Here is a 72,089-nt window from a genome sequence, read left to right as displayed (position 1 = left end):
ATGGTGAAAAAATTTAAATCCTCTGCTAGAAGTCTCTGTGAAATCCAAATATCCAAACTCTATTTCATGATGGTTATTGAAACACTAGAAGCAGTTTTATGATGTGCTTCTAATCTGCATCAACCACATAATTACTCTTTAATTCAGCAAAGAAAAGCTAAACTTGATTTACATGGGCCTTGTATCTGATACACACGGAAAAATCCCAAGCTTGAATCAATATACTGTCTGTTACTATAACCAGCACACTGGGGTTATAGAAGAAAAAAAATGCCTTCTGTTTTTGATTGGCCTTGTTCATGCAGTAGCCTGTCTGCTGATTAGAAAGCGGATCATGCCTTCCTTGGCATTTATCCAGTTTCTGTCTGGACTGAAAGGTTACAGAAGCACACGTACCATGGCTTGGCAAAAAGTAGAAAGGCCAACAAGTCACGTATCCTCAGTGCCCGAGGCAGAGAAAATACTGTTCTCTTCTCAGAGTTTCTTTCCACCTTCAGTCTTCTAAGGGAGTGTCAGACTTAAGGTATCAACTTGCATTAGCAAGTTTGGAGACTGACAGTTTTATTCATTTTTTTTGTCAGATTCTTAAGTGCATTGTAGCAGACAGCATACAAGATTTACTTCTCACCTACTATGTGTACCAGAATTTCCACCTGGAAACCTAGCCCCCCCCCTTCCCCCCTTCCTATTTGATTTTCATAAAAATGTAAAGAGGAATAAAGGTTGAGACAAGAGCTAAAATTCAGTTCAAGCTGATAAAGATAATTGTTTGGATTATTGGTTTTTCAATAAGACCATCTATTCTTTAGCCACATATCGATCATAAATGTTCTGATTTACAGGAACTTCCCTGATTAAATAACACAACAAACAATCAGGTAATAAATGTGCTGAAAATGTTATTGTTCAGTTTGTAATAGGGTTCTTCTACACTGCCCTTTTTAGGAAAAAAAAAAAAATCACGGTCCCACCAAATCTTTTATTTTAGTGAGAGACAAAGTTCTATAAGTCTGAATGCTCAAACTAGTCCTTTGGCTCAAACTAGTGCCAAAAAGTATGTACATCAACGTATGTCTGCTCGACACAGGGTAGCCCCGTGCAGTTGCACCCAAGTTATCCTATGGTGAATTAGGTCAGCTATCACAAGTGGTATGGTCAGATTAGACCAGCAGGCTCCCTACCTGTACAGACCCCACATGAGCACAAGAGCAACAAGCTAATATGGCCATGTCTGACATGGCACTGGAGTTATTCACAGGACTGAATCCAGACCAAATGGCTGGTTGGAAATAGTGGAGTGGCATGGCTTCAGAGGTTTTATGTAGCATGATACTCATGAGCTTTGTCCTTACTGGGCCCAGTCTAGGCTTCATCTGACTGGGAGGCAGATCATGACTAACTTGTGGAGTTTTCAACCCTTTTTGCTTTTTCATGGCCTCCCTTCCTGTGCAAAGTCCATCATGGTCAGAATTTCTGCGTGTTGTCTACAGCTTCCTTCCCAAGCCAGGTTAGAGGTCTAACAGTGAGGTTAGCCATATCCTCCCAAAATTTCCACCCTTAAAAATCTCTTTCAACCCCCTGAATTTGCTCCAAACCACATTGGTATTTCTATATATCTCCCTAATGTATCCTCTATATGTGTAAGGTCTGCTTCTAATTTGATCAAACAAGCACTTGGCTTACACCTGGGCACTGCCAGGATTCACAGTCTAAGGACTGTTTTGTCTGCCTTACCTGTAGCATCAGATCTGCAGTGTATATGTTCTGAAAACAACCCCTTTCTTCCCAACTTGTCCAAACACAAGACATGAAAATCTTGTAACAAGTGGTCATAAGTGCTAAAGTCTGCAATCTTTGTGTTTACTATATTAAAACCTATGCAGGGACTGAACACTGATCCCAGCAACTTTGAATGTTCACCACATCAGTAGTAGATAATTACTTCCCAGAAAGAAATTTAGAAGTGTTTGGTAACTGTACTAACACAAGCTCAGTAACAGCTTGATTTCTTTATACTGTGAGCATGACAAAGAAAATCCAGTGCATTTTCTTGGATGACCTTAATATATTTTCCTTATCACTTTTTAACTTGGCTTAAAATATGATACAGCAATTTTCAGGTAGAAAAGGAAAGACTAAAAAGCATGTAATTCAGCTCACAATGGATTTTACAGGCCTCAATGGAATTAATTACTGAGAACTTGCACATGTAGTAATTAATTTCATGCAATTCAGCACCATCTGCAGATGCATTATTTCCTTTCAAAGCTACTATAATTTGATGTAAAATAGAAATTGTTAGGAGTTTTTAGGCAGCAAAAGCTTTTGTATCTTGTTTATGCCAAAGCAATTAGATAAGGAAATTAAATATTATTTGAAAAACATAACCTCTTTTTCCACTGAAGAGAAAGTGACTTCCAGTTGTTGGTAAGAGAACTGCTTGCAATTACAGAGAAAAAGAAACTATGATTTAGGACCGGTTTTCTGGTTTAAAAAAAAATCATGTTTTTTTTGGCAGGAATCATTATTTGCAGGTGAGCTATATTATTGCATCAAACTTTGTACCAATTGCAAGCAAAACCTACTGAATATACATCACTTTTTTGAAGTAAATTCCAAAACTACCTTATATTATTTACATGTAAGATATATAAAAATGTTTCTTTAACTACTTTTCCCTTCATCAGCTTGTATATATCTTGTCCTGGAACAGAAAAAAGCTGACTGCAACAAATGACACAAGCTGCTTTTCTTGTATTCAAGAGGGGTTTTTTATCCTTTTCAACCCTTATTCAGGCGTCATCTGTACCTTATTTCATCTGAACTGAAAAAGCAATTCCATAAACCAAAATTCATTTAAATTAAGCACTTTCTTAAGCAATGTCCTAAGGTATTCAAGAGCATTCCTCAGCTGCATTTTTGAAGTCTATACAATTTAAAGCTGGAAATATTGTCAAAGAACAGATTAGAACAATGTACTAGAATTTACTCCGTGCATCAGCTGAACTATCAGTTTTGTGCTGGGACCTCTGGAAAATCAGTCCTGATTTCTTCCAGATATTCATGTAGCACCTAACACTGATTCTGCTGTAATACTGTGACTGGGAAAGAGTACGTGTTTGGGAAGGAGACAATATTCACATAGCACAGCTTTTTTTCTGTGATATGTTAGGCAACATGCATTTTTCTTTGGCCGTAATAATGAATGGGTTACAGCCCCATCAATCTATGCCCATTTAACACAGAGTTACATTATCACGGAATGGTTCTTGTTTTGAAAAAAACATGTAATTATTATTTGCATTTGTTAGCACTTACAGTATTCAACTTCAGCTGAGAGCTCATTGTCCTCTATAAAAAACAAACACTGTGGCAATAGAGAGCTGAAATAGCCAAAGAGCATAAGCCTTATAATTGCAAGAAGAGGTATGAGACCAGTCAGGCTCTATAAATTTTCCACCTGCTTATCAAAGTCTGGATGTGGTTTTCCATTCTGTAAAATATCCACTGAAGTCTTGTGTCTAACAAGCAAACTAGATAACAGCATTAAAATTACATTTGGAGCTAAAGGAGATGCCATCATGATAGTCATGTACGAGAATGGTATAGGGCAATACAGATGATTGATTTTAGTGCAATCGCTTATCAAAGCAGAAAGCAGTAAGCAAGCAAAAACTCTTTCCAATGCATTTTACAAATAAAACATGAAGACTTGCAGGCAACAAGGCTACAGTGTTCCCACAGCAACTACTTTTAAACAAGCAGGGTATCTTTACCTAGATAAGCAAAGCTGGTGAAACATGAAAAAGTTACAGCGAGGTGTCCTTATTTTTGAAGAGCAGTACTAATCCAGCTTTTTGGATGAATATGTACTGAAATGGAGCTGGCGATTGGATCTATAAAATCCCCAGTTCAGTCCTAAGAAAGAAAAGAAATTTGAAAGAGTGAACATGAATGTCATTTTGAGGGCCTGAATAGAGCAATAAGGTTTTTTAAAAGGACCTTGAAATCACACTTCTAAAAATGCCAAGGGAATTGGTTATTTTTGTACTGTTCTTACTGTCATTACATTCACTAACAAGAGGAGAGATGAATAATTTGAGGGAGGGGAGGCTAGAGAGATTCGCTCACTCTGCAGCCCTCGGATTTCCTCAGGCCTGGACTGACTGCCATTTCCTGATCCTTCTGTGATGTTTATCACAATAGGTTATCACCAGCCTTGAATGTCTTATATATTCTTAATGAATATTGTCATCCTCCTTACTATGCCAAAAGGGCAGAGTCATATAGTAAATGCAGAAAATAACATTAATGCAATGCATTCGTATAAAGAGATCTTCATGGCATGACAAAAAAGGCTCAGAATGTATGCAGTCTGATGATTAAATTGGGAATTGGTAAAACAAGCAAACAAAAAAAATCTTGCAAATCATTCTTCCTCCAGACAGATTTAAGATTATGATCTCCCAGTTCTTGGTGCTGTTGTACATATAGAAGCAATTCAACCTCATGAAAGTTTTAATTTAGAGGGCTTAAGTTCAACTCATTGCTTGCTTTTTTGACTGAAAATAAATTATTTAGACTAGTGAAATATTACCATTCTTTCTGGATGACCTTAAATAAACAACCGATGCAATAAATTTGTAGTTATCTAGTAAAAACTTCCATTTTTAGTTAAATATGGTGTTCAACACGCTTATGTTTGTGTTAGCCCTCCATGGACTTTGACAGTTCTGTTATATGATGTAATGAACTACCCATTATTAACATTATGAAACTGTTTCTTATGGAACTGTTTATTTGGAATAGCTCAGATGACAATATTATAATCATAAACCCATGGCATGATGACATGTGTCCTATGCTGTAATGAATGATATCAGAGTCTTTTTCTGCTTACTAAAAACCTGTCTTATAGAGGCCCCAAACCCTTGAGCAAACACTGTGTGGGGATTACACAGCTTCCCACTATAAATATTGGTACAACAGTTAATTGCACTGTAAATGAGGTAGACAAACCTTTGACTGCCATACATGCTCAAAGACTGATTCTTTTGATTTCTGGATACTGTAAATGGTCTCATTTTGTTCAGCATGTATACTTATTACATACTAAATCTGTCTGTCATGTCTACTTTATGTGGCTAGAGCTTCTCCCCTGTCATATCTTTAAAAAATAAAAATATTGGTATAAGTTAGAAATGAGAAGCTAGAAGGTTTTATCAGTCTAATGGTATATAAAAGTACATAAAAGAAACAAACACACATAAACAAGTATGTGAGGAGACTGGCAATGCACAAAGGAACTGAAATATATTAAGAGGCTTATGTGGTATGCTTGCTTTTCTTATATGAGCCTTTGAACTGTGCCCCTTCAGGTACACTTCTGATTCAAAATCCTAAGTGTCTGCAAGTCTCTGTAAAGCCTTCCTTTCCACTTTCCTAAAGTAACAGATGCAAGAAGATGAAATAAACAAAACTGCATTGAATGATTTCCTGCTTTCACCTTCTTCTCTTCATTAAAAATTCTCCCATGTCACTTTACACTGTAAATGCAGTCACAGCTTGACACAAAGGACTCTGTGTTTCATAGCTGTTGCAGTAGAAGAGAAGTAACTTGAATACAAGTATTTATATATGGTAGACTTTGATTTCTTCCCTGGAAAATTTTCAAATATTAAGTGAAACATTTTGCATTAAATGAAATAACACCTCTTTTTTGAATTTTCAGGCTTCAGAGAAGAGATACACATTTACACAATAGCATAGGAATATCACATTCTAGTGAACAAAAGAAAATAACAGCTGCTCATTCAAACATTTTGCCTGCATTTCCTATGTTCTGGAGAGCTATGTGATGTGCCACAAGGCTTACAAGGCATTTAAATCAAGCATCTTACAGCACTCACCTACAGTTCCTACAAGCCATAAGCTAGCAATTTTTTAGCACAAAATTCCTAACAGACTTTGCTATCTTTTCCTGTCCTAAATAATATTCACTATAAATACTGAGAATTAATATACACAGATCACAATGAGAGTAATTAAAAAAAAAAAACCAACCTTACAGAGCAAGTCACTTACTCAATGATCACCAACTTCCCTTTAATTCTGTCTTAGATAATACAAACACAGTAATGTCTACTTCATCTCTATTGTTCTTATCACTGAAATTCTGTTTTCTATAATGCAGCTGCTTGAAAAAAAAAAAGTGTTCAATATCAGATATTAATACCACCAAGACTTACTTCTACCGACAATAAGGACGTAACACATTGCTGCTTCATCTTCTAGTTTTTTTAAGTATTGCCAGTGACAGAAAGCATATGCTTATTTTTAATCTATTGCAATTTGTAATTACAAAACTGTTTGTCATCCTAATGGTTTGTGTGCCCAGATGAAAGTTATAGGTAGATAAATAAACCAAGAGAAGCTAATTTCTCTGTAGTCAACACTATATCCTTAAGAAGGTGAGATAATACAATATCCTTCTGTCCAGGAAATTTAAGAAAAAATTGTTTGAGCTAAAACCCAAAGCAATAAACAATATTCCTGTTGACTTTGGTAGATTTTGACTCAAACTTCACCATGTTCATGCTCTTGAAATAATCTTTCAGTGTATCTAGGCCCATTGTTTTAATGGGAATACTGGATAGCAGAAAAGATGCCTGCAAGATGTTTATGACTTTAGATAATGAAGTGACCTGTGAATATTTGTAAACCAGAGGAATGTACTTTGCTTTGTCTAATGGTTTAGCCATCGCTGTGGCAACACCTGACATAGTGTTGTATCTAAGTTAAGGGTAGTAGCAAAAGGAAATAAACAAGTTTTTAATGGCATAGAAAAATAGCCAATAGCTAGCAATTCTCCTGTGAAACAGGAGCCCTGAAATTCTCAAATTTATCCAAAGTCTGTTTCAAGCCTTCTCAGATCATCAGGTGAAGGTAGTTAGTGCAAACAAAGTACAATGCCCTTTACTAACAGCGCACAAGAGCAACGTGGCCAGCAAAACATCCCCAGTGGCTGCTGATTCTCATAACCCGTGGGAATTCACAATTGATGAATGTGATGCTCATCACACTTGCTACTGTTGACAAAAGAATATACTAATAATCCTAAAACATGAAAGGAATAGTTTGCAAACTACTGGGATAATTCAGCTACTTTAAAATAATCCTAACTTAAAAAAAAAATCAAACTGAACTTCAGCTAAGGATAAAGACACAGTAAAAGTAATCTCAGATTTACAGTAGTTATCTTTAAGAATTTGTGTATGGCAGGTAAGGACAGAAGGCAGAAAGGGAGCAAAAAGAGAGTAGGGAGTTGTAGGTCAATTAGCATAATGTGAATTCTCAGGTGAAAAAAAAATCAACTGGAAATATAAGCTTATTACTTACAAAAAACAAGTCAAAACAACCTAATACTCTTGTAAATCAATGTAACGTTGTGGATTCAAGAGAAGTAGCTTATCCTGTATATGATGACTCTCACATGAGACTTTTTAAGCAAGCTAAGAAAACATGAGCAAGATTAAATCATTCTGGAATAGGCTTGCTGTCAGAATGACACATGAAGAGGAGTTCCTCAGACTTCTCCTCTGCATCTAGCCTTATTCAACAATTCCATTCGAGACCAAAAAAGATAGACTAGAGTGGGGTTTTTTTTAATCTCTGCTGCCAACAGGAGGCTGGTGGGACTGCATGTATTTTGGAGGCTAGGGTTCAATTCAAAATTATCTTGACAGAGTAGATAAATAGCCCAAAAAATAATTTAGCATGTGGAAGTGGGAATAGCTGACGACAGGCTTCAGAGAAACTTACTGGTTCTTTGGAAAAGGATCTGGAAGTTACAGTATATCAAATATTGAATGCAAAACTACATCACGCTGTCATGAAAAAGACAAACATCAGGATGAAAGATATGTGATGTCTTCCTCCCATTCCATTCAGCACAGGAAACATTTTCTTTACTATATCGTACCTGCTCTCTTCAGCAAGAGCATGAGTTCAGTTTTAGGAAACACACATGCAGAACAATTAGAAAAACATCAGAGGATCAGATGCATAAAAAACAATTTGTTAAAAAAACCCAACACACTGAGGTTGTTTAGCATAAAGAAGGGATGTCTGAGAGAATTCTGAAAATGGTCTCCAGTTCCCTAAAGACTGCTGCAATAAGGAAGAAGTTAATCTCTACTCTACATGCATAGTTGATATGAGAAGAAAATACCTTAAGCTACAAGGAGCAATAATTCAGGTGAGACATTAGGAAAACTTTTTTATGGCCAGAAGTGAAGCACTGGAATAGATTACCTTGAGGCTGTGGCATCTTCATTGTTTGTGGTCTTTAAGAAAAAGTTGAGCAGACCTTAGATGGCAAGAGACAAAAAAGGAGTAGGTTACCTTAGGGTAAGGCAGTTGATTAGGTGACCTCCTAAGGTCCTTTCCAATGAATTTTTCAAGGCAGAGCAAAACTTAAAATTATGCTCCTGTGTGTATACACTGAACCCTGTGCCCATTCTGTCACCTTGCTCCTACATATCTCCATCTTATATATTTTAAAGGAAACGTTGGCTCTGCAGCAACCACTTCCATCTTAGACATCTTCTTCAACAATGAAGCATGCAACAAAATTTAACTTTTCTTACAGAGCATCAGAAAAATTAGTTTTCTTTGTATTTCAAAGCCACTCTACCGAGTAGCAAGATGACATTATTTAATTTTACACCAGACATGCAAGTTTTGTGCCTTTCTGAGGCACTGTCATACTGACAAATGCCACTCCACAGGCAGAGCCCAGGGACTTCCTCCATGCAGAGCATAGCACCAACAAAAGGCCTCAAGAGATACTTAAGGACTTTCTCACCTTCCCTGTGGAAGCAATGGCAACTGAAGCAGAGTTAGGATTAGAAAAGTCTATTGCCTATACTTTTTCTGTGCCAGCTGCAGCTTGCTAGCTCATGGAGAAGAGCGATGACCCCAGATGCACCTCCCATGTATCAATGCTGTTGGCTGTACTAGCCAAGCACTCCTCCTGTCCGGGCACTCTGGGAGCTCAGTGATTAGGAACTCAATTGCCCCTAATTTACACATCTGCACATCCTTACACCTAGCTGCTGTCTGGCCCCAGGGCACTAAAAGAATCCACATGAGAAACAGAAAATTCAAATACTGCCTTTTTATGACAGAGTATGAATAAATAAGAGTGAAAGATTTATAGTACATTAACCATTGGAGAATTCAACCACTATAAATATAGTGTACTCTTGAAATTATAGTGACAATTTGGAAGTAATTGAAGGATACTATGTGTAAATGTGTCTCTATATACAGGCAGGTCCATTCACCCAAAATTGTAGATAATAAATAACATGCAATACAATTTCTTTTATACCAAAATGACACTCTAGAGAAAATGGAGAGCAGAAGCAGAATAATGTGACAGAAAAAGGCAGAAAAAGGACACTATAAAAATGCTCAGGAGGGAGAAAAGGAGAAACAGGAAAAATAGGACAATATGCTAAGGAAAAAACCTAGGCTGCAAAAAGGAGAAATAAAGTTGATGTGATATGCTAAAACAAAGATCTTAAATGAAAGGGATAGGTGTAATGGGGAAGAAAAAATAAGAAGACATGACAAAAGAGAATAAAGCTAACAGAGTATTATACAGGAAAAAAAATGGCTAATTTGATGCAGATAAATATGAAGGTAGTTCAGCGATAAAAGAGAAGAAGGGAAGACTCAAGGTAGGTTGAACATTTCCTTCTTGAGACAAAGAGACTTATGTGAAAATGGCACAGGAGCAAGTGTGCAAAAAATTAAATACGTGAGGAAAAAATGGGGAGAAAAGTAAGATGAAAAGCTGTGAGTTCTGTTATCATAATGATGTTTCTTCTGTGCTGATGTGCTCAAGTTTAGTAGTACCCATAATGGGACAAACACACCCTGCATAAAGTTTTGCACCAATGTCATAAAAGACAGGATTTTTGGAAATGAGAAAGATGGTGGTCTGATGAGGGGGAGGGGAGGAGCACAGCTCACAGCATGTACTTGTGGATATCTCAAAGAATATCATTCATAGTGCTAAAGGGCTTCTCTTTCTTCCTCCAGCGGTTTTCCATATGCCCATTGCATACTAGTAACTCAAGGTAACATGTACACAGAGGATTAGATGCAGGAGGCCATAGAGCATCCAGGTCACTGACATGGGATTGGAAGACATGACACAGGGTCTACAAGAAACTGGTGCTTTTTAAAAAGTAGCACCTGAAGTCCAGGCATATCCTAATCTTCCAGGGCATCTAAAATAGCATTAGATACCTAGGCAGCCAAGTCCACCTGTGGCCTAGTTCTTAAGGGGATAGTGCTTGACTTTGTTGGACATAATATCTGCTGTAAAGATTTTACAACTGTGTGAACAGAGCTGTATAAGGTCATTTCACAGATGTGTTCTTAGCAACCACTAACAGGCAGAGAGAACACTACCTCGCTACCTTATAACCTGTCTGTATGTGATGTGACTGAGAAGTTGCTGGTAGAAAATTGCTGTGACTTTCACCTTCTCCACTACTTCTCCAGAAAACTGAAAACCTAACTCAAACTCAAAGTTCTTCGTAAACTGACAGCCAAGAAATAGTTCATAACTAAGTCACTTTGTAAAATCACCACTCTTTCTCTAAGGGACAAATTCATACAGTCATCAGATATTGGGAGGAGGTCCTTAAAGATATCATCTCTGCATACACGAGTTACATATAACTATGTCTATCTGTCACCCTCTTCACTGTGCTATGTGACAGGAATTTCAGATGGCATGAGCTTGAGCTGGAAGAGCAAGGACTACTTCTTGTTCAGAGAAATTGATTCATACTGAAAATTACTTTAAACAGGCTCATATTTAGATTTGGCTATGTCTTCAGTAACCAGGAAGGCAAACTGTTGATGAAAGTAGTAGAAATCGTAATGCTTTCTACTAGAAAGTGAGCTGCAAAACTGGGACTGACATCCCACATGGGCAGTAACACTTTGGTCAGCCTTGTAGGATAAGAAAACACCATCTGCTTGTTAGCAGGGCATGAGGACAATTCCATTCACCTTAACTAAGCATAAGGACAATTTGCTCTCTCCCAGCCCTAGACAGCAAGAGAATTTATAGATGGCTCATATGATATTAGAGGCTTTACATTGAACCAGACAAAAAAAAAAAAGTCCTCTACTTTACTAGGTATTCCTGCCATACAGTTGGTTTTCTCAGATCCTTCAGGATGTTGTGCACTGGGGGAAAGTGAGAACAATATGGGAATCACAATCCACCATCCAGGCTTCAAAGAGAAGAGAGTTAAGGTCATTGCAAGACTGTTCTTTCTTCTTCCTAGCACATGAGGTCTGAGGATCAAGATGAGTCTTTAAAACTACGGGATGAGCGAAGTAAAACTTCTAGGAACAAGAACTGTCAATAAGAAAAGTACATAGGAAACAGCAGTTTTAAGTTGTTTCACAAGTAATAACCTTCCTCAGCAAATCCAGGGCAGACATAAGGTGATCATCCCATTGAACAGCTGGCACTTGAGACTTGTTTCTCCTGGCTGATGTCTCTCACATAAAAATAGCAACAGGAGATAGGAGAACAGGATGCACTTCATCTTCCTCACTTGGACTTTCCAGAAGTAGAAATTGACCTCACTTACATCTTCAGTGGAGACTACTGATTTTCAATATTCTTTTCAGTTTTGCTTTATTTGCCTTGTGGGTGTCTTTTTCATCTGATTAGCAGCTACAGTGTCTATTTAGCATTTTCTTACCCTTTTGTTGCTTCTGTGAAAAAAGCTGGAGCAGCATTTGTCTAACTAGTACCAGATACACAATACAGGAGTAAAATATAGGGAAATGCTGTCATTATACATTAACGCTCTTAGAATGCAGTATTTGTGTCAGAAATACGTACTCTACATGAGATGATGCATTCTGCTTTCAATTTTTAAAAATCTATCAGATTTTGATTTGATTCAACAACGTTTCTAACACATCCGACCTGGTGACAATCCTAGAGAAAAAGCCCTCCTTACAAGCAAAAGTAAACTTGGATTTGTGGGCTATTAATCATGGGATAAATACAATACACTATTGAAAGAAGAGGAAAATGCCTTTATAGACTTTCAGTAATTTCACATCTCCTTTTGAATAAAATTAGCAAATAACAAAGAGTTGTTAAATACTTCAGAATTAACAGTTCCTGGTATTGAGGTGTATCAATGATTGTGATGTGCAGCTTTCATAATCAAGTGATAAACATACACATCTTCTAGCTAGTAATTAGGGTAGATCTGTAGAATATGATTCTAAATGTGTGTATTTGTCTTGAGTAGTACCTTCTCCCCCCAGTTGTATCTCACTGAAATCATGGCATATTCAACAAGATAACTCAGTGAATAAACTGCAATTAGCATGAATGCCAAGTCTGGCTATTTTGTTATATAGTTTTAGGGCATATTTCTATTTTCCTTGTCAGTCAGCAGCTCCAAACTCAATTGCATTTCCTAATTATTCCCAAATCTCTTATAAGTAAAATCTTATTAGTTGTATGTAAAATGTATTGCTGCATTTGGGATCTCAGTGTGCAAGTGGAACCATGCACCCTTTCTTGCTTACTACAACAGAAACTGAAAGTATTCATAAAAAGGTGAATTGTTCCTTCAATACATGTCCTTCAGCTGTCAGCTGCAAGATTAGGACTTTCTTTGAAAAGACTGCTTCCCTGACGATGCTCTTGTACACTGTGTTGATTCAAAACCCTGTACTTTAAAGTCTTGAAAAAATGCATCAAACTGGAACTTATGAACTGGTTCTATTTGCTGTCTCTAGAAATAAATATTTGAGCCAAGGGGGAAAAAGTTTAATTTCAATGCATGGTCAGCATGGTTCCACAAGCAGCTGAGATTCATGCAATCAGACATAGGGAGTAAAAACACAAAGCCAGTAAAGGCATTCTCATGTTCACGTGTATGCTTCTCAAGGAACATTAGAGGACAGAAAAAGCACAACTGGTTGGCCTGATTTCTTATGTGAAAAACATTAAAACAGTAACCACAGCAAGGAAAAGATCACTATTGTGAGATCGTTTACCTCTCTTGCCTCTGCTTTTGAAAACTCTTCTCAATACCAGATTTAAGAAACCCTGCATAATATTGTATTTTAAAGCAGTTCTCTAGAAGACTACAAATGGTTCCAGTGGAGACAGAGTTAGATACCTGCTGTCAGTAGACAGTTCAGTGATTGGGGTCATATGAATCTGCTATTGTAAGCTGAGGCTTTTTGAATGCAATAAAAATTTTGTCTGCATTCCAATTTTGTTTTTAAATTCCTTCCCAATTTATGTTTTCTGCCAAGTCTATTCTTAACTATGTTTGCCTCTTGATGGAGGATATCACAGGCCAAGAAAGCTTGAAAATGACCAGACTATCCAGAAACTCAGTCATCACAAATGGTGACACGGGTGTATAGCTGAGCTCCTCTTTGAAAGAGATCTAAATGACATGGAAGGTGTCCTTGAAAAGCAGCTGGAGTAAATATTGTTAAGAAAAATTCCATGAAACAAAATAAAAAATTCTTTCATTTGTTTTTCTGCATTTTTAAATTAAAATCTAATTGTTTCTGCAGTAATACATTTATTACCGATATAGTTTAAAAATATAGCATTTTGCAGTGTAGTAACACTATAATACTTCAAAATTCGTAGAGGAAAAATTAACAACATAATGAATGGTTAAAATCTGCAGTAACCAAACTGCAAAACAGTAATACAGTAATCCTTATGGAACAATAATAATTCTAATCACAGGAAAAGAAGGAAAAGCAAGGAATATTAGTGCAATCACAATAAAGAAATTTTTTAATTTGCTTTAAAAATATTACAGATCAGAATTTACTTGTTGCTAAATAACATGCTACTGGATACAATAATTTGGTCAATGTTCTCTGATATTTTCCAGGAGCTACAGTGCAGTCTTTCAAGTTGAAGAATGTCTTTGAGATTTATAATGCATTTGTCATTTGGCGGAGGGAATTCTACTCTCCAGTTTATTTGCTTTTTGGCAATCAATAAAGCTATTTGTACAAAAGTCCCTTTGAATTTGTCTAGCCTGGTATTTTCATTTCTGTGAAGTAAACAAACATGCAATAAATAGCAACTTTTATTTTAGCTATTCTATTGGTGGCTTGAATCACTTGAAACTAATACTTTCACAATTTAGAAGTTCAAAACATATGCATGGGGTCACTTGCATTTTTTAAAAAATCTTGGACAGCAAAAACTAGTAACCTTTACTGAACAAACTAAAAGATTTGTAGCTTGTAAAAAAGTACTAATATAACTACTGACATTTAACAGAATTTAATACTTTAAAACTGATTTGCATTTTTCATTTCGCTCTGAGCAAGCTTCTGCAGACTTCATTGTTTCCTGTACTTCATGTTTTGTGATGAATTTGTAAGACCAGAGTAAACTTGAGTTTGAAAAATTGTCATCTACTCTGCATCAGTACTCTTTAGCTCACAATATGTCTGAGAAACACTTCTGCTGAAAAACAGATTTTGTGACCATTCAAGGATACATCCACTTTATACCTCAACACTGAGGCAGGCTCCGCCATCATATTTCTTCTTCCTGCCTCCTCTGTGTTTTGTATGCCAGTGACAAAAGTCAGCATCTCAACAGCATCCACATGATAATTCCTTCTCATTCTAGTCATTACTTCCTACTCAATTATCTCTATCTGTTATGTGTTACTCATTTTTCATTTTAGGCTTTACAAGGTGCTTCATGCAGAGATGCTGGAAGCATGTAAAGGCAGAGAGCCTTGTTGGCTTTTCACATCTGAGACTTGGTATATATAGTTTGCATTATGTGACAATACAGCCTTCCTAGGTTATGTATGCTCTCCAGCAAACCCAAAGACTTCACCAGTGGCTTTTCTTTTACTTCGAGGCTTACGCAATCACATTTGTATATGGCCTAGTATGTGTGAACTTCTGTACATGTTTATAGATACATCTTTTTGTCGGCTTCTGTGTCTGTCAGTAACTTCTAAATATGTAGCCAATTTCAAGTTAGCATGACAGAGCAATAGGAATTTCAAAGTATATGAAGTTCCTACAAGTCCCATGAAAATAAGCAGCCAGGTGAAAAACAGAGAATGGAAAAGGCAGAAATACCTGTTCTTATCTTTTTTCCTTTGGCTCACATCGTGGCCCACATCATAGCCCACAAAGAAGAGCTGTCTGACCATTTCACACTTACTAGCTGTCCAGTCAGCCTGTGCTCAGCCTGCACACTAGCCACGGCACAGGCTGCCTCTTACCTCAACAGAAGAGGTAGGAGGGATCTGTGCGTAGATCTAAGAGGTAGGGAGGGCAAGTAAAGAGGCAGAATGAGGGGAGAGCTATGAGATGGCAATAGCAGCTAGGGGGACGTGAGACAAAAAACTGCTCCCAGGACCAGTTTCGTGGAGAAACGGAGTGCCTTCCTGTTATAGTGTCTTTGTTTCTTCTCTGCTTGAGGAACCATCTGCTTGAAGAGATCATAATTAGTTATCTGACACCAGGTAAAAGGATGGAAAAAGAACAGGTAGTCTGAACTACTTCATAACCCAAATTTTTTAGGTGGCGAGAGATATTTTGATTCTTGAACAATGAGGCCTCTTATTGATAATGGTTTATTGATAAGAACAGCAACAGAAGAAAAGGCTGGGATGACTTTAATGAATATACATAGTTAACTACAATAAAGTGCTTTGGTGGCTGGTATTCTCACATAATTGGCTCATTAACCTTAACTATATCAACCTTTTCTCATTATCAAGGTTAAATAATTGGATAGACTTCTGGGGAACTTGCAGTCTTACACAGAGGACACTCATTTACTCACATAGTAGAAACTCACTATTTAAGGAAGCTGTTTGTGAGAGAGAGGGAGTATTCACACACATACACACAAATTACTAAATACTTGCATTTTAATTGTGAGAAAACACAACATTAAAAAAAAATGGGCAGCCCTGAATGATTTTCAAGCAGCAGTCATGTACTTTATGAAGTATTTATTTACCAGTGACAGTACCTGTCAAATTCTGCTTTCTTGTAGATAACCATGAAAGATTATTTCATGTGCAGGCCTCCTCATTCCCTAGCTATGGTTCTCAAAATCGTTTCAATGACAGAAGCACCTGAAGCCACTGGTCAGCAAACAGGTCCCCGTGAAGCATGACACCACTGAGATTTTTATGGAAAAGAAAAAAATCTTACTCCAAATGGAAGAGAACTAAGAAGATGCTGTCCAGTAGTCATTGCCGATGAGGGATATAGAAACACCAGTTTTGTAGTCTATGTATCATCTGCATGTCACAAAAAAGGATTAAAATAGACTGGTGTAAGACCGGTATGCACCAACATGGTGGCACGACAAGAAATCATGTTCTTGTGCTGTTCCTATTCTTTGAATAACTGAAAGACATAATTGCAAATGTTGGCCTTGCAGGGACAGTGCCTGATGGTAACCACCATGCACTGCTTTTCTCAGGGCAAGGAGCTAAGTGCTTCCTGCTGCCATCACCACCACCACATTCACCTCGCCAGTGGGCTAAAACCATTTCTTCCCCACTTTCGAAGACAACCTCTGCTACTGAGAGCCACTGCAGAAGTATGAGTGAGGGAGTAGTTTGCAAACACCCTTGGGTTGGCAGCAGAAAACTGTGGTCTGAGCAGCTGGAAGGGGCTTGAAACCTGAGAAGTGACAGTGGGAGGAGGAGCAGCACTCAAACTGCAACTTTCAGACAGATTATGAATTTATCTTTACCTTAGGTCTAAGGTGAGAAGGAGGGTTGAATTATTCGTTGCACACCAGGCTCAGCAGCAATACAAGGACAAATGATGCAGACAGGGGCAGATTAGAGAAGTCCCCTAGGAATGGAGGGAATCTCCTACATAAGCTAGTGTATTCAAATGCACAAAAAGACCTGAGATATTACTGAGAGATCAGTCCACACAGACACCTATAAACTAGTTACACAGGGTAAATATGGAAATTTAACTAATAAGTGATACATCCATCATCTGGAGACGCTACTTGGTACTCCAAATAAAGCTATTAAGTAGGAGAAGCCTCAATTAAAAAAAAAATCCAATCCTCAGTTCATTTCTCTCTTTCCCAGGATGCTTCCAAGCTGTTCTTTTTCTTTTTTTTAAAATTGTTTTTGACTCTAATTATATCTACAATGTAAACATTATGAAATCAACACCATCACTTAAGATGCTGTGGTTTTGGAAATCTATACTGTATAAATGATCAAATAAAAAGGTAAAGGTCAGAATAGCATCTTGCTAAAAAGACTGGCAGCTAACTGGAAAAATCTGTTGACTCTGAGCTCAACTAAACTCCCTGTTGTATTTCTTCAGAACGTGTCTGGTTGTTTTATTTATGTGTGTAGTGTGTTGTGATTTTGCCTACTATGATTTGTGTTTGGTTTTCAGCCTGTTCTTGCAGATATTTGGCATGGAACTAATCCTCTCTCCAGCTCATCCTCCTCCACTTCTAACCTAACTTGAGTTATAGCTTGATATTTGAAAGATTTCCTGCAAATAATTTTGTCTTGAGTGGGAGGATTATAATAATGTTCAGAACATTGATCTCAGTGAAACTTATAGGGCAAAAAATTGCACAGAGAATCATGAGTTTACCCGCAGGCATAAAACATTAAATTAGTCAGACGGTTGATAAATATGTAGTGAGTGATGTATAATATTGAACTGGCTGATGCAGTTAAATGGTTAACAGACAAGGTTCAAGGAACAGCTATACAATGCATTGCTTTCTAAGTGCTCTATTATAAATCTCATGCTTTCAAATGGCCTATAAGTACTCTTGTTTTATGGATGAATGGTAACTAATCTGAGTGTTCTCTAACCACTTGTTTTTAGACAGAACTAGGCTCTGAATATCTCAGTACTGAAGCCCTTTAAATTATCTTCAGATAAGCAGTTAAAATACCAATGTGCCCGAAATATTTTGTCACTTCATTTATTTAGTCTTGACTTGAAAATACTCTAAAGAAAATATTTCTTATAGTAGAAAGTGATGAAAAAAGAGATACTGTCTGTATCACACAGTTAATACCACACATTGGCACTACAACTATCAAGGAAACCTTGCATTATTTCCCTCTAAGAACACACTGCATGTGGAACGATAAAGAAAGCGCCTTCCTATCCTAGGCAATCAATGTCATTTTCTGCGAAATCAGGGGAAATCTTTAATCACTATTAAACTTTCCTGAGCAGAGACTGAATATGAGCTTATCATTTGCTCACAATTACAATTTTCTACATAAAACTTACCTTATCATTGTATGTAATAACCAAGGTCATGTAAAAACAGGGCTTTCTCCTGTAATCTATTCATTTTAGCAGCAAGGATGATGATAAAGCCATCAGACATCCAAATCTCCAACAAGTTAACTCTTAAAGGACACAACTGGAGATGCACAATAGTGACTCTGAGCTGCCACTATGGAGCTTGTGCACTATAAAGGAAATGGTGACTTGCAAGTGTCTATTGTATGTACTACTGCTTTCTATATAGTATAAAATATATACATACATTTTTCATACAGTATAAACATATACAAAATATTTTTAAAGGAGATTTCCAGAAGGTGAAGGGTGAGAAGAGGTGATATAAAATTTAGATGTTCTTAAAACAGTAGAAATTGTCTAAGCTGAAGGCTGTCAGTGGCAGAGGTCTGACTAGTAGTATGACTTTTGGGATAATTATTCTCTCTCTCTTAGGGTCTCTGTTCCAGGAACCACCACAGCTGCTGGATCTTTCACATGGCACCTGCAACCCAGCACTCCATATCCAGTATGAAACCAGGTTTGCTGAATTTGGTACCCACAGAAGCAGAGAAAACATTACAAAGACACAGAATGAGCTGGTAGGACTGCAGAAGTCTCCACTGTCTATGTCTGTCTTGACTTAGGCCCACAGCAAATGCATTGTTGTACAAAAGTTCATTCTCCAGAGCAGGACTGCCATAGCAGGTGTAAGGAAACCCACCACCACCCCTGCAGATCCCCAAAGTGCTGTTAACAGAGAAGGGGTAACTTTGGAAAACATCTGTAGAAAATATCTTTTCACCAAAAATGTGTCTCCCAACTTAACTGTTAAGATAAATAGGCAGGTAGGCAGTCACACAGATGGGGAGATTTGAACTATAAGTTAGGGATCATGAAAATGAGTTTCTTAAAACTAGAAGCTTTCAAAGTAGAGGGATAAGTGTAAGGTCAAAAGGAGTCATTCTAATCTAAACTAGTCTCCTGCCTAAAACAGGTCAAAAGTGTTCCCTGACACTGTTAATTCCTGCCAACACTACAGAAATACCTTTCAAAATTTGAGGCAGGATAATTTTCTTAATTATTACCTGTGGTGACAACCTATGACACCATTCAGTAAGTTGTTCCACTAGCTACGTATTGTAACATCTACAAATGTTCATCTGAACAAGCTTAGCATCAAACTTCCATTTTCTTGTCTAAATACAGTTTTGAGGTGGAGCAGCAGAGTAACTAGTTCCTTTTACCTCTGTCATGACCATCCCTCGAAGCCCGTGTGGCAGGAGAGATGAGAAGGTAGGACTGGATTGGATGTGTCTGACTGGCTTGCATGCGCTGAGTACTCACACTTGTGCAACAGAGCTGCATGACGTCGGGTTTTCTTCCATCTGAAAAACAAATCCCAGCTTGACAGCAGTGAACAATGATGTGTGGGGGTCCTGTAGCTGCCTGCTTTGGTATCAGCAGAGATGAGAAGAGCCCAAAGGCTCTCATATATGCTACCATACGCAGTGAACTGACCTTTTCTGCCCTCAAGACATTTGACCAATTTTATAGACAGACAAATTGACTAGCTATTCTCTTTCTAATTTTACTTTACTTATATGCATATTTTTACTTCATGGATATTGTTAGTTATCTCTTATTCTCCCTGGACACTTATTCCTGGTTCAAGTAATTTCTTTGCATTGCACTGGTCAGCTATTGATGTTGATCAGGTTGTTACCATGCTCTGTTACTCTACATATTTATTTCGCAAAGTGCTGTGCCCTTTTCCTCTCTCATTGTTATAGACCGCAGCAATTTTTATTCTCAATGAAGTTGTTTCAACTTATCTCTGGGTTTATGACTCTTTTTCTTCAGATGAAGTGTACCTACTTTGTCTCTCAGGACATTTGCCAAGCAGCAGTGCACAAGGGATTAACTATTTCTGGAATTCATTAGGTTACTCAGCTCAAGAAGGTCTTTGTACTTTGGACAAAGGCAGTGTCTCCCACTAGTTATTTATACTCTGACACAAGACTTATTGATGACAGGAGACAATAATTATGGGTGTCACCAGGGTGTAGAGACAGTGCAGGTCATGGATTCTCAGATGTCTTTTCTTGTTCCATTAGAAAAAGGTTTTACAGACAATTCAAAGTCTTTAATACTTGTAATTAGATTGCCGGAGAGAGGAAAAAATAAATTCATAGAGATCATACAAATCACTTACAGTAGATACTTCCTACAAAGACTGCTGTTCCACAAAGCAATGGTAGCATTATAATACTGTATGCTTTTGAGGAATGATAGCTATATCGACACACAAGCATTTTATGCATCATTCTGTCCACTGTGCACCTATCTGTGAACTAAAGCATGCATACACCGATTTCAAATCAATCTCCTTCAGTCAGGTAGAAAATGTAACTGCCCAACAAAAATGCAAAATGAGAATTTCACCTGGAAAATGTTCAAGATTTGTTCATCAATTTTTCCTTTGTGAAAGGGATTCAACAGTTATAGGAAATCATTTCAGAAATGTTTCTTTAAAAGCACTTGTCCAGTTGAAAATGTGTTCAAAGTTTATTCATAATTGCTGAACATCATAAATACTTAATAAACACATAATTGAACTTTTAGATATAGCCTTATCAGATCATGTTTAGCAATGACTGCATACTTTTGCACAAAAAAAACCCCAACCTGGAGATCTTTAGAGAGGTCTCTAAGGAAAGAGTTAGACTGATAAGAATGCTTATTGCACATTGTTGTTCAATTCATTTCTTCCTCAGACTCTGAGGTCATGAATTCTTTGCACATCACAGCAGGGTATTAACCAATCCACTCTTGAGATCAGTTTTGGGAGGGTGTTTGAAGAATAAGCACTCCTACTATATTGAGTTTACTTCTGGGTTTCAAAACTGAGTAATGCATACTTCAGATATGCCTGTTAGCTCCAAGAACTACAGATAAAAACTCAAGGAAAGACCATAATGTGGATATTCTTCTCTGTTTAGAAATCATCCAGTGAACCAAGACCACTGAAAGCAAATAATTAAATAGACAAGAAATAAAATGTGTTCAACAGGTGACAATACAAAGTTTGCAAGAGAATTTAGGAATTAGCCTGGACTTTGTCGCTCAAGAGCAAGTCAACTCAGGCTTCCCTTTACTCAGATAACATCATGACATATGTAGTCTTTGATTTTCACACACTAATACTTCTACAACAAGGCTTACTGAGCACAAATAGCAGTGTAAGTAAGTGGCATTTGCACTGATAAAATGAGAGAGCAGGGAGAAGTTCTGACTTTAGGTGATCTTTCTGAGGAATGGTAGTATTTCAGAAGGGATGTCAGGATGGACAATTTTCTTCTTTTTTAAGGCTCCATATTCCTAAGGACAGTTTTGCTGAGTAGTTTTCCAAAATCATTGCTGTTAATTTGTTTTGTTTCACAAATTATTTGGGACCATGCTGTCAAACTGCCACATGTACGCATCAGATCCGTGTGAATTTCCTGCACAACTTGCTATGCAAGCAATTGCACGTTGAGTAGTCAGTGGTAACTGTTCCTGTTCACATGCCAAACAGCTAAAGCAAGCTACCACGGTTTGGGTTGCCTCCTGTTAGCTGAAGGCTGAGCATGTGCACATAAAGTGTTGCCACAGAGCAGCTGACAGTTAGTAGTGTGCACATATTCTAAGCCTTTAAACTAATTTGGCTCTTTAAAAGCCCTGTTCATGTAATGCTCTCAAAGTGCTTATAATCTCTCTCTCTCTCTTTTCCTCTCTCTTATGGCTTTAATAGCTTAATATAGACTTCTCTAGCATGTGCATTAAAAGGCAGAACAGGTAATAAAAGCAGAAGTATAAACACCTTGTCTGCTTTAGGAAACTACACTGGTTTAATTTTGCCTTCCTCATTCAAGTAGCATGAGACCCTAGTATGAACAAGGACAACATTAAAATGTGTTCAGCGGTATTGGCCAAACCAGCTAAACTCACAGTTTAACTGTTTTCATCCAAGATACACACTACATGGTATCATCAAGTTAACCACCTTTCATAAGAAGCTTCATTTTTCAAATGTTGTCAAGACCATTAGCTGCCTATGCAAAATACTAGTGGAAGCCAGGATGGCTTCACCAGCAAGTCACAGATCACCAAAAGGCTTTCTAATTATTTTTTTGAATGGGGAGATGAGAGAAAATACATCAGAAAAGCTAATAGCTTGAATATTTGTTAAAAGTACCTGTTGACATCAATGAAGAGTGAATGAGAGACAGTGTCAGAGATTGTATACAAAGCTGACATAGAAATTGCAGGCTGTGGTCACACAGCATTGTATACAATGCTATGTCTGGTTAGAGGTACCAAGTAAACTAACACATCAGATCAATAGGCACAGCCCTGAACATTAAGCTGAGTCCACTTTGCACTCTAAAAGTTTTGGTAACGTGGTACCATGCTCGTTAGCCCAAAAAGAGAATCGCAGCTGCACACAAACCTGCTCTGCTTTCAGATCTAGAGCTGCAGCTTGCTAAACTCTTCATCCAGGACCACTCAGAAACAGAGCTCTGGAGGAGACCACTGAATTCACAACCTAATTTCTGGCAGGATCAACTGTATTTAAAGCCTTCCTGACAACTACTTGTCTATTCAGTTGTTATCATTTGGCAACAATTTGATTTATTTCTTCACAGTTCACTCTATGTTATGTTATGTTAAAATGATGTTGCAGTGCTCTAGGTCAGTTGACAGCCTCTGGAGGGGATGGTTCTTTCCCTAGAAAAATTGGGTGTGATCAGATGGGAGAACAGTCTGGTATGTAGCATGGAGCACGTGAGGATTGAAAGGCATAGCCATTAGGGAGACTGCAGCATGAGCTCAGCACGTGGGACTCTAGACAAAAGATGGGTAAAAAGCCTGCAGCCAGGCCTTAGAAAGAGAAACAAATGGGACACTTTCCAGGAGAGCCAGAAGGGACTATACAAAACATGTTGCAAAACAGGTATCTACTGAAAGTTACTAGCATGATACCAAGACCAGAGGAAAGCTCCTACCCAGTGAGGGCAGAAGGAACAGGAGAGAAATCTGCAAATTCTTTCATTTCAATCTCCCTCACCTAGCAGACCTGAGCATTCCTCACTTAGAGCTCCTAGTTCTACTTGGTGTTTGGTGAAGACTACCTTGAGAGGCTGCAACCCAAACAATATTTTTTATTCACTCACTGAAGAGAAAGTTGAGGGATTCCATCCTGGTCACTCTGGCTGGTGCAGGTTCCCACTATGGACACTTAAAGATACATAGCTTTGTGGATTTCCCAAATTTCCTATGCATGGTTTTTAAAATATTAATTATTTTTATTTGAGAAAAGCTGCTAATGTAAAGTCTCATTACTGTAAATTAAACCACATTACTTCTTGTTCCCCTTCTCAACAGATGTGGAGACCAATAGATATTGTTTTTTTATAAGAAATGTTTTACATGTGATCCCATCTATCTTCTCCATAAAGTCTTCTTTTGTATAAGACTAATCAAACGCAACATTTTCCATCTTTCCTTGGTAGTCATATTTTTTAAACTTAGCTGCTCTCTCAACTCTTTCCAGCTTGCATACACCCTTCTCAAAGTATGATGTATAAAATTGGCACAGAACTTTAACTGAGAGTACAGTGTGACTGGGTTTCAACGTATATGAAACAATAGCAATGATAGATTTATTTCTGACATGATTTGTATAGACTTTCTGTTTTACAGAGTGAATACTCTATATCAGAAATTATTTATCCAGCATGCAAGTGGTCTTTCACTGCTAAAGCAGAATAATTATCTTCCTGCATATGATACTTCTATTAATACTTTAGAATATCATCTGCCTGCTGTTTGGAAAAGTACCTACCATGTCTGTTGACTTGTTTTCACTTTCTGATCCATCGTAACATACAGACCCAGCCCTGCTGCTTAGCAGGACCTTCTCCATTTATTTATTTGATTTCTACCTCCACTCCATATTTTGCAGTTGGATTTCATCGTCCTGACTTCAATTCACCTATTAAATGAATCCAAAGCTAAAGCAAAGCAATGGCAAAGGGGAAAAAGAACCTGTTCCAGGTTTGCCTCTAAATAGCAGACTAAATGGGCTCAAATGTACAGAACCAGTGAAGCCTATTTCTTGAGAAAGAAAGTGTGAATGCTGAAAAATATCATGAGATGAAGAACTTAATTTTCAATATCCATTGCCGTCACAAGCGCTGAATACCAGAGGATGTGAGGCAAAGTTGGAGGAGGTGGTGGCATTGTTCATACTACTCAGCCCAGCTAACTTCTGCTCATGCCTTTGAATGTGTTTGTAAGGCCCTTCAGGATGCTGAAAATAAATTATTTCTCTTTAGTCCAGCACCCCAAACTACTAGTGAAAATATTCACTCACACTGAACTCAGATTAGGATTTCGTCATATTGCGTGTGATAAACCTTTACAGTTTGACAGGCAGCAATTGATAACTACTATCCATTACAGTTTTTCAACCACTTGTGCATCAACATTACTGTAATTTCATCACCAGTGTTTTCATCATATTTCCTTGATAGTGTCATAGGGGATATCATCAAAAGCCTTAGTGAAGTCAAGAACTATCACATCTTTTGCTTCTCCTTTTGTCCTCTAAACCAGTTATCCTGTCAAAGAAGGAAATTAGGCTGGTTTGTCATTATTTGCTCTTAGCAAATCCATATTAGCTGTCTCTTATCACCTTATTATTCTCCAGGTACTTTCAAATTGATTGCTTAATAAATTGTTCCAATAACTTTCTCGTATTGAATTTACGCTGCCTGCTCCATAATTCTCTGCATTCTCCCTCTCTATGGATAGGTACTACTATATCTGCCCTCTTCCAATCCCCCAGAGACCTTAACTGTCTCAGGCTAGATCTTGGAGATAAATGCTGATGGTATATTCAACTCTGATGATTTACTACTTGAAGCAGATGTTTGTTTACAAGAAGAATCTAAGTTAAAATCAGTATTTCAAAGCAGAATACTTAAAATATTATATAATTTTAGCTGTAAGTTAAGAACTTGCATAAACACACTATATGGAAATTTCATTGCCCTCAAGAGATGTTTGTGTCCATTCCTTACAAAAGTATTACTTCACTTAAAAATAACACCTAAAAGATTATAGGTGGAATTATAGGAAAATATGGAAGGCAGGAAAGAAGAAAGGCAGGAATGCAGGAAAGCAAGAAGGAAGGAAGGAATGGAGGGAGGAAAGGAGGGAGAGAGGGAGGGAGGGAGGGAAATATATTTCCAAAAAGGTAAATACAGGTGGGTAAGAAGAAGCATCACAGAATTACTCTGAGAATGGTTTCTAGCCAAATCTCTGTCAACACAGTACCCTAAAATAGCAATAAATAAAAAATACATAGAGCTGTTTTGAAGCAGAACACATGAAAATACTAAAAGTAGTATAAGTCTGTCTGTCCTTGCTTCTACTTAGATACATGTCATGGTTTAACCTGGCAGGCAGCTAAACACCAAACAGCCGCTCGCTCACTCCCCTTCAGTGGGATGGGGGAGAGAATCAGAAGGGTAAAAGTGAGAAAACTCATGGGTTGAGATAAAGACAGTTTAATAAGTAAAGCAAAAGCCGCCTGCACAAGCAAAGCAAAACAAGGAATTCATTCACTGCTTCCCATGGGCAGGCAGGTGTTCAGCCATCTCCAGGAAAGCAGGGCTCCATCATGCGTAATGGTTACTTGGGAAGACAAATGCCATCACTCTGAATGTCCCCCCCTTCCTTCTTCTTCCCCCAGCTTTGTATACTGAGCATGACACCATATGGTATGGAATAGCCCTTTGGTCAGTTGGGGTCAGCTGTCCCAGCTGTGTCCCCTCCCAGCTTCTTGTGCACCCCCAGCCTACTCACTGGTGGGGTGGGGTGAGAAGCAGAAAAGGCCTTGACTCTGTGCAAGCACTGCTCAGCAGTAGCTAAAACATCCCTGTATTATCAACCCTGTTTCCAGCACAAATCCAAAACATAGCCCCATACCAGCTACTATGAAGAAAATTAACTCTATCCCAGTCAAAACCAGCACAAGATGTGACTTTCTGGACTGCCTCAGGAAGGCTGATCTGTAAAAACTAAACTACAGGTTCCTACAAAATATAGATCTCCCTACAGAGGTGTTTCTTATCAGTTTAACTTAAAGTATCTCAGGCTTTTTGTATGTTACTGGAAACACTTGTGAAGTAAATAGTTGCCCAGATTAAAAGAAAAAAAGAAATGCAGCTTGAAGCTTAAAGTCTGTAGGCTGATTTTCCAGACATCTTTGTCATTATTTAAAGCTGCCATTCTGGTTTTAGGTGAGAATGAAGTACTCTGCATGGAAATGTTTCCTAATTTAAAGAACCTTGTGTACATTTTTATTTTTTAACATAATCACTGGTGAACATTACTTACGTTGTGCATACTCCTAACTGTTACATACAGTCTCATACATAATTTTATACACAAAGTATTAACTGTAGTTTACTCATATCAGTGCTGTTATTTACATTCATGACTGCAAGACCATGGTCTGCTATTATCTTCACTGCTCTGTGAAAATAGGATTCTTCCAGAGATAGCCTTCAGTTTATCAAATCCTACTTTCACTCTGGTAGCAACTGGCCATAGAAATATCTAAAGTACAATAGAGGTAATAATTCAGCAGCATAATAGAGTCAATGCTGAAATTCTCTATTGGTATTTAATTGAATATACTCAATAATACTAGGAAGTAAATACTGACTGTACTTCAAAAACTGTCTTAGGTAGGTGGAAGCACATAGGGAAGAGTTACTCTGTAGACAAAAGGTAAGCATTAAGGTCATTTATCCAGTTTAAGGGATAAAAAAGGGAAACATTGCAGACACAGCAGACTTTCAACATTTCCTTCTCCTTAGAACAAATTTGTCTTTTTATAGATTACAGTAAGCTGTACGGAGAGTGAGATGTCAGGGAACTACAAGAAATCCTTTATGAAACAGGACAGGGAGACAGTGACGACTGGCAAGAAGTGAAGACAACTAAAGTGAGGGGGAAATTTCTAAGAGGCACCTCTGCTCACAGCGTGTCTCTTGTGGATATAAAGAATGGCTTAATAGTGAGGAGTTTCAAACATCCAAACCTGATGAAAGGAGGCAAATTCTGTTTCGGTCCTCTATTGTTCCATTTGCTGGAATGTGCTCCCATGTCTCATTGCATGCAGCCTGCACATACGAACGGCCCCAAGGCCCTGGCTCCATCAGCAACAGCATTCTCCTCTTACTTTAAAATGTTCCACATGAAGCATGTTAAACATATCCCTCTCAGTTTCTCTGGTGAGAAGAAACAAGACTATGTATAAGGGAACATTTTTTTTCCATTTACTGCTAATTATGAATATAACCTGTGCAGCATTTCTTCACAAAAATAACTTTTCATCCTGTCTCATAGCACATCACTTCTTGTTTTCTAAAAGACTGCTACATTCAGAAACATTCTCTGTTTTTGAGCTGCATCCATTTTATCTCTCTCTACTGTCTTCCCCTCCCCCACAAAACATTACTCATTGGAATTTCAATCAGATCACTCCATTACCTATTTAGATGCTCAAATCATCATCAAGCTACCTTGAGATTCAGGATTGCCTCCAAAACCTGGAAACTGTCTGATTGCCTGACTGGCTGAGTGTGAAAATGAGTGAAAATGGGAACCTTACATGTGGCGTTACAGCCAGTCATGGAAATAATAACTGGGAAAGTTAAGAGGCTGTGATGAGATTACTGGTCATTATGCAAATCTCACCAGCCGATCTAACCAAAACCCAGGCAAGGCAGTGCCACAGATGTTAACCATTAGATGTCACTGTCTATAGAATTACTTGATATGGCAAAGATTGTGCACTATGTATGGAAAAATATTAAGTTCATATTAAACTGCAACAGAAAATGCATGTAACAAGAGGTTAACTTGATTCTGACAAGCAGTACGAGAACTGTTCCAACAGTTCCAGGCAGTGAGAGAGGCAAGCAAGATGATGCCTTGCAGGATGCCTCAGACCAATCTCTTTACAGAAATCTCTCTAGAGATAAGGAGAAATATTTGAGGAAGAAATACAGTCGAGTTGCAGACAGTTCTTAAAAGACACAAACAGGGCAAATACTGACAGAAGCATTTTACTGGGGAAAAATGGGACAACACAAAGCACTGAAGAAATCATTTAAAAAAATAGGCATAATGTTTTTGGAAAATAAAAGGCTCAATTAAAAACAAGAAAAGAAAACAAGCTATGAAAATGATATGCATAAGATTAAGTTATTTGGAAACACAGTCAAACCAAGGGTACAATCGGTAAAAAAAGGCTAACTGTAAAGTCACAACAAATGCCAAAGAAAAGCCAGCAGGATAGGAGGAACATTTTGACAAAGTGCTAATCCCTGCTGACCATGCAGATCCAAGCAATCCAGACACGCTGGAAGGACAGGGCAGCTTTCAAGGCAGAAGGGATGTGAGCACTACGCTGCCAAACAGAAGAAGGAGGCAGAAGGAGCACTGATGTAGATCAGAAGAGGAGAGCCGATGGTGCAGACAGCAGAACTGCTGAGCTGTAAATAGCTAGAAGGACAAGTGTGAACAAAGCATCGGAAGTACAATCCCTTAAGCTTTTGAGCAGAGGTGACACTCAGTGTCTGGCAAAGCACAGCGGCTGTATCAATCTATAAGGCCACCTACCTGCTTCAGGCAATGACAAATATGAATCTCATAGTCAGCTTCTGAAAAAAAAAACAAAACATGAAAAATGAGACTTTTAACAGATTCAGACAACTTATAAAGTTGTAGAGAAAAAGTAGTTTCAGATCAGGTTCTGTTTGGATGTACTCACCCTGAGCTGACAAAGGACAAAAGTGGGAATAGGGACGGTGGTGTCCGCTCTTTTCACTGACTTTCTGAAGGCATTCAGTTTAGTGTTTAGAAAAGCATTATGGAAAGCAGCAAAATCATAAGATGTTCTAGATAAAACAGATTCTATTTAAAATGCATGTATGAAACCTTCTGGAGTGAAATTGGTAGCTGGTTCACGCTGGAGGTTAGAGTAAGAACAAAGATGGTCTTCCTGCTGTTTGACATCCCTTTATGCTGAATTAGTGAGGGTTCTGTAAGAGATGTCAGATGAGAAATTAGATGATCTAGAACTAATCATCTACTGTGCAAACAGCGCTATACAGTGTCAATAAATGAAATGCAGTGAAATGCATTGTGGTGAAATTTCAAGTGTACCACAATTTGGTTAGCACTGATGATTCAAGAATGAGGTTTGATGAATGATGGAAAAGCTGATGGAGATGTGTCCCAGCTATAAGTGCTGCACAGAAATTGATGAAATTGGGAATAAATGGTTATTAACAGCATTGTTAATAAGCTCATGAAAGCAACATCCCAAGAGGATTCCTCAACAACCTGGAATTTGCTATATAGCATGAAACAGGCTTCAAAACATTGAAGAATGAATATGGGGTAATACAGAATTATTTTTATGAGAACTTATGAAGAGGGATGGAGAAGAATTCCTGATATGGAGATACAGAAGTGGCAACAATCAAGAAAATTAGAATGGAAGGAACAAGACAGAAGACAAGATAGGATGGCAAATAACTAGATTGCTGTCCATGAGGACAGGAATTAGGTTTAACTGAGGTAAAAACACTGAAGAGGTGTCACAGGGGAATTCAGTGTGGGATAACTGCAAGAACAGTCAATGACATAAAATTTAAAATTTATTTATCAAGATAGGTATAGCAGGTAGATCTTGATCACTTCAGACACACACTAGTCAAGGCCCATGTCCCTGCCCCTGCACCCAGGGAACAGGACATACACCTCTGACCGCTCGATGTGTCTCAGTCCTGGCTGGCAGCCCAGCCACTTTACACAGGGGTTCCATCATGGGCTCAGACTTCTGCACAGTGTCAAACTTCTGTGTGCAGATGGTCCCCATGAGGGACTAGGAATGTACCAGGAAAGATGCATCTCTAGTAATACATAACATACACATCATGTACTTTCAAATTCTTGGAAATGATCCATAAATACCAGGAACTGGAAGACAATGCAATTTTACAAGGAAAATAAAAAACTGTTGCAAAAAAATGTTTCTGCAATGGCATTGTCCAGTCTATCCTTTTTTTGAGGAAAAGAGACTTCAGTATAAAGACTCAAAGGCTGGAATTTTATCAGATCACCAGTATTTGGTTCAACTTCTGTTTACTTTGGTACCCTGTATCACACTGAGTACTCCAAGACTCCCCATTCTCTCCTGTAAAGATGGTATGAGCTTCACCAGAGCAGATGCTGGAGGAAGGAGGCCGAGCTGAGGGTAATGCAGATGCCTAGTGCTGTACCAGCTGCTAGGCTCTCCTCCATTTAAGACAGTACCTCAGAGACCTACTCCAAGCAGGAGCAGGAGTACTATGTTTCTTCTTGATGTAGCTCTCCAGTTATCTCTCTACCTCTACTTGTAGCTCACGTCCTCTCTTTTTTCACCTGAAAATGTATATAGCAGACATCCGAATGGCCCCGGTGAGAGTGCTTATTCAATTTTGCCACAAGTAAGCCATGCAAAGACATTTCCATAGGTAATAACATATATAGATGCATCTGGTGGATAAAATTATCAAAGTTATCCTATTACTTTGGGAGCCAAAGTAAAAAATGAAGCTTCTAGTGAAACTAAATATACACTACCTCCAGATCTTCAGAAGTATTTCGTTAAAAATCAATGGATGCATGGTAACTATTTTTTTATGAATCTTGGCCTCTGTGCCTAAACTGCAAAAACATTTTCAAAAATGTATCCTGTAAGAAAGAAGACAGCACTGAATTGTGATACATATCTAGGATGCACATATAGATAAAAAATACAAATTTCTCCTTTTACAGAATTTCAGCGAAGTCAGTATATTTATGCTGCACTATGAAAGGTCATGGAGCTTGGGGCAGGTCCTTGGTGACCAGAGAAATGCAAATGTTGCACATAAGCCAAAAGGATGGTCTGGAGAACTACAGAACAGTCAACGTTACTTCAGTCCCCGGGAAAATCATGGAGTGAATCCTCTTGGCACACATTTCTAGGCACAAGAAAGAGAAGAAGGTGGATTGACCAAGGGTTAAACATGTCTGACCATCACTATTGTCTTCTGTGATAAAATGACTGGATTTTTGGATAGGGGGAGAGAGCAGCACATGCCTTTTACCCCAATTTTATCAAGGTTTTAACACTGTTTCCCACAATGTCCAATGTAACCAAGTTACAGCATTGTGGTGCAATGGGAAGACAACTAGATAAGCAAAAAATCTGTTCAGTGGTTGTGTTCAGGGTAGTGATTATGGGCTCAATCAATGGCCTGGAGGAGGTGAAGGAGGGGAGTCTCATCAAGTTCGCAGATTACACCGAACTGGGGGGACCTGCTGATATTTTTATGTACAGAGTTGCCATTCAGGAGACCTAGACAGGCTAGGGCAACCTCATGTAATTAAAAAAAAAAAAAAACGTGAAAAGTCCTGCACCTGGAAAGGAAGAACCCCCTGCAACAATATGGGCTGGGGCTGGTTGGGGAGCAGCTCTGCTTAGGTGGAGCTGGTGTGCCTTGGCAGCAAAGATGGCCAACAGTGTCCTGGGCTTTTCAGTGTCCTGAGAATCATGGCCAGTAGATAGAGGGAAGGTATTATCCCCCTTTACAGAGTATTCATTAGACCTCATCCAGGATACAGCAGTTTTGGGCTGCCCAATACAGAAAAGCAGGGACAAACTGGAGCAAGTTCAGTGGAGGCCACCAAGATATTGGGGCTGGGGCACTTGCCCTGTGAGAAGATGCTGAGCTGGGCTTGTTCAGCTTGGGAAAGAGACAGCTTCAGAGGACCAAGCAGCAGCCCCCAGTGCCTACAGGGAGGATAGTGAGGATACAGCACCTGGCTCTTCACAGCAGCGCATGGTGGGAGGAAGAGGGACAGCAGGCACAAGATGAAAACAGGAGTTCAGATTGACTATGAGGAAAATCATTTTCACCATAAGGTCAGTTCAGCAGTGGAGCAGCTTGTCCAGAGAGGTTACGGAGTCTCTGTTCTTGGAGATTTTCAAGACTCAACCGTATAAAGCCCTGAGCAACCTGGTTAGACCCACAGCTGGCCCTGCTTTAAGCAGGAAGTGGGACTAGAGACCTCCTGAGGTCCCTCCACACCTGAATTATCCTACAGTCCTGTGATTCTATGAGATAATCATATGAATCCATGAGCAAACTCTCTAATAAAATCTAAGTCATTGACATTCTTAGAAAATTTAGAGCAGATCTAGTTTTAAGTCTAAATTCCTTATCTTAACAGTCCAAGACCCTTCCAGCAAAATCAGTTAATATGACACACTTCAGAAGAATGGGAGACAAAATAGGCATGATTTTCCCAACTTTTTTTTGATCTATTTGGAAAACATTGTTGAGAACCTAACAGAACTGATTAGAGCCAGATTTGCTGAAGGTAAAACTTCATTTCTATACTGTTTGATTTATGTATTTCAAAGTGGTTTAGCAGCAACAATATATCCATTAAGAACAGCTTAAAAGGCAAAAATGCTATTAGAGTTTAACAGGTGCATATGAACTAATAAAGAAGCAGACATTTCAAGGCAGCCATTTTCACTGTTTTTCCTCTTGCTTCCACGTGAGTTTAATGCAGTGTTAGAATAGGTAACTTCAGTAGGAGCGAATGAACTCTGAACACCTTGGGCATTCATGCTTGATTTCCTTGAATCACTGATTCAAGTTGGTATTCAAGTTCTGAGGCTAAGAATATAGCAAAATTAGACATTTCACTAATTTCCGCAGTAAAATTTCAGCGCATGTGAATTGGCAACAATGCAAAGTGACACATAGAGGCTTGGCTACTGGACAGCTTTATGAACAATTAGGACAGAGGGTAAATATTGCAGTGCCATTTGAATGTCGACGTTGTTTCAATATTCCATAGCATGATTGCCTTACAGTCACACCTTCTGGAGAAATTAAATATGTGAAAACCTTCATGGTTTTCCCCATAGCTTCTACCTGCCAGCATTTGAATACAAACCAGCTGCAGAAGCCTCCCTTCAGTTGTTCTCAGGAGAACAACCTTCCTTATGTGTTTCCTCTGAATGTAAATGTCAGCTTTATCACTAAGCAGGCCATACAGCAGCTTGGTCTGGAAACAGCATCCTTTTCCATCATGAACTAGGATCAGAGCTCCAAGTGCCAGGAGGTGGAGGTCAACATGCGCACCAGAGCCTGCCAACACACTCTGAGTTAAAGGTTTGCACAGGATATTTCTGTGCTGTCCCAGCAGTCAGGATAGAGAAGAAATTGTAATTCAGTTTTATAGTATCTTCACAAGTTTCCATGGTGATGCAGGGACAAAAAACCCTGCAGTTAACTCCTCCCTGCTGCCAGTATCTTAGTGTAGTCAAGACGCCCTTGGGAAACAGAGATGGAGGTTTATGGTAAAGAGCAGGAATCTCCCAGATGTTTCTTTGCTCACCCGTGCTGCAGACACGAGTGCGTGTACTAGGTGGTGTGATACAACAGACACAGCCACATGATCTGGTAATGCCAGAGGAGCTGTTGCTATAACTCATCAGTACTCTGGTACCTCTTTTGGCAGTATCACAATATAGTTGTATAACACTTACAGTTATGTGTGTACACTCATTACAGAAATTATTTGTCTCTAAAAGGAAAATGGAATTCCAGCTAGCAGCAGCTTCAAAAATTAAACTGGAATATTACCTTCAGCCTATTTTTTCATCCATTCAGCCACCTGTGTAGTCAATAGGAATGAGACTAGCTTTGGGAATATTTATGACTTAGAAAAGCAGCAGAGGCAGATCACACACCAAGGTCTTACACCCTTCTTTTTCAAGCCATGATTATACCAGAGAGAATGCCTCTGTAGGACAATATAATGGGATATAATGGGTTAAATTATTTTTTAAAATATGGATATTCCCCCGTAAATCGATGAAAGTTAGGAGTCAAGCTACACCTGTCAGGATTCTCAGCACCCCAGAGGGTTTGGCTTAAGTATTTTAAGACAGAATTTTAAGGGTTCTTTTTTTTAGCCTAATCTGTAAGTTTATGACCCCGTGCTAAGGACTGTTGACCATTTGCCATTCTCACTAATATCTTAGCTATTAGACACATCCTGTAATTTGGTTATTAAGCAATCAAATAGATACTCTTTGAAGAAAAAGAGCCCCTTATAACTCTTTGAGACTGCACTATGGTTTTCATGTTATGATTAATAAAATTTGCATGCTTTGGGTGCTGTTTCCTACTTGTCCTTTCCTAACAGAAAACACTAATATCACTAAATCTTTCAGAGGGGTGGAGAGGAGCTGCAGAAGCAAACAAATGCTGCTTATCCCCCAAATTAAGATCATTGGAACCATCCATAAAGGAAAGATTTTTAACAGTAGACTGGTGACTGACACTTCAGCTGCAATAAGATATATACATTCATGCTTGCACCCACTCAAAAATATAAAAATAGCAAATTTGGCATTCAAGCTTATATTGTTGACAGCATAATAAAGCAATCAAAACTCTGCTACAGAGAAGTAATTCCCCAAAGCCTTTGCATCATTGCAAACTAACACCCACTCCATAAGGTTGTTTATGAAGGACAAACTACTCAAATATGGTTGGAAGGTACCCTCCAAGAATTTCCTAATGTAAATACTCCATCAGTGTCATCCAAATAAATTATAAAATGCAATTAAATAAAAACTATTTTTTTTAAATTAACTACTTTGTAATAAAACATTAACTTTGTAATAGCCATTGCACATAACTGTCCTTCAATAAACAACAGTTGGAGAATGCAGAATAATTTTATCACCGCATAACAGACCAAAGAAAACAACACTGAAATATGGCAAATATTTCTAAAAAAAAAAGATATATGCTATGTTCTTGGAAATATTTAAGAAGAGCCATCCACATGTAACACAGTGATCACAAAATCAAACCAACCATTGCAGTTCCCTAGAAATTGTGACTTCAGGGAGAGCTTGGCTCATATTCACACCTGCTTTAGTTACATGGCTGCAGCTAGAGACAGCTTAGACACCCAAACCAGAAATTAGGTCCCTAGTGACTAATTTTTATGATCACAGCTCTGTCGGAGAAATATGTGGGAAAAATCAGAAACCTCTGTTATTAAAACCTGTTTTCTTATTTCTCAGAAAGAATGTTTCTGATAGTAAAGTTTAGGCCAATTGGACAGATGAGATCTATGAGCCAGAGAAACACACACTGAGCCAGGGTACTTGGTGTTCCCACTAAGGATGCTGCTGACTCCCTGTATCAGCACGTTATGGTGGAGCCAACCTTCGCACAATACGGTGGAGCCAACCCTCCAGCACTAGTCTGGACAAAACTGTGTCTCAGAGGGAAATACAGGTGTAAGTGGCAGAACTGTGCCCTTTTTTCCCCTTTTTTTTGGTGAGAAAGAATTTTTTTAATGCTGATTTTGAACCAAAATCACAAAGACAATTTTCAAACCTGGCACCTTGTGCCAAGGAGAAAGATGTGCAAACAATTAAATTGCTCCTGCTTTGTTCAATACAGAATATTTTAATATTCTGAAATTGAAATGTTGGTGTCCTCATTCCTGACTTGGCCCAAAACATTATTTTGTGGTTGCACAAGATAGTGCCATATTGCTCTGAAAAGAAAAATAACCTTAGTTTTACATGTATACCCTAATGCAGGATGTTAACAAACCAGTGCATCACAAATTGTGAAACACTGTTATTTTTAAAGGATAACAATTACATTTGACCCACAGCTTTATTGGCCCTTTCTTGACCATTTTAATGTAGTACTAGAGACAGGTTGGCTGCTACTGCTACACATTGCATTGGTGCTATTAAGAAATCATCTGCTATGCAATATGGGTTTATATATCTGCTAGATCTGCTATACGGGTTTAACCCCAACCTATTCCACTGCCTCTGCATTCATATTGAAGCTTGTGAATGATTGACTATCCAGGGTATTTGTGGCCTGCCAGCTCACTTTTGCAGTAGCATTGGGTACTAAGCTGACATAGGCAATAATAATTGAACACAACCGTTGCGTGCTTTGTAGTGCCTTGACAATGCTATTTCACCACACAGAAAAAACAAGTTCCCACCCATGTTGTATCTTGGATTCCTTTTAATGGGCTACCTGCTTCCATGCACTGTTTCTTCATGTAAAACAACCTGTTTAGCACTCCTGGGCTCCTGAGAGCCTGTAAACCACAGATTCATTCCCCCCCCCCCCCCGCCATATTGCATTTCTCCCCTTTCAATTTATGTTCCCCTAAGAAATGCTGCTAAAGCTACATGTGTAGAGATTAAAGGCAGGCTCTGCTGTGGCTTACAGACATCAAAAACCAAGAGCAGTATGAGACTAGAGTAAATTGCACAGTACGGGCTTTTGTTAGCCTCCAAAAGCCTCTCATTATCATTCTTGTTCTAAGTGTTCTCTACCACTTCTCTAGTGATTGCAGATGCCCACCAGAGGTGATAAATACTACCTCCAGGGAGAGCATGTGAGAGCAGGAACTGAGGCGGGTGGGTGTAGTGACCTGGGAAAGCTGTTATTCGTGACACATCACACATTACATTTCCCAGTTAATTTATTGTTTGCAGAAACAATTACGGTTTGTCTAAAACCAGATTGCAAACAGAAAAAGTCTTTTGGTGGTAGTTTAAACACACTATAAAGCCATGCTATCACCACTTTCACCCCCCATGCCATGCAGTTATACTGGTGTAAAGGGGCTTTATATATATACCTTTATATATATATACCTTTCTCCCTCTGGAGAGGCAAGTACCTATTCCAGTGTAAGCTTCAAACTACTATAACATAATGTGCATTCTCATAAAATTACACCCCTTGAATGCATGAAAATGAGCATATTGGTTTTTTTAAAGGCCCATCCATCCCAGTACCCCATCTCCAGCACCAGCTGTTAGCGGATCTGGATGGAGAAGTGTAAGACCAGAACAAGAGCATACGGTATTCCCCTGACTGCTGTCTCGTCTCACTAATCCCTACTGGAGGGATTTTCTGACCCTGATGTGGTTTCTATATTTAGAAATTGAGGTTAGGAACCATAACATAATTTACATAATAACTCATAAACTTAGACCAAATATAAGTCTTTTTTTCTATTTCTCTGTACAATTTACTGCATTTTACAGGATCCATCTGCTTGCAGTTCTAATTCCAGGTTTCCCTGATGGTATTTGGGATGGCTTGTGGGTTCTTTCCATTCCCCTTATATCTAGCTCATCACTGTCCAGATATTTCATTCCTTTCTGTCCATTTCCTGCAAATTTCAGAGGGATTGCTCTGTTATTTGTTCTGTCATGGTGATGTCATTTTGCCCACTCAAATCTTCCTTCTTTTGCTCTTTACTGTGTAAGTGACTTGCAGCATAAAACTCTTGCAATACCCTGTATGAAAACACCAGAATATTTTTTCTGTATGAACAAATCAGGAATGTTTCTTTCATTCTTAGTCAAATTTTTGGCTCTTCTCTGAAATAAAAAGGCATTAAGTATTTTTGTATGTTTCAAATGGGCTTCTACACATAAAATATTCTTGATTTTATTGTAGAAATGTCCCTAAAAGACACAGAGTGTTGTTTCACTTTTACAGGTAAATTAAAAATAAATGTATGTGGGTTATTACATCTTCAGATAGTTTTAGGGATTGCTTTTGTGAGTTTTTCTTTTTACTTCTGACTGTTTGGGGCAGTGGTAAAATTAAATATATTTAATTGCAAAAGATGGTTGAAATATCTTCTTCAGTGAAAAATGTTTGATTAAAACTTCCCATTTAACATATACTCTTTCAAAAAAATTTTCTATGATGTAGAGGAATTTAGTTAATTGTAACTAAGTATTATGTTATAGACAAGGCTATATGGCAAAATACAGAGGAAAAAAGTAAATAAAGAGTGACAAGAATAGCATGAATGTAGGATGATGATGGCGACATGAAGATTATCTAGGGAATGATGAGTCACAAAAAAAAGTTTGTGAAAAATTGGGTGGGTTTTATTTTCTTTGTATGAGTTGTTAGTTCACATAAAATATTCTCTCTCCTCACCTCTTTATTAATTTGTTCTGGATGCAATGCCTCTACTTACAGAGATAAAGGCACTTGCTCTGGTACATTATCCACATTGTAGGCCAACTTGTACAGGGTCACTCATGTGCAGACTGCTGAGGGTCAGACCCTCTTTGGGGAAACTGACCACTTCCACACAGCCTAGAACTTGGCTTGAGTCTCCTTTCCCACAGTGGTCACCCAAAGCTTTTAATAATAATTTTCTGTGAGCTTTTAAGGTTGAATGAATTTGAAATCACCTGAGGTTTACATTGCAGGTCACTAAAGCAGAGTTCCTTTAGTATTAGGCTGAGGATATGTGGTTTATGCCCTGGGGGCTTTTGACCAAGGAGGAGCTTGGGATGTGCAGGGTCTCTGTGTTGGAAAACATGACATCTCTACAGGACACAGTCTGGGAACTACTTCCAGAAACACATTCTGGTTTCATCAAGAAGGGAACTGATTTACTCCAAAGGAGAGTACAGGAGTGAACACAGTATGTATGAGGTTGAGATGATTAGTGGCCAAACAAGGAAGTAAATTATTTGACAGTGTAGGTCTACCTCGTGAGTTCTCAAATAGCCTCAGAGGTTTCCAAAGAGGGCATTTGCATGCAAAAACTTGGTATTATGGGAATAAATTAGAAGCTGGAAGTAGTGAGTGGTATACTTTGTGGCACAGATTTGGACAAGAGGAAAATGATAGTAACGAATGTGAAGGTAAATAGAAAAAGGTTTGCAAGGTGGGCAAAGCAGGAGGGGAATCTAATAGGAACAAGAATTCTGCAAAAATATAGAGAAACCTATGGTGATCTCTTTGAATTGAGTTTGTATACAAGAGAAAACTAAATCAGACATGACATTAATGGGTTATGAGTTTGCGGGTTTATGTTATTATAGAATATAAAAAAAAATATAGAGGAATCTATGAGCACTGTTGAGTACTACCATACTTTCTCACCCAGCTTTTCCTTCCTGCCAGTGTTTCTCCATATTTATTAAAGGTACACTGGAGGGAATATATAGACATACATTTTTCTCCAGTTTCAGCACTATATACTTGAATGAGCAAAATAACAAATTCCTCTGAGGTTGTCAGTTTAGTAGGTGGTAGCAAACCCACCTCTTGTCAATTCCCAAACTCCATTCTTAATTCTTCCCATTTTGCTCCTCTTACATGCATTGGAGGATATATTAATCCTAAAAATGTAGCGGAATAGCAAAGCAGTTATCTAAATCTGGCAAATTCCTTCATCTGTGCAGAGCAAGGCACACAAAATGAAAATTCAGTATTTACCCATTAGAAACATGAAAGAGAAAATAAAAGGCAAATACAAATTATTCTTAAAAAAAAAAAACAACTCAAATTGATGATCTCTGCTATTTGACAAACCTCTATGTTGCTAATGAAGAGCTTAAACAAGCTGTTGTGGTTTAGCTCCAGTCAGCAATTAAGCACCACACAACCGCTCACTCACCCTCCCCCCCGGTGGGGTGGGGGAGAGAACCGGAAGAGCAAAAATAAGAAAACTCATGGGTTGAGATAAGAACAGTTTAATAATTGGAACAAAAATAATAATAATAAATTGTAATGAGAAGGAAAACAACAAGAGAGTGAGAGAGGAACAAAACCCAGGAAAAAACAATACAACCACTCACCACCCGCTGACCAACGCCCAGCCAGTCCCCAAGCAGCGATCGCTGCCCCCTGGCCAACTCCCCCAGTTTATATACTGAGCATGGAGTCACATGGTATGGAATAGCCCTTTGGCCAGTTTGGGTCAGCTGTCCTGGCTGTGCCCCCTCCCAGCTTCTTGTGCGCCTGGCAGAGCATGGGAAGCTGAAAAGCCCTTGACCAGTGTAAGCACTGCTCAGCAGCAACTAAAACATCAGTGTGTTATCAACATTATTCTCATCCTAAATCCAAACCACAGCACTGTACCAGCTACTAGGAAGAAAATTAACTCTATCCCAGCCTAAACCAGGACACAAGCATTATTCATCATCACAAGATTTCAAGGTGGTAAACCAAGAAAGGAGAATAATATGTTACTTACTTGACAAAGCAGTCTAATATTTTGAGAATAATTGTTTACATTTTTTACAATATTTTGTAATATAGTAAATATTTTATCAATATTGTAAAATATCAAATATTTTACAAAAGGGTGGGATTGCAGAATATTATGTAATTTCTTTTGCTAGTTTTCTGTTTACTTCATATGCCTCCATAACTGTGAGAGGTTTTAATGTTTTATTTCTTTTTGGATCACCTCTTTTTTAGAGCTTACATTTTTGCTTAATTTAATCTAAAAGTACAGTTATCCAAATTTAACAAGTACATTTCTGGACATAAGATCTTGCTAGGTGATAAAGCCAAGAAACTCCCTTATCACAGTTAATAGCTGAATGATCACTTTGTAAGCTTATCTGTAGAAACATGAAGTACAAAGTAATCTAATTGTTTTTAAGGAAGTTTTGTTTTGAAAAAAATACTTTGAAAAATCAGATTCCTCATATTTGGAATCCAACTCTATGAGCTTAGATTTAATAACAACATAAAAACAAATTTTTGTGTAAGACTTTAACTGGGAAATGAGAAATCAGGAAGATTAATTTTTCTCATTGTAGTATTTAAGTTAGAACTTAACCTTGGAGTCAAACTGAGCTACACTTACTTCTTTTGAAGATATTGAGGATGATTTCTGGGTGGGCTCAGGATAAAAATGCATTTTTTTAGCAGACATTGTCTGTCTTGCTGCTAGTAGTAGCAAAGTCCTGCCACCTCTCTAAAGCATTTATTTTAAAAATCTTCTTTTGTCTATTCAAAGGGAATTATAATTAGCACTTATCTGTCATTTTGAAGTCTAATTAGTTAGCCTTGCATTCTTATTAAATTATGAAGAGTTGAAGGTCATGTCATACATCATTTCAAAAGTAAATGTCCCCTAAGTTTTTAATACAGTCTTGAAATTTACCACTTTTACAGATATGACATTTGGCATTAAAGATTTCAACATCGTTAGAACACAGGTTAAAAAGAAAAATCCAGGTGTTATACAATGCATTGATTTTCTCATTTTATAAGGGGAAATTTGATTTAGTATACTCATTTTCTAAAATCACTGAATAGCATGATTCACCATTTGCAGAAGTTTGATACTGGCTTATCTCAATTGCTTTGTTGGAGTTACTCCTGTATATTTTGAAATGATCCAACACAGAACTATTACCTATACATGTTTGTCAACATTTGCATGGTCATATCCTACTTAGCAAGTCTGTTACACAGCCTTTTCTCCCTGCCCCACTGATTACAGAAGCAGGATCCTCCAATGGCAAAGGAAAGCCCAAGTGATTTTTTGCAATGGAGATATGGAGCTGGGAAAGCGTCTGGAGAGCAGATGGCCTCTGGGTTGGGGAAAAGCAGAGGCATGGGAAGCAGTTTCCAAGTCCTCTGCAAAGGAGACATGGGGAGACAGCTCTGGGTCACCCACGGGGGGGGGAGGTGGGAGGCTGCGGCGTGCAGGTCTCACTTGCGGGTGCCCGAGGCAAGCTGCTGTCTTGTGGAAGGAAGGGATTGAAGTCCACAGACGTTGCCTTCAGCTTTTACCCCCCACGGCTTTGCTCAGCTGGTACCAGGTCGTTTATGGCCTCAGCTGGAGAGTCCTGGCTCTTCAGCATCTCCTGGGTGCTCCTTAGCCCAAAAGGTGGCCTCACGACACCTTCTCCCTGCTGCGGACAGACTGCAGAGTATGAACAAACCTTCAAATCAGCCTGCACAGGAATAGGTTGCTTCTGTGTGTCTCTCTCTGGTTTTCATGTCCGTGCTCACAAACTGCAGCTGCAGTTTTGGTACAGGCTGCTAAGGGAAGACTTTACACCTGAAGAAACTGTACATTTGAGAATCAGCAGCAAAGGTTTCAGCAACTTTGATTGTTTTGCTTATTACTGTTCCCATAACTGAACTCTCAACATTTGTTATACCTAATGCAAATATTTGTGCAGCAGAATTGTTTCATTTTTCAAAATAACTTAGAAATAAAAATCCATCTGTGTTCTGATTTGTATTTAGTCAGTGCTTTAGACATTACATTTGGGTTTCTATTGGTATAAATAAAACCAACAGATTTAACAGGTTAAAAAGCATTTTGGGGTTTTTTTCTGTGGTTTTTTGTTTTTGCAATTCCTGGCTCTCTGATGGGGTTTTATTTTTAAGGCTTCACTATGCATTTTGCTGCCAAGTTAACCAAACAACTGGTAAAAGCACGCGCACCTGCACTACACTTGCCTTCATTAGCAGTGTGCTCGGAGAGAAGAGAGGGAGGTGAGAAAAAACTCAACAAACCAAGTTGCGAAGTGCTAAATCCAACTGCATGTCAATGTGGTGAAACCTTGGAAGCCCTTCAAAAGGATGTTGGCATATCTGTCCTTTCTGTCATAACAAACTGACAAATGTCTTGATTGGCTTGAGCAGATCTTTCAGTGACTATTCCAGAATTATGCTCCATGGTCAATAACCCATTTTTAGGGGTCAGCCACTTCTTTGATGGCTACAGCTACAGAGTTACCATTAAAGATTATTAACTGGTTCTAAGCTTACAATTTATGATGGAAAATAGGGCACATATGGAAGGATATTGGTATTATATTTTTCTCAAACTGAAATACAGGGAAGTAGGAAGTGGAAGAAAAGGAAAGCTTAAAAGTGGGGCACCTGGTGAGAAACCTGAATTTCTTCCTAACACAGAGGAAATTCTAGTTCTTCTAATAGGCCATTACAGTGACTTGGAAAAGAAAACAAGACAGAACCCACCTTTCAACTCCATAAACCTTACATTTAGGGCTCAGACGTATCAATCTGAAATCCAGAATGTGATAGCAGGTACTCTTGAAACACCCAGGAGTACATTCATCTGATGCAGCCTCATTGCTTTGTAAATACAAGCCCAGCTCTTTACTTGCAGTGCTACTATTAAAAAAAAAAACCAACCCAAACATTCATAATCTCAGCTAAATCTCAGTTCAATCTCAAAATCAGCTTCAGGTCTTACACTGTCAACTTTGACATCTCAACTTTAGTCCAAAAAAGGAACATTAAGTAAAAGTATAAGGGCACAAATTTTTGCCTGTGGCTTGTCCATAAAAATTTTGTTTCCCACTGTGCCAAATGCTGTTGCAAAAGAAATTATGTGGGCCGCCCTAGAAGCAAGGAAAGTTAAGTCCCCATGCATGTCTCTTTAAAAAAGAAAACTGGCATTCTGCAAAGCCAGTTGTAGCCCTCCATCTGCTCAGATGAAAGGCTGAAGTTGCCATGAATGTGCTGAGTCTCCTTTTTCCCCATATGATAAATTTGAACTAAATAGTTTTTGACATCTTTTAGGACAAGTCAGAGTCAAAGCAAACCAATTGCCTGGTTTATGCCTTAGGCCTAGCCAAGCAGGATAACCAGAGGACATCCATTAATCATCAACAAATTACAAAGCAATCACCATGCCAAGTCAAAGGTAAAATCAATTACAGTGACAATTAAAGTGGTCAGATATCAGACCTGAAATGTTTGCAGTTAATAGATGTTCTAATACAAGGTAGCAGAGACTGTAGGCTTCTGAATCTTCAACTAGCAAACTAGATTTTCCCTGGAAGGAATAAAGCTATTAGTTAATAGCAATTATTTGTATAATAAGCTAAACACAAAACTATGTCTAGAAATTAAACTAATGAACCAATCTCCTCCCATGTAAAGAATAACTGATAGTTAAAGCAACAATAATATTGAGCGTTACAAAGCTTGTCATAATCACAGTTGCTTTTAGCTGCAATTATACCACTAGGAAGATAAGAACAGAAGAAATCAACACCTTCCTTTTCTTTAAATTGACTGATAAAAAGTCAAAGGGAAGTGTGGATTACTTAGTGGCCAGGGTCAGGAGGAGTACAAATTGTGCCTTCTACTCCTATTCCTTGAGTGAAGCAAAATTTAACAAGACTTTTCCAATCTACAACTCTGTGCAGCTAAATGTGTCCTTTCATTGACATACTATAGCATGAATGCTTTTAAGTTGGGTTGAAAACGTTCAAGAGCGCTGAACTGAAATGCGAATTCCAGATATAAAGAAAAGCAACAATCCATCAGAAGGGAGAATGAAGATCCTATCATGTGAGAAGGATCTGAAAGTCCAGGAAAATGAAGATAATTCATATATTGGTCTCCCAATCAAAGCTCAGGCAAACCATCATACTGCTATAAATTCACAGTTTCTGGTTTGAAGATAAATTTTCATCTATTGGGCTGCCTGAGAATATGAACACAGAAAGCAGATCCCTCCTGAGAAGACCATGCATATTGGAACACTGCTGGTAGACCCAGACTCCTAAATGCAGTTTCTCAGCTGAGAGGTACCTCCTTGAGAGCCCTCCCTCAGGCACCTAGACTTCAGATAAGGTCTGGATTTCTGAAAAACAGCAGCCCTATATCAGTCTACATTTACTTTTCTTCCAAGGGACAACCACTGAACAATGCTTTTCTGTCTCAGCTCATCAAGGATCCTTGGCAAGTGGCCCATAGTTAACATTAGTTGAAAAGTGCAAAGCAATTTTCTAACAAAGTACAACAACAACAAAAAACAACCAAAAACTCACTCCTATCAGGTTTTAATTTCATTGAGTGTTTTATCTGGGTTCTACTTCTTATTTCATTCCTAGGATCTCTTTCTCTCAGAATTTCTTTAAACTATGGATCAAAATTGCTAGGTTTATAGACTTGAAAATTCACTGTGGTTATGCTCTATTTTGAATTCCCAACCAGGCAGGGTCATTTCATACCAGACAGCTGATGGCCAATGCATTCAAGCAGAATGAATTAATGACAGACTCGCTTTCCTTGTCTATTAGAACTAAATCCTCGTATTAGTCTTTTGGCTTTTAAAACAATTATTCAAAACATTTAAAAAATTAAATATTCATATAAAGATACATTTAAAAAGCAACTGCCAATAATGAAACTTGAAAAAAGCTAGTAGATAAAATGCAAAAGCGTACAAAAATGCATGGAAACAGCTCTCATGCTCATACTTTCTCACATGGAGTCAGCACAAGCAGGTCCATGCCTTCCAAATCTCTGGGTTTTTTTTTAATAAAGTAATTATGGAATGGCATCCATTTATCACTATGTAAATAGATGTGCTCAGTAACTGAATCCAACATACAGAATAACTAACTACATACATAACTATTCTTTAAAAGTAAAATGCGCTGAAACCTAGCTTATCTTTGCTGACAAGTTTCACTGTGGGACAAAGCTGACAAATTATTCAATTTTTAATGGGAAACTTTTCAAAATACATATTTATTTCACTTATAACTGTGGAATTTCAGTTTAACAATCTACAGAAAGTAAGGGCAGGAGCTTTTATATTTTTTTATTTTTGACCATGAAATAGGCTTTTTCTTTCTTATTTTTCTAACAAAAAATTTTGATCTATAATGAGCACCATTAACTGTCTCAGACTGTAGACAATGCAGTGATGTATTTTTCTCTAGATACAGATACTATATGTTTTTTAATCTGTTCAGTTCAATAAACGTTTCACAGCTTGGACTAAAAATACTAGTTTAATGCTTTAATCATGGAGAGCATTTATCTGAGATAATCTATAATGTTTTAAAATACATATAGGTTAATATTAAAACCTTGAACTTAGGCAACTCATTTATCTCAAAATATTAATCAATTCATACGTTGATGACTAGTCAAAATTATCAGTGGTTACAAGGTCTTAATCTGTCTTTCCAGTCAGATATGGACATCTTCAGGTTGAGGGGTTATTTTTATTCCTAGATGGATGCCAAAGGTTGAAATAGCTACCTGTGTGAGGCACTGCATCTCGCTCAATAAACTGTGAAAGATTTGGCCTCGCTCTGCATCACCTAAGTGTCCTTGTCGCCTTTCCTCTCCCATGCAGTAATACCTCTATCTATAGGTGGGTTTCTGCTTGTCCTCCTGACTGAATATATTCCAGAGGCCAAATACATCTCCTATGCATGTGAAGTCTAATACCTAGGCCACCAGCTGACCTTCCCTGTTTTAGATATACTTTACATTTTCCTATTTCTATAATTTACTTCAGTAGTTAGCTTATTCAAAGTTATTTCTTCCCTGCACTATCATTAAACTTTAATAACTGTTTCTGTACGTCATGAAAGTAAAATGACAAGTACAACGTAACAGTACAAGATGTCTTTGAAACATAAGGAATTACATTAAGACTGGGGAAATATGAATATTGTTTCTTCACTTTGTCACTAACTTACAGTGTGTCCTTGAGCCTTCTGTATTTCTAGATTATATCTCTAAAATGGTAAAAATAATAATTAAATATATTCTATGCACACATGTATATATTCCATATTATATACAAAAGCCATTCTCTTTCAACATTTTACAGCCTTTAGTATAGGCCTCTCTCTCAAGCTTTCAATGTTAAAGCTAGATTGCATTAAACACAAATAGCTACTCTTACAAAGGGAAAACACCAGTCTGCTGGGTGAGACAAACCAAAATACAGAATCGCCCTTCTGCCCACTGGAGTTGTGTAAGATAAGATAAACTCTTTCCTCCAGCCTTGCTTTCTAGTACAGAAAATTTCAGCGTTTTCCCAAGTCCCAAGAAATTCTGAAGAAACCCCTGTGTATTCCCAAGATAACCACCTACAAGTACAGGCAAGCTCCCTCCTCTGCTCCAGGGTGCCTGTTTCTCTCATTGTCCACTGCACTTGCATCTCCAGGGACGTCCTCTTGCAGTGCATGTTCAGGCTTTGCCTGGCAATGAAGAGTACCTCCTCCACATGGAGGGTTTGGCTGAAGTAGGCAACTACCAGAATATCTGGGTGTTCTCTGCTTCAGAGCCTTAGCCCTTTTTACCCACAAAACACTAACACATTAATCTATGTTTGAACAAGATGAGAATAAACACACCCATATGCTCTGACAGTCTTCCTACCCCAAGTTTGTAAAGTCCATTGCATTACAGGGAACTGCTAGGTCCAACGTGGTTCTTTACAGATCTCTGTCCACAGGCAACTTTGTCCTTGTGCTGCAGCATGGAGACCCTGTATTTCTAAAACTAATTTGCTTGCTTTAGTCTTGCACCTTCATTACTCTAAAAATGAAAGCTCTTTGAATCACCAATTTCTTAGCCAGACCACGTAAGTTCTATGACAATTCCCCAAAGACCAGGTTGCCACATAAAAATAAATTGTCCTGCCACAAATGTTATGAAAAACCTACTACCTAGCAGAATATCTCCTCGTTATAATGAAAAATATCAGTTGCATTACGGCTTGGATTTTTTTTCCCTGTCTGAATGATAAAGGCTCAGGAGACTGATTGCTTCCTGTACAGCAAGAAGGTTGTTCTATGAACTGAAAGTTGTAAGGATTGGACAGGCTAGGGCTACATTAGATTTTGTTTACTGGAAATATTAAATAGATACTTAATGACCCAGAAGCAGCTTTGCAACTTTTACAGCAATTGCAAAGGAGCTGCGTGAAATATTTGATACCTTTATCATGAAATAGACGGATACATTTTTAAGAAATGTTGTGATGATGCTGTAGACATCACAGAGGCAGTGGCAGAGGGAAAAAAAAATAAATTAAGTTTAGTCTATTAGAGAAAAGATGTCAGTCTAGGACCTCCAGAGACTGCAGTGTTGATAAACAGTTGTTGATTCAACAGTGTTTGAATTACAAGATAGAATAAAAAGAGGAGGGTGAGATAAGCACTGGTGATTGGGGCGGGGGGAGGGGGGGGGACACAACCTATAAATAAGTCATAGGCTCCAACATGACTAAAATCTATTTGTAGATTTATTATTGAAACAAAACACTGGAGAAAGGAGTGAATGCTGTAGAGTGTGGTCAAAACCAATTGACATAAGAAATCCCAACAAAACTTGATGAGATAATGCAATAGGTGGCTGGAACCTACCTAGAAAGTTTACTGAGGATCAACAACACTGTCTGTGAAACAGTTTAAACTGCATAGGTGGAAGAAGAGCTACTCAGCAGCTAAAAAGATCAGAAAGCCCAGTGAGATATTCATCCTGAAAAAAAAATGCCCAGCCAGCAGAATCTGTGTTATATGTTGATACAGATAAAGACATATGTTTTCACTCTAGGTTGCAGTGTAATGTTGGAACAACTTGACCTCATTTTAAATGAGCTAGCTCAGGTATTGGAAGCAGTGTAAATGCTATGCTGCGCTGCAGTATTTGTTCTGCAAAGGCAATTAGAGCTCTCTGCTTCTATGGCTAGCTTCCTTCTAATGACTTTCCTTGCTGCTTGCTTATCAAAGCAATCTAACTCCCTGAAAGCTATTTCCAATATCTCTGCACTCTTTAAAAGGTACATGTATCCAGATGTCACAATAATGTAAGACTGAAACAAATGTTATTGGGACTATACTGCCAGTTTCCTATCTGGTAAGGAAAAGGATACTGAACAAACTCTACCGAGATAGCTAAAATAAGCAAAAAAACTCTGAAAAACAGATGTCAGGGCAATGTCAGCTACCCAAATAAATGATTGTCTTCATTAAAGGCTGAAATCACACAGGCAAATCAGTGGCTTAGTTGCATTCTAGAAATCTTTCCTGGGAGAAAATGGTCTTTTGGCCTGATTTCAGTTCTCACTACCAACCCCCATAACATGGGTGAACTTCAAGTAATTTCAGCTTCTGCAGAGTAATTTCAGCTTTACCTGGAGTAACTCTGGAGTAAACTTAAAATGCACAGATTCAGAAGTTGAGGCACCACTTCTCTTTGCTGGGACCAGGCACCACTGGCATTAAAGGCAGGCCTGTACTCTGTCCCACTAGGGAGAAGCAAAGCAGCGTAAAAGATTAGGAAGCCTGCAAATATCAGCCTGCTAACTGTTCTTGCACCTTACCCTCACACCAAAGCACGGCAAGGGAACCCTCTCTTTCCTTATTCCTAGGTCCCTGGTCTATATAGTAGCTCTGCTAATTGAATCTGATTTTATATGGGACAGGTCAATTTGCTCCTTAATACACAATAGCAAGACAGGTACTTTGTAGATATATGTTGTTTGTGACAGGCTTATACTAATCAAATCCACAGAAATCTGCTTCACTTTTAAGACTCTTTCATGTTCACCTTCTAGTGAGTTTAAGAATTTTTTTACTTGACTGTTAAATAATTTCTTCTTCAGATTGAAGTAAAAAAATATTAAATTTCAATTGCCTTTAAAAGCCTTGCAATGTTTTATCTTAACTAGACCTTTAAACAAATCCCTCTTTAACTACATTATTTTCCTTAGTAGTAGGAAGTCTACACTCCTACAGCAAAAATCGACTTTTCTAATGCAGCTCAATTTTGACTTGTAATGAAATTCTCTACTACTGCTGAAATTGGCATCTTCTAAAACATCTTTTAAGATTTTGTCCATGACAAATGTTCTTGGAACTGCCTTCACAGCAAAGTTTATATTGATGACAAGAACAAGTAAATAGAAGAAAGGATCAACACTAATTTCACCTATTGCCTTCAGTATTTCCAGGAGAGATCAGTTCATTGATTATTTCAGAAGCAACTGTCCCATTCACCCACTTCAAGTCCCTTTGCTGGGAATGCTCCCAGGAGAGGTACTTATGCCATAAAGGCAGGAAGACTACAAATTCAGCATACTATAGTTTAATAACTGAATTTGTCCCCAGCAAGAAGATATTTCTCCATAAAATGTGTGAACCTAATCTTCCTCAAAGCAAAATAAAATAGGTTAATTTAAATAACCACTTATGATGCAGTCAGTCATTTTGGCAGAGGAGAAGTCTTACTTGTGTTGTCCAACATGACAAAATTCAGTCTAAATAGCTAAAATTCAGGAAAGACAAACACAACTGAAAATCAGATCTTATAATGGAAATTGTCAGAGGCATTGGTTTCTGTCACACAAAGATGCATACACATACACATACACAAAATAATCAGTCTCTGTATTTTTGTATTCTTTCCTATAACACAACACATAGAATCAGACAATTTTTACTATTAAGCAACCATGGGAACAGTAGACATTATATTGTTTCATGCACAGCCACCTCACACAAATGGCGTCTACAACCTTGGGTCAATTCAGCCCTAGCCACAACTTCTTGATGCATTAAAAAGCAATTGGAAAATGAAAGGAAGAAAAAGGGCTATACAGCTAACTTATATCCAAATAGCAGATCTGATAACATTCCTAGAATCAAATAAACAGATCTTCCAAACTTATCTCAGAGTGTGATTCAAGTTTCAGTCATGGTAAAAATGAAACTATCCAATAGGCTTTCTAAGCCTCTAGCAAAGGAAAGGAAGTTAAAATGTTGGTTGTCATATAGATCAATAAATTTATTTAGATGAGACTGGTTGCATATCCTGGTTCAGCTACAGTTGTATTTGAATGTCTTTAATTAAATCCCAACCTTCAAACACATATACAACTATGCATGCAATCTCTGTAGCTGTTTCCAGCTGCACAAGAGTCTCCACAGATATGTCTCAAGTAAAACAGGGAAGGATAGGGTTTTGTTGTCAGAATGAGTAAAAAAGCAGGTGGGCAAGCATTACAGAAAGATAATAACACTTATCTCAGTAATAACATTAGGTACTTTCAAGTTACCTTTACAGACATCTTCACTGAAGTATACTGTGGGGCAAAAAACATGCTTTTCCACTGAATTCAGAGTACAGGAAATAACTGGCAGCACCGTTAGCTTAAATGCTTCTTTCTATAGGAAGACTGGCAACATGGAGTGTGATTGTACTCTAACATTGTGCCCTAATTCTCACCCAGATATTAATAGGGTAGATGGGATTCATCCCATCTTAGTCTGAAAATGAGGTGGTTAGTAAGCTGGCTAACTAGAATGGCTATCTATCTAAAATGGGTGAGATGAATCAATGGATGGACACATGGTTTTGTATCCATTGATGCTAGTGGGACTCTAGCATGCCTAGCTGAAATACGGCAATGAGGTGACTTAGTCATAAGGAATCCCCACTGTGTGCTATAGGCCAATCTCAGACAAAAAATACGGCTTCCAATGTCTTTACTGGCACTTCCACTAAAGTCAGTCTCAGTACTATGTTACTGCCATTGTGATAGAGCTACATGAGGGTCTCTAGCAATAGCTGTTAGCTAGCCTCAGCCAGCTGAATCTCTTTCCCCTGTCTGCCTGCCAGATTTCTTTAAAAAATTTCACTAAACCTTTACTAATCATAATCAAAGCAAGGTAAGAAATAAAGAGGGAGAACAAAAAAAACCAAAATAAACAAACAAAAAAAAAACCAACAGAGGATGATGAAAACGAAAACTCAGGAATACAAATAAAAGAGGGGAATAAAGGAGACTGAGGACTAGAGAAAGAAGAGAGAGGGTCAGTTAAACAGAGAAGGAGAAAATAAGGAAGGAAACAGAAAACACAAAACAGAAAGGCTCAGGAAAGGGATGAGAAAGATGCAATTACTCCATTTATTCTAATTAATCCAATTGATTTAAAAGCTATAAGGATTTATATGAAATCCCCAGTTTGTAGTAATCATGCTCACTCATAATTCAACCTTGCTTTTGCAAATTTGTAAGGGCAAAACCCAATATGATTATAAAAGGAGTAGCGAACTAAAATAGCCTACAGGTTGATAATGTTAGTATCCCATTCTTGTGAAAGCTAAATAAATTCAGCTTGTCCTTGGGAAAAAAATGAAACCAAAGATATTTGTTTGATTAATTATGTCTGTAAAACCAGTTACATTTTGCAAAACTGTGTCAGTAAAAAGATACCATGCCTTAACACTCAGCTGCAATATAACTTGAAAATGAGTCAACAGGAGAAACATACTCTCATTTGAGTTCCTGTTGTTTACACTATTTCTATTAAATCAGCTTCCTAGATAGTTGAAGTAAAATTCATGTCAGCATGGGAGCATTAATGCCTGCAATCTGAACAGAAGAAATACTGATACTTTAGTCTGGATGAAATGTGGCAATATCCATTTCATTCAAAGGCCTTCTTTTTGTCATTTGCTGCTCCTTAGTCTTAGCCTATTACATATTCTCTAAAATTACTTTATGTAGAAGGAAAAAAAAAGAGTTGTGAAAGGTTATCAGCTTGTAAACTATTTGCTGAAGAATAACATAAAATGGGCCTGCTGGGTATACATTATTTCTGTACTTTGTGCCTGAAATGATGTAAGAAGACAGTTTATAACTAAACAAGGTATGTCCTTCTTACCAAACATATGCTGCCATAATCCAATTTACTGGGGTAAAATCCATTTTACAGGGAGACAAAGAATATATAGGCTGGTACACTGATAGTGTATAAAACCTCCTAATACACAATATACTGCTCAAATCAAGTTGCCACTTCAAGTTTATTGCTTACTCGCTAGTATTTGCTTTACATTTTTCTGTGAGACACTATGCAAATTCAAAATGAGTTTATTTCACAGTGTTTGTGAGAAGATCCAGAATTGCAACAAGAGACAGGCCAACTATATTTTAAAATGTGATCAAATTCACCAGTAGCAAGGATTATAATTCGACATGGTATTGAAAGAATAGGGATTTCTAATCTCAGTTGTTGTGCTAGTTGTGGACAAGGACCTGCAAGACCTCGTATTGAATATCAGATACTGATACTTAAATAATAAGGTCATGTTTATAATCTTTTTTCTATTTCAGCTTTCCAGAACGCAGTGTTTCACAGCACTTTAGCAAGATACAGTTCCATGTTAGAAGGAACTTTTTCAATACACGGTCAGGATTACAGTTCTAGGAAAGCGGAGAAGTGCATATTCTGGCATACTTCACAGTGCAAGGGAATTATGCACAGTAAATTTTGGGGATTGTCAGCTTCTTCTTATGTCTGTCTAGCTGTACTTTTACTGTATAAAAAATTAGTCACATGACCATATCTGAATGGAAAAGAAACTCCTTTCTTTCTGATACCACAGATCTGGGACCATTTACTGGAAACACGTGACTCTGTGTGTGTGCGTCTGAGTACCAGCAACTGGAGTGAGGCTGCAAACCTCGGGGCATTCAAATGTGCAGATGCTAGCAACTGGAAGACTGGGGATCTGGGCCAGCTACTGGGTTGAGCGAGTGGCTAAGGCCAGCAATTGGAGAGATGCATATAATGTGTATGTGTGTGTAAATATATATGTATGTATATATTCCACTAGCAGACTTCGGTCCCAGCCAGCTGGAGGAGAGGAACAGGACTGGACAGTCCATGCTGGTCATGTTTGTGTGAGACCTGTATGTTTATGTGGATGTTCGTGAGTCACTATTTTCTACCTGTGCTGACCTGTGTGGCTGGCTGTGTGTGTGCACGTGCATGTGCATGCCTGTCAGGAATATGCACTCAGCCTTGCTACCACCTAAACCTGGGCACAGGGAGCCACAGCAGCCCCACAGCTATGGGGCTAGTGGATGGAGCAATCATTGTGCTGCTAGAACTGTCTTCTGCAGAACTCCAGAGTGTCCCTTGTGAATTTCTTGACATCTGAGCACCAAGATGACAAACCAGCTTATCCTACTCAGGATCACATTATCTACACTGGCTGCAGGACAGATGAGTCCCATCTTGAAGGAGTACCTCGCCATAGTCATGGACAGGCTGGAACTCCAGTGTGAACTCAAGTTGAAAGGACTGTGACCTGTGGATGAGTCCACGTGGGAGAAAGACACCCCGAAACATCTGTGGCTGTAAATAAGTCCACACCAGAGCAGGTACATCTCAAAGCATCTGTGGGCCATGGTTATGTCTGTGCCACAGCAGGTATACCTCTGAAGGGATTGTGGCCCAAGGATAAGTCCACGCTGCAGAAGGTACACCTCGAAGCATCTGTGGCTGTGGATAAGTCCATGCTGCAGCAGGTACACCTTGAAGCATCAGTGGCTGTGCATGAGGTCATGCTGGAGCACCTCAAAGCGTGTGGCCACGGATAAGCCCACGACAGAGCAGGTATACCCCTGAAGGGACTGCAGCCATGGTAATGCCATGTTGGAGCAGGCTTACCTCGAAGGGACTGTGGCTGTGGGTAAGGCCACACTGGAGCAGGTATATCTCTGAAGGCATTGTGGCCCATGGAGAAGGCCACGCTGGAACATGTGCACCTCAAAGTGGTTGTGGCTGTGGATAAGTCTATGCCACAGCAGGTATACACCTGGAGAGGCTGTGGCTCATAGATAAGGCTCCGCTTGGAGCAGGTACAACCCTAAGGAACTGGAGTCTGTGGATAAGTCCAAGGTGGAGCAGGGGCAAGGGGAGGAGTTCATTGCAATGTTAAACCCAATGGTCTGTTCCAAAGGGACCAGGGGTGGAGATTGTAATGCAAATACTTTTAAATTATTGTAACCCATGATCTGAGTTTCATGTTACAGGAATCACTCTAGCAGGAATCACCTGAACCAATGGAGGACAAGCCTTACAAGAAGCAGTGCAAGTGCAGCAGTGACCTGACCTGAGCTGACTTTGGTGCCCAGTAACTCCACACAACACATCACCTCTCCTGTCCTGAGTGACCACCATAAGAGATGGACCCTAAAGTCATGGACTAAATGAACTCAATGGACATTTGTGGACACTTATGGACATTTTACAGACATTTCACAGAGGTGGTCCATAGACTAAGGAAATGATATCTGTGTACTATATCCAAGAATGGGAAGGGCGGTGGTGGTTAATGAGGATGTATTGGATAGGGTGGGCCCTGACTATGACATAAATGGTATGGAATAAAGGGTGGAGAATGCGCTGGTTTTGGCTGGGATAGAGTTAATTTTCTTCAGAGTAGCTAATATGGGGCTATGTTTTGGATTTGTCTGGAAACAGTGTTGATAATACAGGCGTGTTTTTGTTACTGCTGAGCAGTGCTTACACAGAGTCAAGGCCTTTTCTGCTTCTCACCCCACCCCACCAGCAGGTAGGCTGGGGGTGCATAAGAAGCTGGAAGGGGACACAGCTGGGACAGCTGGGCCCAACTGACCAAAGGGATATTCCATACCATATGCCATCATGCTCAGCATATAAAGCTGAGGGAAGAAAAAGGAAGGGGGGATGTTCGGAGTGATGGCGTTTGTCTTCCCAAGTAACAGTTACATGTGATGGAGCTCTGCTTTCCTGGAGATGGCTGAACACCTGCCTGCCAATGGGAAGGAGTGAATGAATTCCTTGTTTTGCTTTGCTTGTGCACGACTTGCTTTACCTATTAAACCGTCTTTATCTCAGCCCATGAATGAGCCCTTCTCATTCTCTCCCCCATCCCACCAGGGTGGAGTGAGTGAGTGGATGTGTGGTGCTTAGTTGCCGGCTGGGGTTAAACCACGATATCGTCTCACATAGATTGCTGAGTGGTGACAGCTTATTATCTCTGACAACCAGGTCTGAATTCAAGCTTACAGAAGACTCATAAGAGACTAACAAAACCTGCGACATCTAGTTCCCTAGAAGATGGTGTTTCACCTTTTGTTAATGAAAGTAAGTCATTCTTAATTCTTATATTTCTTTCAACTATTTTACTGGTAAATTCCCACTGAGATAAATCAGCTAATATAAAAGTGTGTTCTAAGAAAGAAATGCAGAATGTGCATTCTGATTGATATCAAAACTTAAAAAAAAAATTAAAGCTTAAAACATCCATAAATAATTTTTAGGATTAGATTATAGAGGGCAGAATCTTGTAAGCAAACTCTCAGAATAAGACAGTTATAAGCATGAGATCAGCAGGTTACTTGCATTCTTGAAAGCAGCAGAAAAATATGATTCTGATGCAGCTCAACAGAAAAACCATAAGGAACCTAACAGAAATTTCATCTCAGTCAATGTCTTCATATTTCTAACATTACATCTAAGATGATTACAGTTCATTAACTGAAATTGCTGTAGCAAAGTTTACAGAAAGATTTATTTGGGAGAATTATTTTAACGATTAAGGAGAAAATCTTATTAGACTGTCAAGTCCATCTGCCTTCAAAAGCAGCATACTTTCTACTGACCAGGGGACAGATCAGATATTAAACTAATAGCTTCTTCTTAGCCAAAAGGCAGAAAAAAATAGTTATCTGTTAACATATCATTTTCTTTATTGGAGAAACTACAATCTAGTTCTAAAAGAACAAAACTTCATCTTGTCTTTTGTGAATCTTTCTCCTTTGCTTATTTGTTTTTTTGAAAAAACACACATAGATGCACTGTGGATACTAACCTCACCTTTTTTTAACAAGTAACCTTGACAGTTATTTGTGGAACTGCACTGAAAAGAGACTCTGAACTTAAAAGACACTCTGGGCTATAAAAACTCATTGGTATTTTAAGTGCTGTGTTGAGTGACACTCCCATCATATGGCTAAGGCTATGCATTAAGCCACATCTCTGTCTACACAAACACACCCCAGCACTTTTCATTTTTCTTTATAAATACCATGTATCTTATAATCTATATCTTGTATGTATCCATTGTGAATCAGACAGCATACAGCCTGTGTAACCACAACTATAATAATTTATTGTTTTCCTTTCCCATTCATATCCAAGCCATTGATTCTTCACTCTCCCTCAAATTAATTTCCTTCCCGTTTCTGAACTCTCGGCTCTTTTCCTTCCCTAGGCAGATCTCTCAGAAACTTGTGCTTATAATGGGCACTTAACTTTGCTCATATTTTTCCTCTTCCCCTGCATAATCTGCCTTGTTTGCTTCTTTTTCCCTCAGATTTTTCCCTGTTCTCCATGCTATCCCTTTTGCCACAGGGCTGTGCTAACACTTCCAGTTATTCTCAATGCAGATTATCTTAAATGGAAATCAACCCCTGAGTCTACTTTCCATGTCACAGAACTGATGCTGAGAAGAATGGATTTCCCTTTGATAGTCTTCACAGGCACATACTTCTCTTCATTTACTGTGTATGTTATATCAGAGGATCTATTTCTCCAGTAGATGCTACTGGGAGCCTCACATCTAAGATTTTGATGAGAAATTTAAACCAGTCCCTATCTCGGTAGGAATGAATATGCATTAATCTACCAAAACCAGACCCTATCTGTGAGGTGTGTTGACAATCTGGAACTTGGTTAGTTAAAGTTTAAGCTTGTTTTTCCAAACAAGGGGATTTGTCCCTCTTATTTCAAGTCTGTCCTCCAGGAATCATAAATTCTTGGACTGAAGTAAATAATAATTGTTCTCTTCCTTCTCCCACCTTTTTGGCTTCTTCCTCTTTCTGGACACCAGAAAACTCCTTCCACAGCTTCCACTGGGCCAGAGCTGCCCTGTAATTTTTGTATGGGTAAGACAGGAGCAACTAACTTACTGGTCCTTCCAAGGCATAAGTTCTAATCAAAGTCCCTGCTGAAAGACACTGGCCTGAAAAACGAGGATCCTGACCCACTAATGAAATGTCTTGAAGCACTCTTACTGAAGATGAAACATTCCTACAAAATTAGAGAAATCCCTTTGCATTTTATTTTAAATTTTAAATAAGATTAACAAGAAATTATATCTAAACTATACATATCCCAGTGATCAACAGGACCAGATATAGAAAAGTGATAATCATATCATTTCTCTCAGTTCATCCACTCTTCTGTGCTGATTGTTTCCTGGGATATGCCAGCCCACCAGCCCTGGTTTCAGTATAGCTTGGCCATGCACATTGATGTTCATTGACACCATGACTGAAGAATGAATATAATTTGAGTCTTTGACTGCTTTATAGTTTTCCCTGGCAAAAGAGGGAAGTTCACTCTCTGTCTGAGACAGACCAGGTAGGACGGAGGATCAGATTTATTGTTGCCTTTTCCTGGTGAAATGTCACTCGTTATTCCACTGGCAGCAACACTCCATCCACCTGTGAGTACCATCCAGTGTAGCTTCTTTCCTTGTGTATTGCTCAGGATTTCACTGTCTTCCTAAGTCTGTTCAGGACTGAATTGAGACATTATTCCCACCATCAGTCTAGTTAGAGAGCATTCACTATCTTGTATCACTTATAGTTGTGGAGAAACTGTCACTTAAAATGGCTCCAACTCCAATTTAGTTTTCTCTGGTTGTCAAGCCATTTTCTTTCAGGTACTAATGATAATAGGCAAAGCAACTATTTCTATTAGCTGCTGAAACTTGATCAGCAGGTGGTCCCACTCCACCTACACCTCTCTATAGCTAACAATACCAAAAATAGGGATTGATTGGTACTTTGCCACTTTTTCAACTTCAGGACTTCAACGCAGGACTGCATTTTAAAAAAAACTTGTTACGGCTTTTGCTCTTTTTGGTTGGATCTTAATTTTAGCTCTCAGTAAAAATAATATTTATCTAACTAAAAATGGCAAAGAGTCAGGGCAGACCTATCTTAGATTATGATTGTCATAAAGAACAACTGACTGTGGTGACCATGACGGGAGCTGTTTCATACTCTGGAGGAGGCTTTTCTAACAGAATAGTAATTGAGTCTGCAATCCTTGCTTCTCACTTCTTATTTATAGTCTCTTTTGTTACTTGATGGCTGAGACACAGTAAAAGGGTTTCATTTAATACATAGTACTTTTTAGAGATGAGGTTTGAAACCCTTTCACTTTTTCCATTTCTTTGCTCCTGACATATATCTGAACAGTGATCCAAATTTGAAAACTGGTTCATTTTAACCCAGTTGCTATAACTCAGTAATTGACAGAAGGCTGCTGCTTGTAACTCCACTACAATTAAAAGCACTGTTTTGTAAAGAGCTTTCTCCTAAGAAAGTAAAGCTACTACCCTAATTGATTTTATCAATGACACCAATGGCTATTTTTACTTTGAAGTCAGCATGTAAGATCTACTTCAGGGAGAGCTGTAAGACTTGATAGTGCTAGAAAGCACTCTTCTTTAAAAGAAAGAACTGCTTTCAATCTCTCTATTTAACGACTCCGCTGTCACCACACCGCACTGACCAGTGTTCATGGGGAATTTTTTAATATGCTTTCTCATCTCCAAGATTTCTGAAGTTTTTCTTCTGAGAGTCAATAGTTTCTCTTCCTCTCTATGTACTTAAAATTCTCAGGCATCTGTGTTAGCTGGTCTTCCTTTGTTCTCCCATCACCAGTACTCCTATCCTACAGCCCTGTCCACTTTGAATTTCCAGCTACACTGTACCTCAGTTTCAAAGTACCTTTTAGTAACACTTCTGAAGATCATAAACAAGGCAATATTACAGAGCACAAGGCTCCCCAGGGTGAGATGGACAAGACTGCCAATTTACACTGTCCCAGAGAAAAGAATGAAACAAGAATTCATTCAATGGAAAATGTAGCCTTCTCTGCTTAGAATGAATAAGGACATCAACAGACTAAAAGTAGAGACATTAACATTGAAATACTTAAACATTACAGACCAAGTCTAAACTCCATTGAACTTAATGGCTAAGCTCTTGACTGACTTCAATGAGTTTTGACGCAACTGCGGCAAATTAAGAGCTTCTACACGTCCAGCATGGAGGAAAAAGAGCTCATACAAAGTTATTCAGCATAAAGATTTTTAGCAAGCTTCTCTGACTTCTTGGCAGTGAGCTAGAATATTTCCAGTCATAGTTATGAAATTCTGATGGATTTATTTCATGATTACTCTTTCATGAATATGTTTGTCACTTCTGCTGAAGACCTGCTTTCTTCCAGTTACCTCAAGTCTGAATAGGATATGCATGCTATTTAATAGTCCTTCATTCACTGTAATACTCTTATGCTTACATCTGGGCACACTAACCAACAGCAGATAAATCAAGGTAAAGATTATCTCTACAGTTAGTCTTCTCTATGATGTTGGAAAAGGTGATGTGCATTTCCTGGTAAACTCAAATGCATCTTTTATTTTGCAAACTATGGACAAACAATGGCATTAACAAGGAATGAATTATTGTGCATCATGAGAACAATCTAAAGGAAAAAATGGATATTCATTTTAATTCTTCCAACTATCTTTTGTGTTTCAAAATATAAAATGCAGTTTCATTTTGAAAACAATTTTTAGCAAATGGTTTATGTGGCTTCAACATAAAATCATAGCAATACTATATTTAATCTCTAATACGTCTTAAGTGTCACTTTAAAAATATTCTGAACACATTCCCTCTAACTTTTGATACACCAGAAAACAAATACCCTGTAGAGTATAAAAAAATAGCGCTGACACTTCCTATGTGAAAGCACAGTAAGTTCCTCTATATCCTGTTCAACAGAACCTTTGCAGATTTCAGAAGATATTTTAAGAAATTGTATCACTATAGAAACTACAAATCAGCAATTTATACTATTTGTTACTTTGTACATCTCAGAACTTAAAGACTGTCCTGAGTAGTTTCAAAAGCACAATGCCTTGATATTTTTCTGTAGCTTTTGTCCTTTTGGTAAACAGAGAAAAGCCCCAGGAGAGGTCATTTCATCTTTCACTACTCACAAGCTTGGGATACAAATGGATCTAGTCCAATTTTATTAACTGTATGCTCTTAACTTTTGCTATTACTTTGGGCAGAGGCAGATTGGAAAAAACAAAAGCAATGGCAAAGATTTAATAAATATAGCACTACTTTCACAACTTTAGCAAAAGTGCTCTGTCCTAAGGTAAGCAGACAGAATAAATTTCCATGTGCCCATTCTTCCCCAGACACATTCAAGTCCTTCCACAAGAATATCTTCCCAGGGCTCTTGATCAAAATTAGAAACCTGTTGAGTCTCATAGTTCTATATCTATAGCTCATCCTTTTACAGCTTATGCTCAACAGGTCACATCAGTCTGTGATGTAACTCCAAAGAAGACAAGATTTGCACCAGCAGTGATATGGAAACAAGTTCTCAGGACTGGTACAAGCTGCACATCATCGGTTTTCATCTGCTGTTCTCATGTAAAGCATGCTGAAGCGCCAAGCTGCTCAACTGCCAGACAGGTATATTTACAGTACAAATCCATTTATGTGTTTCCACATAAAGGACAATATCTTTTTGCCTTTGTAAATGAAAAATTAAATTATTGAATGACTTGACTGTATATCCACACTTCTACTGCATAAAAACTCTACACACACATTCAGAAAATCAAAATGTACAAGGGTACACTAAAAATGAGGATTTTTTAAATTAATTTTGCATTGGAATACCATTCGACATGTTTTTCTTTGACGTTTGTGATCAAACCTGTTCAAGCCTTATTAACATATGTCATGTTTTGCCTGAAATCAGGAAAAAATATATGCACAGACTCTATCTGCCAGATCTTTCACTTTTGTGAGTAGACTTGTCTTTATAGTTGAAATCTGCTCATTTCCAAGTGATTTCAGATTTTCTTATGAGTATTTCACATAATGTTATTATGCATCAAATAAAAATTCAAAATCTAGTTATATAGGACACATGCTTCAAGAGGGACCATGATTTATTCCTACCCTTCAAATATTAGGGAAAATGGTGTCAACTAACCTCTGTGTTCATTCAGAAACAAGACTCTGGGAAGCAGTCTGCAGTGCAGAGAACTTCAGCAGAAAATTATGTGAACAGAGCTGCTGGTTTAAGATCTCTTCAGAGTGAATTTGACTTTCAGATTCTCTCAGGAAACAGAACATCATGCAGCAGTAATACACAACCAACGTTTACTGTGGTAGCTATATATTTAAACTTCATGCAGTAACATTGCATAACGCATTACTTCCAATTGCATAATACACTTCAAAGCTTGGCTGTGTACTTTTTTCACATACAAAAGTTCTTTTTCAAGCAAAGGGCTTTTTTCCTTCAATTTTTTTTTTCTTTATATTTATGCCATGTTTCCTTTTATCTAACAACATAGTTCCTTCAATGTGACCACAAAACTTTTCTATAATCCCTTCAAAACTTGCCTCTCAAATTTTTGTAGTCATTCACACTAGTAAGGAAACAGAAGGTGAAATGCCATCTCTTAAAAATTAAATAGAAAGTGTTTGTCTCCTTGCTAAGATGACATTTTTCAGCAAATTAATTTTTAACTTATCCTCAGAAGGCCAAATTGTTTATTATGTTTTTAAAATGATACTGTCTTACTTAAGATGCAAGAGAGGTTTTTTGAGGACTTAAGAGTGTCTTTTATATGGTAACTGACATATCAACTATTATACTCCAATGTTTCAGCCAGGGCAAATGATATTGAAAGATTATTTCAACTATGGAAAGCAAGTAATACTGCTACTAAAACTTTCTTTCATCAGTGTCATAAGATACATTATAAGTAAATATCTTGCATATAACAAGTAACGGATTGTTAATAAAATATAGATTAGCATGACTACTAAATCACATGTAAAGACAATTCTCTGTGCTGTGAATTAGCTCCAGGCCAGGACCATTAACATACTGTTCATGTATGGACTGTGAGATTTTTTTCCCAGATTCTGCTTTCAAAGACACAGAGATTTCAAATCACAGAGATTTAAAACCAGTACATTTTAAATGTTGAGCACAGGTTGCTCCCCTTCACAACTAAGCTGAAGGACACAACTTCAGGCTGAAGGAAAGGTCATTCTTTAAGGAGAGGTTTCCCACTGCAGAAGCTGTCTTCCTTGCCCTTCCCTCTCTCTACCTGTAGCCATGCTCTTGCTGATCTCTTGGGCCAGCAGTGGAAATCATCTGACTCTGCACTTAACTAACACAATTTAAAAAGTGAACAGTTTTCTGAATCACCTCACTCTGAGATATTATAAACAGCAGAGCTAACACTAGAAAAGAGGTGGTCACATATGACCAATTGCAAGAGCAGAGAAGGATTGTCGCCTTTCAGCAGCAGCAGCTAACGTGTCCATCAGCCTGCCCAGCACTCTCCATCCTTTCGGAATGAAGCAACACAATACACAAGAGAAGTACCTGTGAGACAGCAGGGAATATATGAAAATTATTTTGTTTTTTACTTCTTTTTAATTGAGAGACATCAGCTGTGTGAACACAGGTAAATATTAACCTGAGTATATTTTCTTGCCTTGTTTAATGGCAGGTAGATAGACATAGTGATGGTTGTGTCAACATCGCCCAATGAGATACCACTTCTGTTGGGCTTACTTGGCTTGCTTGGCTCTTTGTGAGAATTTATGAGATTGTTGGATGTAAAAAAGCAACCCCCAGCACACATCTTAAAGAAACAAGGGTGTTGGCAAAGAAGGTTGTCGTGAACTCCCATCATACAGTGGCCTAGCAGTTCCATTGGAAGAGGGGTTACAGACATCTCGTTTGCCATGCTCTTCTGAGAAATTTTTGGCAAAGACAACTTGATTAATCCTGTTATAATAGCTATCAGGGTCCTGTTATAAAGTGAACTTACACAAACTGAGTTATCTAATGAACACATAATAGTTCTTCAATATGATGCTTTGGTGATGATTATGGCTGTAAATACTTCTGTAGCTGCAAATATTAAGCAGCTGTCAGGAGAGAAGCTATAATCGTAATGTGCAATCTTAGGTTTGTAGGTTAGCATAATTTCTGCTAAGATAAAGAACATTTTCTCTTTTTGCTTTTTCAAAGTTGTCTGTACTTTTGGTGTCCTTGTGAGTTGATCTCCAACAGAAAAGAAAATTACATAGCTCAGAATATAATCTTATGAGCAGCATTACACAAGCGTTCATCCTGTATTGGGCTATGCTGTCTTTCACACTTCACACATCAAGTTTAGCTACAAATTTACCCTATTTTCTCTAAGACAGCAAAAAATTCATTTTGCCACCTGTTTTCATGTTCAGTACCCTAATTTGCAAAAGTGACGAGCTGCAGAGTAACTGATTGCTTTAAGTCATACAGGGATGGAAATGGAATTTTCCATTAGGACTTTAATTGTTCGTTTGTTCAAGACATAAGCTAGTGAATTATGAAATAAAAACCTCAAAAATGATTGACCATAAGGCTGATACTGAATTCTAAAACCTGGACTCAAAGTCTAAGACTTCATAATGTAAATAGGTTCTTTCAGGTTCAGTAAATAATTTGACTATTACCAAGCCTAGGCTGCTGCTATGATGAGTAAAGTATAAAATGTGACCAGCCTAAAGAATCATTGCTCTCCATGCAAGGGTAGCACCTACCCAAGCAGACTTTAATATTTTTATGTTTTATTGCACGACAGCTTCCCACAGGAATAAATTACACACCATACCCATAGTGCAGTGATAGTAATCACTCATCAGCTGAATATCTCCCCTGTATCCAACAACACTTTTAGTAACACAGATTAATCTGTGCTAGCATTAGCTAATTAGAGAACCTTGGCCAGGAGGACAACAGGTCAGAGTATCAGGGATATTATTTTAAGGGCTACAGGATCTCTAACAATTTTTGCAAATTTGGCCTCACTTTAATGCTGACCCAAAAGGCTGCACATTTCAGTCAACTGTAATTGCTCCTCAGTGTTACACTAATTATTGACACGCTGGCAGTGAAACTTTGATTTATTATCCTGTTTTTCAAAAGCGGGAACCATAGGAGCTCCCAGTGCTATTAATCCTGGGAGATGCTCAGGTAGAACACTCTGGATTATCAGGAAAAGATCTGACAAGTATTTATGCAAAACATTGAAACATACAGAAAATAGAGAGTTATCCGAGTCTGTCAGAGCTTACTGTACCACTCAGGCTGCAGATCCTTTAGTATTTGGTTTAGAGCAATTGTAGGATTGAATTGAAGCATTCACTTATCACTCACCATCCACACTTAACACATTGAATGGTTCACTTCACAGAACAGATGTGGTCCTCACAGAGAAGATTCACTTCAGAAGCCTCTGCTCTAGGTACGCAACAAATGTACTTCATCGCTTCCTAGGAGGGGAAATCATAAAGGTCCAAAACAGTGTTTGTCCTTTGGGCAATTTTAAACCACACCCATGATAAGGACATCCAATTGAGGTGACTAGACTAAATTAAATTCAAAATAAAGCCTCTGAATAGGGCTGATAGAGGGGCCCCAGCACCAATGGATTCAACCTGTGATCTGCTCCTACTCTGCCAGATTACTTACTGATGTAGATACAGCCTTAGCCTTATGAAGGGGGTTGTGGAACTCTATGAAAACAGACATATTATATTGCTAATCAAAGAAGTAATACTCTCAGCTTTTAATGATGATGCCTATAGTCTACTCAGGCTATTGTAGCCCATAATCCAGAGAACTGATTGGCTCCTGGATTCCTAGCCAAATATGTAAAAACAATTATGAATTAATTTTCTTTACAATTATTGATAAAGACTTAATAAATGCTTACACACTATTTTAGGAGAAACCAATATGGGATTTCTATATCTAATCCAATACGGAAATGAACTCTTAATGTAGACTTCTTGGCATCTGAGTTTTTATTCTAATTAAGGTTAATTCATAATTAAGAGAAAATGCCTTTTTTATAATAGTGCACTACTGAACCAGAAAAATCAATGGAACAGGCAGGAAATCACATTTCAAGGGGGGAAAAAAAGACAAAGCTATTATTTTCAGAACTACTTATTTAAATTCTTATTGATGTCTACACATTCATAATCCCCAAATCAAGTACTTTCCAAAATATTGCTCTATAAGTACATTAGGTAAAAGAGTATTAACCATAACATAGACCTGTATACAAAATTCATCACTGAACTTATGTAAGAAGAAATTTTCAGGCACATTATGCATAGATTAGCATTATGCATGTAGCATGCGCTACAAAAGGAAATGTATCCCATCTCCTTTTATTATGCCTCCCATTAGTTTCCATGAGTCTGATATCTTCATTGGTGGCTGCTTCTCAGCCAGGGACCTCTCAGCAACATTACTGCCCACAGCATGATCTGTCTGTCACCATATCTGCCCTGCCTCTCACTCACTTATCTCTTACCCTGAGTTTATATACGTTATCTGATTATGCATGTTATCTGAAGTGTATATTCATGAAAGGATGCTAATAGTTATCAGACCTTGGATTTTCAAGTTTTCAGCTGGGTCACCAGCCACCTCATTCCTACTTAGTGCTGTGGTTTATTAAATAAAACAACATGTTTTATTTTGTGCCATTTTTCTAGTTTCTATGTATTACAATAGTTGCAACTTCTTTGTGTCAGACTTGTGAACAACTGAAGTCTTGGCAATAAATTAGAGCATGATTAATTGTTTTGATAACATTTATAACAAAAGGCCAACCCTCAGCAGGTCAATTGTCCTTAGAGTAAATTAGGTTATAATCCATCAAACAGGTGTCAGAACCCTATAAAGATAGGAGCATATGTGTACACTGACAAATTCTTTGTGTGAAAATTGTACAGATGATGGCATGAGAATATTTTGTTGTTCCCTTAGGCACCGTGTATGAAACATATTTTCTGAATTGCAGTTTGCCATATTTTACTGAATTAGTGATAACAAATAACAGTCATCTGGAAGTGGCATACCACTGGCAATGGAAGCACAGTATGTTCACTTGCTGCAATAATAACAGGATTTGCCAAGGTGTGCTGCTTTTGGCTGGGATAGAGTTAATTTTCTTCATAGTAGCTAGTATGGGGCTATGTTTTGGATTTGTGCTGAAAACAGCGTTGATAATACCGGGATGTTTCAGTTGTTGCTAAGTAGTGCTTATACTAAATCAAGAACTTTTCAGCTTCCCATGCTCTGCCAGGTGCACAAGAAGGTGGGAGGGGACACAGCTGGGACAGCTGACCGAAACTGGCCAAAGGGCTATTCCATACCATATGGTGTCATGCTCAGCATATAAAGCTGAGGGAAGAAGAAGGAAGCGGGGGACATTCGGAGTGATGGTGTTTGTCTTCCCAAGTAACCATTATGTGTGATGGAGCCCTGCTTTCCTGGAGATGGCTGAACACCTGCCTCCCGCTGGGAAGTAGTGAATGAATTCCTTGCTTTGCTTTGCTTGCGTGCGCAGCTTTTGCTTTCCCTATTAAACTGTCTTTATCTCAGCCCACAAGTTTTCTGACTTTTACTCTTCTGATTCTCTCCCCATCCACTGAAGGGGAGTGAGCGAGCAGCTGTGTGGTGCTTAGTTGCTGGCTGGGGTTAAACCACAACACAAGGCAACGCAAAGGCAAGCCAAGGATCAGCTGAAGAAGTCAGCTGTCAAACATCAATTCTTATGTCACGTGCATCCCTTCGCAGACTCTCAGAGAAAGATCCAAGCACACATGAGTTCTCTGCCTGATTCCCACACAAAGGGGATCCAAGTCCCAGGTGGTGTGCCCTGGCCAGGACTCCATGCAAATGACTGAAAGATCATGATTTTGGGGTGTAACATGGCACTCATCCAGACTCTATCTAGTTCTAGTCTGATCCTCTGACTCCCAAAAGTCCCTTGTTTAGACAAAAAGAACCAACAGAGCACGCAACCACCAGCCTAAGGGTCCACTGAACATAAGTAGTACTTGAAAACAACAAATAAATTCCATTGAGTAGCCCCAGAAAAGCCACAAAAACCTGAAGCTACTCACAAAGGGACTTCAGAAGTAATCAGTCCTTTTCTGGAGCCTGTCAACCATTTGGCATCACTCTTATCTAAAACACAACTAAAAATTCAGCTCACACACCTTTGTAGCCATATTGACATGACCTAGGTGCCTAACTTAGGTACTAAGACTGCAGCAGCATTGACATTCAAGACAGCAATGAGTTAGGCCTGCTGTACTCTGGCTCCCTATGCAGTCAATGCAGAGAACTACTCACAGTGCTCCACTTAGGCACTTCTAGTAGCTGCTCTCCCTATTCTGGGCATTGCAACAAATTTCTTCCCTTAACTGCATAGGAAATGAAGGTCTGGCACCTCTGGTTAGCAAATGGTCCAAATCATAAGTTAAGCATCATCATAAGGTGTCTGGAATGCAGGCCACTGCAGTTATCTGCACCTACGGCAATGGGACAAAACCAAGAGTGTCACTAGTTATTCCCGTTAACCCTGCAAACCGTGAATGGATTGTATTAAAGGGACTCTAAACTCCACAGGTAATTTTCAGCAGTTTGCTTCAATTAATGCTCAGCTTACCTTTTCTTTTCAAAAATCATGAAAGCTCATGAAAATTATAGCATGAAAAGATTATACAAATAGCAGCTGCACAGAAGCATTTTAATTCTTTAATAATTTTTATACAGTTCATTTCACTAACTTGAACTATTTAGAGCAAATATTTTTCTGGAAAATCAGGCAACACTGTAGAGAAACACAATGGTAGTTAATAGGAAACAGAGACTCAGGCACTCAGGTGGGGTTCTAGATAATTGGCACTCAGCTGTAATTCAAAATTACATTGTAGCTAAAATATGAACATTTCCCAGAAACCTAATAGCTATTTTTAGCTTTCCATTTTACTGCAGTAATGTCACCTATGGATGTTTTCTTCTAGCAAATTAGGTTTCAGTTAATAAGAGACATTAAATCCATTTTACATGAAACCGTTAACTAGGTTTTTTTAACTTGTTTCTTTCTTGGGTGCCTTTTGAGATCTTCTGTTTGTTCCATCAGAGTCACTTTGAATTAAAACCCATGTGGTACTCCTTGAAATGCGTGATAAAAAGCACCTGACAATTTCAAGAGGTTAAGTGGCCATGATCTGTGTGCCGTCCGTACTGCAGCTGACAAGAAGATGCAGTTTGACACAATATCTAATTTGCTGTGACATTCAAGTTTTAAGTGATGTTCAAGGAGATGGAAGTGCTGGCTCTGAACATATCCCAATGTGTGCTGGTCTTCTGTCTGTTAACTTGCTAATGAACCATGATTGAGTAAAGTAATGAAGAGTTTACAGAGAGCCCCAGGAAACCAATTTCCAATTTTGCAACCAGCAGGCTTTAACTTCACTGCAGCCTTTGCTAATTTTGTCTAGAAGGGGACTTGGATACTAAATGCCATTTCTGCTTTGTGAATCAGACAGACTTTTCTAATCCCTGAATACTTACTTGCTAATGAATGTTTCTTCTTCAGATCCATTTTATTTCCATCTGTAGTTGTTAAAAATAGGCTGAATAACTAAAAAATTATTACTGAGAGAAATGAAAGTATAATCACTGAAAATCAGAGGAACTGTTAGGCTTGTGGAGAGGAGATTTTAATCTTCAGTCTGACCTGGGATGAACCATGGAGATAAGTGTAAGAGGAATACAGAAGGTTAATTTTGAGGGGGAAGAAATAAAAATCAGTGTGAAGATCTTTTATATATTATGTCTGTATGTGACTGTAAGGAACCAGTGCTTCTACCCACCCTTCATACACACAGCTCTGTATGCAGTCCATAGAATTACATTTGCTACAGAACTGTTTCTCTGGAGCCAGCATCCTCAATGTTTGTCACACAGGGCAACTGAAGGCAGTTGGAAAGTAAAGTAAAATAGGAGAGAAATCAAATGTCAAGAGAAAAGATAGATTTCTAAGGAGAAGTTTGCTACATATCTCTCTGCTGAACAGAAGTGTTTCTATACCCAGGCCCCTATAAATTGCAAATGCCACATTTGCTTTGTTTCTCTTCTTTTCAAGAAAACATAATTTTAAAAAGACAATTTCCAAAGAAGGTAATGCCACTACAACATTTCAACAGATATGTCTGTAAATAATAGTGCAGAAACACTTCTGTACTATATCTACAAGAACAACTACAAAAGCAATGGTCTCCGTATTTCAGCAAATCTTTTAATTGAATTAATGTATTTCACATAAATTGCAATCTAAAATGCTACCTATCATGCAGAGGGGAATTTTTTTCCTCCTGTTTTTTTCCTGATAATGATGTTGTAATTTAGAGAGCTTGCAACTTTATCAACGGATGGTATCTTGCAATCCTTAAAACAGCTTTGTCTACGTTATTCATGCTTGCATGAGTGCAGGTTGAAATTATTCAAAACTGTAGACTACTATCAATTATTTTCTTAGTGAACAACACTATTGTATTGACAGAGGAATAATTTTGGATATAATGATTAAAACAGGCATAAGTGAAATTATGCATTCCATGGACAATGGACTGAGGAGAAAGCTATAATCTAAAAGTCATAAAGAAGTGTGTGTCAGTAACTATACAGCTTCTATGGCTGAATATGACTAGTACAGCTCTTACGAATTCTGGGTGCTGCTTTCTGTTATCTGTTCTAAAAGGCACTTACATGGGGGGTGTATTTTAACATTTCAGAGCATCTCCAGATTAAATATTTCACATAACAACAAACTGCAACCGGTCATTGAAAGAGTCATGCTTCATAATTATCAATAAGAAAAGAGCCTTTTTTCTTTTTATTTTGGTTGTGGAAAAAGCAAAAAAGCATTATCAGAAGAGCATCAGTCTGGATTTCTGCCTTCAGTGCTATTATCTCAGTCAACCTTCTACTTATCTTAGCTGAGTGAAGAATTCTGAGTTATTTTAGGTCCTGTTGGCAGTGAAGTGCACTGTTCCATTTATTAGTTGCAGGTACTTAAGATGGATTCCAGTTTCACCACAAATCCTGATGGATCCATAACCTACATATAGTATTATTTATTTAATAAATCCGATTTCTACTTTCCCAGGTTAAAATGTATCCAATATCTTCAGTAATGAACAGAAGCCCTTTAGAATCTTAATCATCAGAAGCCATTAAGAGAAACACTGTTAGAAACTATAAACATTTTCTTCAGAAATTTTAAAATCTTAGGAAAACAACAACAACCTAGGAAGAGAATACTACCAGCAAAATCAAGATTCCACAAATCTTGGCACATGCTGTCTCAAATGAAACCTTTTTTTTTTTAATGTGAGATTTATGAATGTCTTTCTATAATTAAATCTTCAAGCACATGTATAGCATAGATAACAATGAAATTTGACATATTGAGAAATGCTAATGAGTACAGATGTACCCCATAGAACAAGCACTATACATCCTCCACAATGACATTTTCAGGCAAAACCTGAATAAGTTTTATAGTAAGCCTTGGAGGTCAACAAACATAGTCTTGATCTAAGTCTTGATCTAAATCAAGATCCAGGGCTACTACATCAGTTAAACTCTGCCAAAAGCTTTTGGAGGTCCATTTAAGGACAGTGGATAATCATAGTTGCCATAGGACTGTATAAGGAATGACACATCCAGCATCAAGTCTTGAATTTGCACAAGAAAATAAAATTCCATCAAAGAATTTATGAAAATGCATCAGTTATACTGCTAATGAGAGCAAAGACTGCATTTAGATTGTACCTCTTTCTGGGATCACCTAGGGATTGAAGGTGTAAGCATCTTTGAGGACCAGGTACACATCACTCATCTGAGGGAATCTAGTGCTTGTGCAACAGCAGAGGTATTAGGCTAGTCCACTGCTCAGCCCAAGCCAGACTTTGCCTTCCAGACCAGCTTCTTAGCTTGCATTTGCTGCCATAACATCTCCAGGGAGACGTTATTGTGGCCTTTCAATATACAAAGGGGGCTTACAAGAAAGGCGGAGAGATACTTTTAACCATGGCCTCTAGTGACA

This window comes from Ciconia boyciana, chromosome 3, assembly GCF_034638445.1.
Source record: "Ciconia boyciana chromosome 3, ASM3463844v1, whole genome shotgun sequence".
Lineage (NCBI taxonomy): Eukaryota > Metazoa > Chordata > Aves > Ciconiiformes > Ciconiidae > Ciconia > Ciconia boyciana.
Note: the sequence above shows the minus strand (reverse complement) of the source record.